General features: G+C 46.1%; 1 long non-coding RNA gene and 1 other non-coding gene across 3 annotated transcripts; one reads left to right on the top strand and one right to left on the bottom strand.

Annotated features, from left to right (window-relative positions):
* Nucleotides 1-12,032: 12,032 nt before the first annotated feature.
* Nucleotides 12,033-52,683, top strand: LOC123585009. 2 transcript variants are annotated; one of them, XR_006705838.1, is made up of 4 exons: nucleotides 12,033-12,319; nucleotides 18,441-18,557; nucleotides 35,920-36,034; nucleotides 52,421-52,683. It is a non-coding gene; the product is annotated as an uncharacterized LOC123585009 (long non-coding RNA). The 2 variants fall into 2 exon arrangements; XR_006705837.1 differs by lacking the exons at nucleotides 12,033-12,319; nucleotides 18,441-18,557 and adding an exon at nucleotides 19,852-20,717.
* On the bottom strand, nucleotides 49,282-49,388 carry LOC123587050. The gene has a single exon (XR_006707120.1). It is a non-coding gene; the product is annotated as a U6 spliceosomal RNA (small nuclear RNA).
* Nucleotides 52,684-72,089: the final 19,406 nt, after the last annotated feature.

The raw sequence follows: 72,089 nt of genomic DNA, 5'->3' as shown, positions 1-72,089 counted from the left end.
ACAAAAGCTACTTTCAATTAAATTATTAATGCCTGGGAGCCCACCCTGGCGCTCATTTTTTTGTCACTAGGAGCCACGTTCAGACTTGATATTCACTGAAAAGGAGGCCTGAAATTAAACCAGAAATCTCACTCCTAGCCTTGCCCAAGCAGTTAAAAACACGTGTATGTAAACCCACCTGCAAAAGCCAACGCTTGAAAACGTACCAGCAGAGGGCGCTAGAGCCCCATCAGTCCCTGCCCGCTGACTTTCCCCGAAGGAAAGTCTGCAAAGTCGCAGAAAAAGAAATCACACCGGATGGGTGGGGAGAGAGGGTATCTAGACCCTGGGTCCCACCCTGGCTTCATCTTTGTAATTTTGTGGGATCGCAAGACGACGGATACTTGTGATTTGTGCCCACAGGAAAGCCAGTGGTAACCCACGTAAAGGAATCAGTTTCAAAAGGCCTCCTCCCCCAAATCCAGTGTTTGGAACACACAAGAAGTGACTTTCACTCATTCCTTCACCTGCTTACCCAGCATTTGTTGAGCACCTACTATGATCCAGGCACAGGGCTAGACCGCTGCATTTTCCCATAAAGTGGTGCTGTAACAATAGATTCCGAGGCTAGCCCTCAAAACCTTTGAAGTCTTTAGTGTAGAGAGAATAGAATTAGACTATTTTCCGTTCTGGGGTAGAGAAAAGGAATAGAGGAAGGACAATGTGGAAGAGAAGAGAAAGTGTGGGAATAGAAGAAGGAGAGAAGAGTAGGAAGGAACAAGAGGACACTGGGGAAGAGGAAGGGAAGTTGGGTTTCACTCCCTGCCTGGTGTATATCAAATATCAAACCTTAAAAAGTTTGTCTTCAGCACCCTCTCGTTTTCCTTTCTAGACCCTGACTCAGGTGTAGACCCTCATCTCCCCAGAGCCTCACGGCTGCGTGGGGCACGCCCAGAACTCCTTCCTACAGCCCAGCCCAGCCTGCCCACTGTGGCTGCCGGGCTGCAGAGTTTCTATTCTCCACTCCCGTCCACCCTTCCTCGCCTACACCTGCCCTTCTCAGCTGGGTGTCGGGAGGACAGCAATCCATTACGTTAACACACCCCGTGTGACACACTCGTCCCAGGGACGGGCGCATCTTGTAAAGAGCACCCCAATTCATCTTTCACTGATAAATTCCCAGACAGTGGTCTGGAGGGTCATGACAATTCCAGGCTCTTTGTGTCGGGGCTTTTATTTTGGGAGCCAGGCCTGGAGGGGGGGGGGGGTATCCCACACAACATCTGAGAGGATCTGGCAGGAGGGGCCTCTGGGGGGGAGGGGCTGGTAGGGAAAGGTCATTGGCAAGTCAAGGATTCGCAGATCAGGGATAAATATCTCTGAGCACTTTGAGTGTGTGTGACAGTGACTTCACATGTGTGATTCTGTGTGTTGGGACGAGGCCAGAGGGAGAAGGTCAGCTCAGGGGGAAAGATGAGCCACAGGGCTGGACGCGGGAGAACCACGGAGGCGAGAAAGGACCTCGGGGCCTTGCCACGGCAGCTGCAGGCTCGGCTATCCCCAGGGCCATCAGCGGGAGGCGCCCCTCGCCCGGGCTCTCCAGCATCCTGCGCCGCGGAACACGGGGCTGCCCATTGCCCACCGCTCACGCACAGCTTCCTGCTGGCGGGAGAGCAAGTCCTGTTTCAGCTGCGCGGGGAGCTCAGGCCCAGGGCTGCCGCTTGCCGAGAGAGCCTGCAGGTGGGAGGTAAGCAGGACTAAAGGGGCCCGGGACGAAGGCTGCGACAAGGCCATTGCACAGCTGGACCGTGGCACTTCACGCTGAAGTTGTCCTTTATGGTGAACCTTGGGCACATTGCTTCCCCACCCCAGCTGCCTCCGAGGCCTGCCAGAGGGTTCCGATTGAGAAGCCCACCTGCTTGTTGTTTTTCTGAAAGGGCCTCCTCTGCTTGTGCACGAAGTGGGGTGAGGAGGGAGAAAGCCAGTTTGCTCACCAGGCCTTGGTAGGATAACAGGACCGTCTGGGCACCTGCCCCCGCGGAATGTAAAGCCGGGATTGCCCCGCCTCGTTCATTGTGCCTTTGCTGATGCCGCTCCCACCAGAGCGAAGGTACCCCAGTTCTACCCCTCAGAGTCCCAGCCATCAGTGGGGACAGAAGTCAAAGTAGCAGTTTACCTTCAGGATGGGGGGATGACAGGGAAGAGGCGCAGGGGAGGGTCCTCCAGTGCTGGTAGTATTATGCTTACTGATCTGGGTGCTGTGCTATGCGTGTGCTATGCGTAAAAAAAAAAAGTACTCATCAAGCTGCAAATGAAAGATGGTGCAGTTGCTTTGGAAAATAGTTTGTCAGTTCTTCAAAACTTAACATGGATTTACTGTATGCCATTAATTCTACTCCCAAGTGTATACCCCCAAAGAACTGAAAACATGCCCAGACAAAAACGTGTGCGCGAAGAGCAGCATTATTCATAATGGCTAAAAGATGGAAACAACGCAAATGTCCATCAGCTGGTAACGAATGGATAAACAAAAACGTGGTCTCTCTATACAACGCAACATTATGCAGCCGTAAAAAGGGATAAAATACTGACACACGCTACAACATTGATGAGCCTTGAAGACATTGTGCCAAGTGAAAGAAGACAGCCACAAAAGACTACACTTTGTATGATTTCATTTACGTGAAAAGTCCAGAGTAGTTAAATCTACAGAACTAGAAAATAGATTGGTGATTGCCAGGGGCTGAGGGAGGGGAAGTGGACATGGGACTTCTTTGGAGAAGTGATGAAAATGTCCTGGAATTAGATAGTGGCAGTGGTTGTCCAACTCTGTGAATATGCTATAAACTAACCAATTGTACACTTGAAAAGGGTGAGTTTTACAGTGTGAATTACATCACAAAAAAAAACTGATCAAGCTGTATGTACACTTGGGATTTGTATCCTTTGCCCTATGTATGTTATGCCTTAATACTAACTTTACCTTGAAAGTGAAGGTGCCACACTAGTCTATTGTTCTGACTCCTGATTCAGAAGAAAATCCCAGGGGCACCTGGGTGGCTCAGTCAGTTAAGCATCATATTCTTGATCTCGGCTCAGGTCTTGATCTCAGGGTTGTGAGTTCAAGCCCTGTACTGGGCTTCACTCTGGACGTGAAGCCTACTTATATATAAAAACAAATCCCAGCCACTAGCCAAAATGCTGCCTCCTCTGTGGTGGCCTCCTTGCCTCCCTCCTCTGAGTTCCTTCGGCATTTAATGCCAACACCCCGCTTACTACTTGTTATTTTTGGAGCCTGGCCAGAGTGTGGCGCATGGACCAGCATCACTCGGGAACTAGTTAGATCTGCAGCATCTAGGCCCCCCAGGCCTACTCTGCATTTTAATGAGGTACCCAGGTAATCTGTATGCACATTCAAATTTGAGAAGCACGGCTTCCCCCACCACACTCCTGATGCCAACAAAAGAGATTTTAAGCGCCTCAAGACTGTCTTTGTCTCCACCGACTCTGTGATGATAAATACTTGTTGATTCAGAGGTCACACATGTTGTCCCCTAAGAATGCTCAGTGGCATCAGAATACAGCCAGTGCCTACTCTGACTTTGAGACCAGAACAGACTAAAATTTGGGGTTACTTTGGTCAGAGAGGAGAATAGGTAAACTCCTGACATTCAGGGTGAAATCTCCAAATACCATTTCCCACTGAAAGCAATGAGGGCTCCTTGGACAAATGGCCGATTCTGGATCTGGGCAGACAATGTACAAGAGGAGGTTTGTACAAAATTTAAGAGACTTCTCAGCTCCTGTCTAAAGGATTCAGGAGCCAAATAGAAGGGACTCCCACTGGCCAACAAAGGGCCACGTGAGCATCAGTATCAATACTGACTACAAGGAATTGAAACACATCAAATGTATTAAAACCTTATGAATTAACAGTAATACTCAAAAAAGCAAAACAGAACTTTGTTCACTGTTGCAGGATGCTAGGAAAGCAACTCATTGTTTTGAAAATGGTAAATAAAGGGGGGAAATCAAGCAATTATCCTGGGTGTCAAATAATAAGTAATTGTATCTGTCATCCCTCCTTCACTGATAAGCTGGAATACTTCTATGAAGGAGAAATGCTGGAATTAGATAATTGCTATTTTAAAATGTTTAATGAACCAAAAGATTCAAGCACTGCTCCTCTGTAGCATCCAATATCACGGAAAGAGACGACCAGACATCATGTGCCTCCTGTTGGAAGAATAGAGCATCACTAACACCAAACCTGAATCTCATTAAGTGCTAGAGCGTGCCAATTTACAGGGAAAATAGGGGCACAGAGCATGTTAAATTACACCATAAGGAGAGCATCAGCAAAGTCTAGATTGTGGGCAAATCTCCTGGATAAACAACACTGTGTCTTCAGCAAACTTCAAGGAAAAAAAAAAAAAAAGACAGTAGATTAAAATAGCCTTAAAAGTTTTATCAACCAATTTCAACATGTGAACCTCATTTGGACCTTGATTCAAACTATTTTTAATTTTTTTATTATTGAAGTATAGTTAATACCCAGTGTTATTTTAGCCTCAGGTGTACAACATAGTGACTCGAGAATTCTATTTATCACTCTGTGCTCACCACGGTAAGTGTGGTCACCATCTGTCACCACACATCGTTATTACAATATTATTAACTATATTCCCCTTCTGTACTTCTCATTTCTGTGACTTATTTATTTTATAACTGGAAGTTTATAACCTCTTAATCCTCTTTCCCTATTTTGCCCACCCTTCTCCCCCCTGGCAACTACCAGTTTGTTCTGTATGTTTCAAGACTCCGTTTCTGGTGTTTTGTTTGTTTTGATTTTTAGATCCTGCATGTAAGTGTAATCATATGGTATTTGTCTTCCTGTCTGACTTATTCCACTTAGCATACTACCCTCTAGGTCCGTCCAGGTTGTTACAAATGGCAAGATGTCACTCTTTTTTATGGCTGAGTGATACTCAAACTATTTTTTTAAATCTGTTTATGGTCATTTTGAGACATCGGGAAATCTAAACAGTAGGAATTACTGTTGATTTGTTTTGATGTCTGATAGAATTGTGGTTATGTTACAAAAAGAATTCTTTTTGAATGATTTACTAAAACTTTTACAGATGAAATGGTCTGGCATCTGAGATTTGCTTCAAAGTAATAGAAGATGGACTACTTTGATGCGTGTAGGGTATGGGACCAGTTTGGCCATTGTTGTCTTGGGGGGGGGGGTGGCGATCAGGTGTGTGACAGTTCATGATGCTATTCTGTCTACTTTTGTGTATGTTCAAAAGTCTCTAAAATTTAAAAAGCTAAAACAGGGGCGCCTGGATGGCTCAGCTGGCTAAGTGTCCAGTTTCAGCTCAGGTCATGATCTCACAGTCTGTGAATTCAAGCCCTGCGTCGGGCTCTGTGCTGACAGCTCAGAGCCTGGAGCCTGCTTCCGCTTCGGTGTCTCCCTCTCTCTGCCCTTCCCCTGATCATGCTGGCTCTCTTTCTCTCAAAAAAATAATAAACATTAAAAAAAAATTTTTTTTTGATAAAACACAAACAAAAGATATATAACAAAGTGTTGAAAACTTAGTATAAGCAAAACAAGACAGACTTTAGGTCAAGGATCCAAAACTGTGTAAGAATAAGACGATCTTTCTTGTCTCATTCTCAGCCTACTTTCCCGTAGTGAGAGTTTTTATAACGTCATCACTTCCTTCAGAGGATGCCGCAGAAACCTAAAATGTATCAAAGTCGGGGAGAAAGAATTGGATACAGAAATAATTGCAGAAGATTTGGGGTCAGGAATGAGCAGAGCTGAGTTCACACCAGAAGCCCACTGACCGAAGGCTCGAGCCAGGCTGCAGACATGTTCAGCACGAGCTGGCGATGAAAACAGGATGTCTGGTTAGCATCCTTCTCCCTAACAGGATCGAGTGTTAGAAGCCTGGGTCTCCCCAGTGGCTGCACATTCCAGTCACCTGCAGAGCTCTGGAAACCTGCCCCCCACCCCCCACCCCTGTTAAAGGGGCTCTCAGCAGGAGGCTGTGCTCCCCAGGTGACCCCCAGGTGCAGCCGGAGTTGAGGCTCTCGGTGTCCCAGGCACGCTTGGGACTTTAGCTCTTCCGCACACGCTTAGCCACAGCTGGGAAATGGTGGCAGCCACTGCCGGCTAAATGACGAAGCAAGGTGATGAGTGAAATGCTGGGCGTCAACTTCATTCTGTTTGCTGTGAGTCACTTGAGGTCATTAGGAGCCACTGTCTGACCTGAGTCACTTCTCCCCCGGGGTCTCTGGGCTGTGGCTGAGATCTGAGTGGGCCAGAGCTTGGCTCCTCGGGTGGCGCAGGTTCCAGCAGCTTGTCACGTCCCAGGGGCAAACAGCTGCTGGAGGAGCCCCGAGGAGGAGGCTCGCGGGTCGGCCTCCTGCCGGGTGCCGGGCCATGAGTCAAGCCCAGGTGACAGCCAGTGGGCAGTGAGCAGCGCCAAAGGGGGGCTTCTCTGTGACCCATCAGCCACATCCCTCCCGCAGGATCTGTGCCTGGCCCTGAGTGACTCCCGTCAGTGACTCGGTAGAGAACTCGTCTGGCCCGACCGACAGGGAACAGAGAGACTTGAAGTAAATGTGTCAGGAGCCTCAGATCCCTGGCGGGGGGGTGGGGGGGGGGGTGGGGGAGGGCAGTTTCTAAGCAATCGGGACACACTGTGTGATTCCAGTTTCCTAGGTGCCCTTCCCGGGCATTAGCTGGGGCTCTGAGCAAGGCCCCCACTGCAAGCTCCTTGCCCGGTGGCAGTGGGATGGACAGAGCCTTCCCCAGCTCAGTGCCACTTGCCCTCGACTGCCACTTTCAGGCCCATGTAGCCCAGAGGCAAGGCTCCTACCCCACCCAGGATCTGTGACTAAGTTGACCTTCTACCCTACTCTCCTGCTCCAGGCGTGACCCCTTTGCCTCAGCCCCACCCGAGGTTACCAGCCCAGCATTGCTCATGCCCCACCCCCCAGTCTGGGGTCCCTCTCTCTTGACCTCTCAAGAAGTTTCCTTCTGCGGCAGACCTACTGGGTGCCACCTAGTCTCCTCGGGACCTTCCCCCCTCTGACCGTGGCCCCGGAGGTCCCCGTGTCACCTGCTACCAGGAGACAATAAGGCAGGGATTTGTAAGCAATCGAATGAGCGATGAGAAGTTTAAGACCCTCTAAGAACTTCAAGCAAGCCATCTTTGGTGAGGCAGGGTCCATAGGAGGCCAGGGGAGGGCAAAGTGATGTGTGAGGACTATGCAATTAGAACGGCTTCCTGGAGGAGGCTGGACTTGAACCAGGTAAGGGAGACAGGCTGGATATTAGAACTGTGCTGAGAACTGGTGGGACAGTGTACCGGTGCAGCCGGTACACGGTGATGGGAGAAAAGTCAGCAGCAAAGGGGCTCTGAGAACACTTGTGGGCAGGCAAGAATGATACCCACAACGTATACCCAGCAGAGCATGGAAGTGATGGCTGAGCCAGCCATGACCCTCTAGTGGCTGGATTGGTGGTGGGGGGCGGGGGGTGCAGTCTGGGGTCTCCTGGGACAAGACCGAGGTAATGAGGGGCAGGTGGCATTTGTGTTGGGGGTGGGGGCTCAGGGCAGCAGCCACTCACCAACCAGGATGGAAGGGGCTGGGTGTGAGTAATGTTCACTGACTGAACTGAAGCTCTCCCCAGCCTGTGTGTGGGGCAGTAGCCACGAGATGTGAGCTGAGCGCTCAGACACTGTGATGGGGCGCCTTAGCCACAGAGGACACGGTTGTGAGTCAGGAGCACCAGCTGTCCCTCCTTCTTGGAAAGGATTATGTCCCAGGGTAGCACAGAGGGCCCAGAGGGCAGCCACTGCTTTCGGGAAGCTGAGACGTCTCTTGCCTGGCCCAGCCATCACCCGAGCACAGCCCAGGCCCCACCCCAGAGAAGCCGGGAGCCTCACAGCCCATCTCTGACTCAGAGGCTTGCAGTCCCCTTGGAGTCAGACTCCAGCCTTGGTTGGTCTTGTGAAGTTGTGAAAACTTCAAGGACAATGAGGAGGTCTGATGGCTTGTCACACCTCACTGCAGAGCAGAAAAATCCACAGATTGTCCCTGGAACGCGATGGTGGCTGTTACAACCCCTGCGATTGGGTGTGGCCCTCCTCTTTACAGAGGCACGAACATTCAGAGGCATCGGTGGGGATCTGGCAGGGGTCGCAGAGCAAGACTTGGACAGGCCGGGAATGCTAAGGTCGGGGACGGGGAAGAGAAGAATCTCCACCCTGTGACTCTGCAAGGGGCGAGACGACAGCTGAAAGCCCAGCAACAGCCACGCAGCGCGAGTGCCCGGAGGCTGGTGTGATGTCAGCAGGGAGGGAACGCACCGAGTGGACGTGGAGACCCACGCAGACACGTGTCAGTGGGGAGGCTGGGGGGCCACGCTGGGGACACGGGCAGGCCCCGTGGCAGGCCAAGGCCACGCCACTGCTGAGACAGCCGCCACCAGATATGGATCGCTGCCTTCATGGTGGTCCCTGGGCCTAGTGCCATAACTGTAAATACGTTCTCTCCTGTCTGTGTACCTTTCCCCTGGCAGGTCGGAGCCCCCAGGTGGCCGGACCAGGAGAGCAAGGTTGGTGGGGGAGAAAGTGCCTGGTGCCTTCAGCTTCCGGGGGGCCTGATGGGTCCTGCCTCCCCCGTCCCGGGGTCCACACAGGGTGATTAGCCCCAGAGAGGATGGGTCCTGGGAGTTGGGGGCAGCAGAAACAGACAAGCACAGCATCAGTTGTGCACTATCCACAAGAAGCAATCTTGTTGATGGAAACAGTGGCCTGAGCAAGTCTTGTCTTTAAACTTAGAAAATACCCAGATTATAACCTCACCTGTGTGAGTATATTCTTCTATTCCACATGGGGCCACATTCAAAGCAAACATTTACAAGTGCAGCACTTGGGGGGTGGCGGGGGGCTGGTGGGTGGCTGGGGAGGTCTGCTCTACACAGACATTTAAAAATGACTCAAATCTCACCCTCCAGGGAGTTTGCTTTTCCAATGGTGAGGTTTTTACTTCATGCAGACGGAGAGGGTGGTGATGTATGGAGACTTGTCAGAGGTCCGTCAGGCCCTACCAGATGTGGTGACATCTGGTTGTTGCTGGGGGAGGGAGGCCTGATGGTAATGCCGGAATGGTCTGTGGGTGGCTCCTGAGGGCCCAGGAACGCCCTGAAATTGTGTAGAAAACGTCATGTGTGTGTACGTGTAATTTTTCTGGAGCAAGGTCAGATCTTTCATGGGATCCTCAGATGAAAACAAGGACTGCTCTAGAACCATACTTCCGCAACACTTTCCTGATGCCCCTGAGGCCTGATAGGATGCTCTGAAAGATCACTTTCTATCCCACCCTTTCAAGTCGGGCATTTAATCCCACCTGCTAGCCTCCTGCTGTCCTCACTCTTGGCTGGAGTTAACACTCCAGACCCAGGTGCTCCCTCCCTGCCACCCGGAGCCAGAATCACACCCTAACTTGAATGTTGAAAAGTCATCTCATCTGAACACATCTAAGCTGAAACTCTCGATTCATGTTGCACCCTCCCCCCACTTAAAAGCTCCATTCTTCCCCAGTCTTCCCTATCACAGTTAGTGATATTCTTTTTTATAAAGAGGGAGAACTGTTGGGGTGTCTGGGTGGATCAGTCAGTTGAGCGACTCTTGATTTCAGCTCAGGTCATGATCTTGGCAGTTCCTGGGATCAAGCACCATGTTGGGCTCCTGCACTGACATCATGGAGCGTGGAGCCTGCTTGGGATATTCTCTCTCTCTCTCTCTCTCTCTCTCTCTCTCTCCCCCCGCCCCTCCCCTGCTGGAGCTATCTGTTTCTCTCAAAATAAATAAACATTTAAAATAAAAGAGGAGGGGCACCTGGGTGGCTCAGTCGGTTAAGCATCCAACTTTGGCTCAGGTCTTGATCTCACAGTCTGTGAGTTCCAGCCCAGCGTCAGGCTCTGTGCTGACAGCTGGGAGCCTGGAGCCTGCTTCAGATTCTGTGTCTCCCCCTCGCTGACCCTCCCCCATTCATGCTCTGTCTCTCTCTGTCTCAAAACTAAACATTAAAAAAATCTTTTTAAATAAAAGAGGGAGAACTGTTAAACTCTGGGTTCAAATCCCAGCTTTTCTACTTGCTGTGTGACTTCATGCATATTGATTAAACTCTCTGTGCCTCAATTTCCTCTTCTATAAAATGGGGATAATAATACATAGTTCCTAGGAGTGTTGTGAGATTTAAATGGCTTTCAAAGATGTCAAGGGTTTAGAGGAGTGTCTGCTTAACAACGAATATTAGCAATTGTCATTCTTCTAGTTGCTCCAAACAAAGTCCTAAGAATGAGCCTTTCTTCCTTTCCCTTCCACATCGCGTCCCAATCCATCAGAGATTCCCATCCATTCCGCCTTCAAATCCATATCGGAAATCTGGTCCGTCTCCATCGCTGCTGGCCTTGTCCAAGCCACAGCGCCCTCCCACCGCCCTCCCACAGGGCCGCCCTGCTTCTGTTATTCCCATTCAACCCACCTGTGCCCCCCACATGGCAGCCAGAAGGATCTTTTACAAATGTAAATCAGATCGTAGCCTACCTTTGCGGACTCAGAACATACATCACACCCCTTATTACAGCGGACAGGACCCTACCCGCTCTGGCTCTCGCCCACCTCTCACGCCTCACCTCCTACCACTTCCCTTCCTCCCTTGGCTCCCCTCTGCCTAGAACAATTCCAGAGTAGAGGAGGGGCAATCAGGGGCTGTTCGCTTAGGGTGAGGGGAATTCCTCTGGGGACGTGGCATGTGGGCACACTTGAATAAGTGTTGGAGAGAGCCATACAAACGCCTGGTGTGGGGGAGCACGCATGCATGCATGCATACATTTCTTTGCAGTGACCTGATTGTCTCCAAATGGTGCTGGGTGCAGCCCCTATACCCCCGCGGGGAGACAAGCACAGTCCTACGGTAGCCTCAGGCCTGGGGATGGACCGGTGCGCTGGAGGGGCTCTGCCCTGGCTGCCCACGACCACCTTCCTCCTCCCACATCAGCCAGACGCAGCGTGAGGAGCCTGTGGGCCCGAGGACAAGCCCGGTGGATTCAGGTGTTTTTTAGCGCCTGGCTTGAAGCAGCACCCTCAGGGCAACGAGGCACAACACCCTCCACCCCAAGCCCCCCTTCCCCTCTCTGCGCCCTTCTCTGCTCCCACAGCTAAGCGGAAAATACCCCTTCGCTTTTCGGAGGCCAAGAGAAACGCGCACCGAGACCCGTAGCAAGCCGCCCTGCCCCGGGGGGAGGGTGCGGTGCCCTGGGCGGCTTCCGTCCAGGCGACAGGGACTGAAGTGTAAAGGGAAGGGGCAGTTCAGTGAGTAAATGCATGTTCGTCAGTCATGTTCAGCCCGGGACTCCAAGACACCGACTGGTGATAGTCTGGATTCTGCCACCGGCTGTAAAAGTCCAGTGGCCCAGAATATGCACACTTGGGGAAATTTAAAGCGCCATTGAAATAGTAGAAGTTACCGTCCTCGTCTGCACTGTTGGCATTACTATCATTCCGGTTTCTTCTTTTGCTAAAAGTGGATTCGTTCCTGGCACAGAATGATAGCAACATTATACCGAGCGTTGCTCGGCGCCAGGCATTGTTCTTAATTGTCTGGGTGTTCAGCCCGCCGTGGGAGGGAGCCGCGATCGCGGGGGCGTGCAGTTCCCGCCGCGCCCACTGGGTGGCGCAGGCACCGCACTTTGTCTGGAGCCGGGTGCCCGCCGCGCCCGACAGACCACGGGATCCGCATCTGCGACCCTGGACCCCGGTGCCCAGTCCGGACCCGGGCAGGCCTCTGAGGCCTCACCAGGGCTCGGGCTCTGACAAAGGCCTTCCCTTTGGAAGAAACTCCTGGGGGATTCCCATCTCACAGAGCAGGTTTCAAGGCCACGGGCTTGGCCACACACACCTGGAATGGGGGCGGGGGGGGGGGGGGTGCAGTGAGAATGTAGGGGGTGGAGGGAGGGAGATGGGGGTGGGGAGCAGTGGCGCCACACACCTTGTCAGGTAAGGCCCGGGTCTGCCGGCCCCTTCCCCGCCCCCTCTTCTTTCCCCCAGGTGTCCTTGCTTGGCATTTTCTCCAGAGTTCCCAGAGTCCTGTGGGAAATAGCCCTCTTCTGTCCTGACCCTTCCTCTACATCTGGGCAATGAACCATTTGCCCGGTTTGAATTTGATTTTCAGCTTGTGACAAGAGAAACCGGTGAAGCTGAGGCACTGGAGCTTCCTGTGAACACCAGCCAGCAAGCAAGTGGACCTGGAACAAGTAAGTACCAGGGGATTTACAGACTCCTCCAGCGTAAACCCCTTGGGGCACTAACCACCTTCTGCTTCTTTGGTACATCCTCCCAACACCTAGGATGCTTCGGTACCCACAGGGGGCTGGTGAACGCTCTTTGTCTGACAGTGTAATCGGGAGCTGGAGAGCACATCAGGACAACTGAGCCGGGGCTAGTTGTGTCAAATGCAGATACATTCTTAAAGGTTCTAATTCAGGAAGACGAGGATGGGACCCAGGAGTCTGCATGTTTAACAAGCCACCTTTCCCGCAAAGGGATTCTGAGGCAGTAGAATGTGACGAGAATATGACCGCACTTGGACAAATATCACCAAAGCTTTTAGGAACCACTGTACCACGAGAAGCTTGGAGTCCGCAGTCCCACCTTCCTTTCTGAGCCTGGCCTCCGGCTTGATGTGGCTTCCCCTCCTCCTCCGCCCCTCTGTTTTCCCAGGCCTCCTTTTGTTTGTTTGTGTTTCTGACCTCCCTGGAATGTTGAACCTGATTTCTTCAGAAGGTAAGCTCTTCATTTGCATCAACCTGAACTCTTAGGAAGCTTCAAAACCCTTGTGCAGCGTGAGATGAACTCCATGATAAATGAAGTTTTCCTTTTGTAGCCAGTCTTCTAGAACCTGCATTCTGCAACCACTTCATTTTCTTTTCTTCTTTTTTAATTTTCTTAGCGTTTATTTATTTTTGAGAGAGAGAGAGAGAGAGAGCGCGCATATGCACAAGCGAGAGAGGGGCAGAGAGAGAGAGGGGCAGAGAGAGAGAGGGAGACACAGAATCCAAAGCAGGCTCCAGGGTCTGAGCTGTCAGCACCGAGCCCATCGTGGGACTCGAACCCACAAACTATGAGATCATGACCTGAGCCAAAGTTGGACGCTTGGGGCGCCTGGGTGGCTCAGTCGGTTAAGCGTCCGACTTCGACTCAGGTCACGATCTCACAGTCCGTGAGTTCGAGCCCCGCGTCCGGCTCTGTGCTGACAGCTAGGATCTTGGAGCCTGTTTCGGATTCTGTGTGTCCCTCTCTCTCTGACCCTACCCCATTCATGCTCTGTCTCTCTCTGTCTCAAAAATAAATAAACGTTAAAAAAAAAATTATCATTCAAAGTCGGACGCTTACTTGACTGAGCCACCCAGGCACCCCCATTTTCTTTTCTTAAGTGGAAGAGTTTTGATCTGAGCCTAAACCACGCCCACTCCTCCCCCCCCCCCCCCCCCCCGCAATTCTCTGAGCTTCCTGACCTGCAGATATCAGGGCTGTCAATCACAATGACTAATTTCTAGACTCTTCGTGGAATTAGGGGGGCAGATTTATGTATGTATGTTTGTATGTATTTGAAATAAATTAGGAAATGCCCACATCTCTTTATCTACTGGAAGAATGTGACGTAAGTGCACTTCTTTGGGGTTTATTTTTCCTCAGCTCAACCTTCCATCATAAAAATAGAAGGTTGGGCGACAAATAAATCATACTGAAAGTCTTCAGGTGGGCATTTGATATTGTATCGTTAAGAGGCATATTTTATAATTGCTCTGATAATACCAGGGATGATGTTTGTGACAGTGAGTCAACAGCACCTTCCCTGCTGGTGTCTGTCCTCTAATAACCCTGTGGGATGGATACACGGCACCACGAGGGGATCATCACAGAACATTAATAAGGTGGGAGGCTGGTGCTGGCGCCGGGAGCCTTCAGAGACAGAAAGCAGGAGCTAGGCCAGACAGGCCCATTGTGTCTGTGCTTTGAGAGAGAAGTGAGAAGTGGAAAATGGTCTCTTACCTTCCCAGCAAATATAGGGCCTGCCTTGCTCAGAATTTCCTCTGATTTGGGGAGACCCTGGCTGCCTGATTACACGGAGTCAGGGCAAGGCCAAAACTGTCCATGAGAGTTCAGGAAAATGAATGTCCTCTCAACACTCAGAGTGCTGATGGGGTCTGCGTGGGGTGAGAGAATTTGGGGGAGGGTCGTAACAGAGCTCCCCAAGCATCTGGAACCCTCTAGAAGACTGGGCGGGTCCATTGCAGTCACTTTCCAGGAGTTATACCTTGAAGTTAAATTTGGTAATGTTTTTGCCAATGTCTAATGAGGCTTCGGGAGAGAGTGCATTTCCTTCTTCGTTGGCAGGATGCTGAACTTGCTGGAACCATCTCTGCTACGGCCACAGAGACAGTGGTTCAGTTTTATTTGCTACTCACAGAGAGCTTGCTCTGGGACAGCCCAGAGAGGTCTGGGGACCCCCTCTCCCCCCCACCCCCCTCACCCCGCAGCAGACCACACAAAGGGAAGTGCACACCCAGATTTTCCAGGCAGCCGCTGGGTTCCAGGACAGGGACTCTTAAGGATTTATTTTGACCACCCGAGTGCCAGGTGTCCCATTTCCACTTCTTTAAATTTCCCAGAATCCTTGAGAGGTGTCCATGTGATTGCCCGCTCACAGATGAGGAACTGGAGGCTGTGGGAGGCCAATGACTTGGCCCCAAGTCACAATCCCCTGCTGAATATGGTGCCACCCACCTGGGCAGCCTGGGTGCCTATGACATTGAGAGCTTCAGTAAGTGCACGTGCAGCGAGGGACAAAAGGCAGGTTGGGGGACCAAGCCCGTTGTGATTCATGGTCCAAATTCTTTCCACCGTAGTTGAAAAGCCACAATGGAGATTTCAGCTTTTTTACTAGAGACCCAAGAAATCTGTGTCCCTACCTCCTCTGCTTTCATTCTGGAGCTGCGTAAGTCAATGATCATGTCATGCCCTAAACTAAAGAATAAACTCCATAGTTATAAACACACATTCCAGAAGACAAGCCCGGCAAGTGGGGGAGCAAGTATCCACAGGACAGCTGCACGGAGCCTTGGGATTTATGTCTCAAGTCACCATCGGGGCTTCCCAGAATGGCATTTTAGAGAAAGAGAGAACCAAAGCATTCCCACTCTGCTTTGTTACTTGTCATAACACCAAGCAAATGACCAAGGGGACAATTCTGGGCCACACTTGAAAGGCTGGGAGGAAAGCACCTGAGTAGTGTTGGCACAATTCAAAGCAGCCTGTCTCGGGCAAGACGTTTTGCTTCTGAAACATCTGAAACCATCTTGGCCCTCAAGTGTGGCACAGTTGATCTAAACGTGTTAGAAACCATTGTAGTGCGAGACGGGGAGTGGTGGTCTTTAAGGAGGATGTCTTCATTTTGGACATTTTGGAAATAAGGTGGGCGGAAAGCAGAGGTCTTGCCCAAATGGTTTTCCAGACAAAAGCTTTTAAAAAGGTCCCAGAAAAATACATGATGAGACTGACAATTACATAGAAGAAGGCCATCCTAAATTCTAATTAAAACTATAACAGATATTCCTCTACTTTGTTTGAGATCCGGTTTAGATCCCACCTCCTCCAGGCAGGCTCTTGTAGCAACGCTAGCATCGAAGCTCTCTCCTGTCTTCGAACTCATCTAATGTTTTTATAATGTGTAGAATATTCCACAGTGTTCAAAACAATCCATTCTTATATTTGCTTAAACTTCGTTCTCCAGCACCCAGTGTGGGGTCAGGGACTACATCTTCTGTGAAAATGATAATTCTAGTAAGGACTGCCTTTAGATCCAGGCAAGAGATCCCTTTCAAGAGATAAGCTCATACCCTCCCTTCTAGAACATTTTCCAGTACCCAGGACCTCTTCCTGGCATCCCAGGTGTATCTTCCCTGGGTGGACCATGTTGCCAGTCCATGGAATGGCCAGGGGCGGCCACTCGCAGAGTCTGCTGGGATGCAGAACTGGGTGTCCACATACCTGTACGAGAGAGGTTTCATGGCCCCAGAGCCTTTCTTCTCCCCTGGGAAGAAAAGAGGGCTGGGCTGCAGACCGGGCACCAGGGACCGCCTCCGGGTGCCACCACATTCTAGTATGGAGTTTCAAAGAGGCCAAGAATTCTACATTTGAACTGGACTTTCCAGCCTCTGTTGCTCTGAGAGAGGCAATGAGATCAATGGGCAGCAGTTGCCTGGGGCTTGGCTTGGAGTGGGAGGGGCGGGAGAGGTCTCCCAGCAGGAGGAATGCGGGCTGCCATTAGTTCTTCCTCCAGGTCCCACACATGTTGAAGGCAGCTTGGGTATGTCCCGCCTGGCTCAGTCCCTGAATGCTGTGTTTAACCCTCATCTTGCTATGGCTAAAACCCATCTGGAGCCAAGAAACGAGTCTCCAAAGAAATGAAATGCCTAGCTTAAAAGGAAAACCACGGGGAAGTTCTGAATAAGTAACTTATGAAAAACAAAGTGGAAATTACAGGTCCCTGTGATGAATTCAAAGATTGTTCCAAGGTGGAGAGTAATGTTAAATGAGGGAGTTTAAGGCAAAGAAGGGGGGGGGGGTGGCAGGTAGGAGAGAAAGGCAACTGACACTGAACTGAGAATGTACCAAGGCCCCATCTCAAACAAATGTGCGTTATGTGTTGTAAGTGTTCTGTATGCTGCTATAGTGATTTAAAATGCACACAACTTCATCCTTTTAGGCACCACCCATTAAAATGCGGGCAGGTACACACAGTTAGCCTGGACTGTCACTCTCTTCTACACACTTAAAAGATTTACTAAGAAAACTCAGAGAACAAACAAGAGTACAAGGGGAATGTTAGGTTTAATTAAGCAATCAGCTCTTTAAAGGACTTCAGCACAATAATTGTTGGTATGTGAATGTGCCATGAATTATAAATGAGTCATCTGTTCTTTGAAGAAGACAGAACAGGAACTCTTCTTGGAAGGACTTGGGGAGCACTCTGAGTTGTTGAAAGGTAGCAAATTGCATTTCGTGCTCATCAGGCAATAATTACAGTGTCCTTTTAAGCCTAACAACAACAGGGAACATCTGTTAGGTGTTTATTACATGTGGGCCCTTGGTTGAGTGCCTTCCAGACATTTGGCCCTCACCATAGGCCTATGGAGTACCGGATACTAGTATTGCAGCCATTTCACAGATGAAGAAACTGAGGCCCTTGGCACCTTGCCCAAATTACCCAGCTACAGGCGCAATGTGCTCTGTGCCCTTAAAAGTTCACTGTCTAGTATTTAAGGTTGTACATTTTCTAATTTTATTACGTTCAGGCCAGCTTCATCTCCCAGCTGATCCAAATTCGGCGAGCTTCACTAAAATAATATCAAGTATTTTTCTAGCCAATGAACTATTGTCATGTATTATAATAGGAATGAGGGGGAAACTCACTGTCTTACGGAACACCCAATCCACACTTGGGAATCGACTGCCCAAAGAGAATGCTCGTTTCCAGATTGTATTTATTATGCCTGAACAATGACCGGAACAGTGATGATTTTGTAACAAAACCTCAGGGAAGCTATTAACAAGTTGGCATTTCTAATTTGTGTGGAAATGCTCATTTTATTTATCAGAAAATTATAGCAATGGTGTTCCCTTAATTAAGAATTGATACTGTGGAGGGGAATTTTGTGTGTGTGTGAAATTCATAATATTGCAGACGAACACGAACGGGAACGCAAAAGAAAATTGGTTAAATATCTAAATGTCAGCTTATTTTCCTTTGAACTTCTCATTTTACGTGGTTTGAGAGCTGCTTAACAAAGGAATTGTATAAATGCATTGTATCACTTTACAAGATGTTTTTTAGGACAAATTCATGTAAGTAGGAACTGCACTAGGTTTGTAAATAGCCCCAAAGAAAAAGACTTCCAACTTTTGACAACAACTAAGGAAACTACCCGTGTATTACAAGGCAGGTTAAGATCTAATAGCTTTTTCTACTGCCAATAAAGCGTGGGCACGGCTTTACCTGTGTGATAGGTATTATAAAACCAAAAGAAAGAGTGGTTTGAATGAGAAGGGATCTGAGAAAGGCAGAGAATTTGAGGAAAGCTGGAAACTTGAAGGAGACAAAGAAAATGGGAAGCGGGGCAGAGAAGAACACCCGCCTTTGGTGGCTGACTCCCACACTGTCGCCAGGAAACGATGCTCATGTGCTGGGAGCTCTGGTTATCTGCTGGCTCCAAGTGCCCACAGGCGGGTGTGCCACTGCATGGCCCAGCCGCCCCAAGCCACCTCACTTCAAGGTCTGGATTCATTTGTTCACAGTAAGCATTTGTTTTACAGGAATTTTGTACCAGGTGCTGGGCTGGGTCAGGGGACACACCCATGAACAAGGATTGCAGGTCCTTGGCCTCTTGGAGCTGACATTCTGGTCAGAGGGACCAGTCTGCAAACAAGGAGGTATGTAATTGCGAGAGTGGCAGATGGTGATCTGTGCTATGAAGAAAATAAAGCAAGGTAAGGGGAATGGGTGTGATGAAGAGGCAGGGAAACTATTTAAATAGGTGATTAGGAAGGCGTCTCTGAAGTCATGACCTCTCAGTAGGGAAGGAGCCAGCCATGGGAAGCTCCATGGGGAGAGCACTCCAGGTAGATCAAGCGCTAAGGCCCCAGGGCAGGAAGGGGCTGGATGAATTTGAGGACAAGCAAGAAGGTGCCAGTATAGCTGAACTGTAGAAGGGGAGTGAGTAGAAGTCACAGAGGCCAGGTCATGTGGCCTTCCAAGCCATGGCTGGATTTATTGGATTCCCTTCCCAGAGGAGCAGGAAGTCATCGGAAGGTCTTAAGCAGGGAAGCGGGAAGACCAATTTACATTTTTCCAATATGACCCTGTCTAGACGGGGTTATAGGAAGAGGAGAGTAAGGAGATGAATGAAGCGGTGACTAGTCACGGCCTCCACCTTCTTGGCCAAGAGATGAGTCCGACAGTGGGCTCTGTGACCTGCTGGGGGGGCTGAAGCCCATCTGTGGACTGCTTTTCTCTGTGAGAGTTGGAGAAGGGCACACTCGCCCCCCTCTCTGTGGAGGTGAGCTACATGCTGCCACAGGGGGAGCCAGAGAAGGGGGTGGGCAGCATCAGGGCCACACCCCAACTCCCCGAGGCCTGGGAGGTGGGGCGGGGGAGGGGGGCTGCCAGGTCCCAGCAGCTCTCCCTCCCCTTCTGGGCTTGGACGAGGAAGCTCTAACAGCCACAGAGAGGACGGTAGACTCCGGCCTTGGATCTGAACGTGGGTGGGACCCAAGAGGAGGCGAGCAGAGATGGCATGAGCTTTGGTGCAAGGCTCTCAGGCAGGGAGGACTCCGTGACCCTGGCAGGAGGGCAATTGCATGTTTTCTGTCCCAACATCCAAGTTACTCATTTTCCCAGGCGATGCTGTGGGACCTGTGAGCAGTACAGCAGCTAACCATTCTTTGTAAAAAAATAAAAAAGTCAGAGTGATGTTTAAACAAAGAAAGAAACGAGAAGACAAACAAGGACAGTGCCTTAGGGTGTATAACATATGGAGCAAAGCAAAATTAATTTGCAAGGATTTCCTTTAAAATGTAGGGAATGGGGTCACCTGGGTAGCTCATCTGTTAAACCTCAAGCTCTTGATTTTGGCTCGGGTCATGATCTCACGGTTTGGTTGGGTTCTTGGGTCTGGGCCCCACTTGGGGCTCTGCGCTGACAGCATGGAGCCTGCTTGGAATTTTCTATCCCTCTCTCTCTGCCCCTCCCCCACTCACACATGTGCTTGCTCGCTCTCAAAATAAACATTGAAAAATAAAATAAAACGTAGGGAAAGATCCTGAACACGTCCTACGCATTCTAGTGGAAATTAATAAAGATGAACAAATTTCACAAATATTGTCTGTATTGTGTGCGTGGTGTCCTCGTTAGTTTATCGTAGTGGATGCGGCATGTTGGGAGGTTTTCACAGCTGCTCTCCTCCCTCTAGCGCCGGCTCTGGTTTTCCCACAAGGGTTCAAGTTCTTCCACCACGAACTGTCTTGTCTGCCACAGAAGTCGCAGCCTCAGCCCCTGCGGGGGGGGGGGGGGGTAGGTTCAGTCTGGAATGACTGAGGTCAGGGTGGCTCCTGGGCACACAGGGTGAGGACCCTGAAGCAGTCGCGGTGGTGAGACGTGGAAGGAGGTGGGGCACGCTTCACGTGAAGGCAGGGAGGCTCCTCGTCCCTTCCCAGGCGCAGCTGCCCTTCCATGTGGTCTTCGCCTCCGCCAGCCTGGTCTCGTCACAGAGGCCCGGAGTCCTCGCGGGACTAGGATCACCCTTCCGCCAAGCGCGAGAGACGCCCTCCACAAGTGGCCTCTAGAAAGTGCTGCGCGCCCGCGTGTGCGCATGCGCCGCGTTAGCGTTGGTGCGCTCGCACTTCCCGCTCTTACTCAAGCTCCCTCACGTGAGACGCAGGTCCAGGTGTCGCGCCGCGCCAGGCCTCAGTTTGGTGTCAGCTACCAGCCTTTGCTCAGCCAGTCGCTGAGGCTTGTCCTCCTCACACAGTCCAGTCTGTCATGGTCACTGCCAAGAGTTCTTTCCCAGGCCCGGCAGCGTCTGGGTCCCTCAGGTAAGACCTCAGGTGGGCCATTCTCACCGGCTCACCTGGTACGTCTAGACACACCCACCCCCAGCCTGTCTCCCAGCCGAGCACTTAAAGCCGGGGTGAGATGGGCAGCCAAGGACAGGATGGCTTAGCCTGCAGCAGACTCTCCTGGAGAGCTTGTTAAAAAATACTTGTTCCTGGCCCCACCCCGCGGCAACTCATTCACTAGGGCGGGGCCTGAGAATCTGCATTTCAAACTCCGGCACCAGCCCCGCCCCCGTGATTCTGACACGGCGACTGTCTGTCCCTAGACTGGATTAGGGCGAAGCAAAGCTGGAAGCCACGAGATTGGTGTGAGCTGCTCTGTGCGCGACGGATGGCAGAGGCCTGTAGGCACGAGGCCGCACCAGAGAGAGGAAGGGGAGGAGATGGACCCCAGGAACAGGAGGGAGCGGGGTTTGAGAAGATGGCCTCCTGCTGGATGGGGGAGGAAAGGAGGCCGGGGGCAGCCGCGCTGCAGGCCCGGTGCTTTCCCAGGAGAGTGTGGGCTCTCACACCTGCAGTGGAGGCCCGCTCCCGCTCCCTCTCCTGCTGCGGGCTCTGGCCGGTTCTGCCCCCTGCCAGCAGCTCCCCGCTGGGGGACCAGCCAGGGCCCCTCCCTGGGAACACTCGAGTTACAGCCGCCTTGGCCGCAAACGCGGCCTCTCCATGGCCCCTGCCTGATAAAGTTACCACATTCGAAGTGTGACAGATTTTTGGAAGAAGCCAGAGTAGAAACCGTGGCTGACCCCAGGCCCTGAACTCACTCAGTGGTAGCAACAGCACCTGATGTTTCCACAACCCTCTTGTTTGGGGGGATTTAAAAATGCCTCAACCCCACATGGGCTTCATGACCCCAGATTTTTTTTCAAATGACATAGCCAACAGATGGGCACACAAAAGTGTAAAAGTTACTTTTCTTTTTCGTCTGTTCGTTATGAAGTCGGAGGAACATTAGTTCCTTCTACAGATAGGGATCATTTCTGGATCTAAATGCCTTCCTAATTTTGGAGATTCTACCTTGACGCCGCTCTTTGCTTACAGAGTTGTCCTTTTAGACGATCCCCGTGGATGATACCAGGGGCCTTAGAGAACCATTTTGCCCCAGAAGCTCACCTGAGAAATTTACCTTCTGCTGGCTTTGTGTTCATGCAGAGCACCTGGTTTAGGGCTCCGCCCACCATGGTAACCTCGGAAGGGCTGCTGACCCTCACTGTGGGTCTAGGCTCCAAGGGAAGGGGTGCTGAGCCTTCGACCCAAAGACTTCATGGAGATTATGAGATCCTTCCACAGATGAGGTAGGAAATGGGGATTTGGGTCAGAGTGGTTATCTGAACTCCCTAGAAAAAAGTATCTGGGGCACAGTTTGTGTGCTAAGGCTTAATTGGCATATGCAGTAGTTATGAAAGCAGCCAGGGTGAGAAGAAAAGGCAGGCAGGCAGGAAAGCACATGTAAGGGGGTGTATTACCAACCTAGCCGCAGCGTCACCGAGAAAGGCAGCCTTTTGCTTGATTACACAGCATGTCTTCCAGATGGGCCAAGTGGATCCTTCACACTTCAGAGTGTGAGAGAAGGAAAGGGAATTTATGTGCTGGCTCTTCCCTGTCCTCTTGTCGATGTTCTCTCCAGGGTGCGTTCGTTCATTCCCCAGTTTGGAGCTGTGTTACCTAGCCTTTCCAGTAGTCCCTGGCGAAGCCAGATCTCATGTCCCACATTTCACTTATTCAGACTTGGCCTCGTGTTAGGCACGATAAAACACTTACAGAAGCCCAGTGTTCACTCGGGAGTATGAGGAACAGCAGCTGAGGCCAGGGGACTGGGGGCGGGGGGGGGGGCAGTCCTTGGAGATACATGCCCATAGCTGGGCTCGGTGACAAACAAGGAGTCAGGGATTTTTGAAAGGATGTTATTCTTTTGTCTTGCCTCTGAAATTGTGGCCCCATTAGACCTCCAAATGCCATTTGCAGCTTATTCCTTCCTCTAGACTCACATCTGTCTTTAGTAACATATGGCAGTGAGAAGGAAAGTCCTGGAGAAGTAGCGGGGGAAAAAATTCACATACCCTCACTTCGCAAACCACCGCATCCCATTTCTGCGCCATGCTCTAATACTTACTGTGTGACCTCGTGGAAGTCACTTAACCTCTGAGACGATATGACAATTTTATGGGAGTCAACGTAATGCATAGGGTCCTTTTGGGAAATCAACGTAAAACATAGGGTCCTTTTGGGAAATCAATGAAACAAACGAATGTATAAGGTCTTTCAAAACTGGTGTGATCTGGTGACAGGCTGTTATTCTTACTTCCCTTCTTCCTGCAGCACCACACCATCCCTCTTGAGACACTTGTGGCTTCTTTCTGGGACTCCTGACCTTGGGCCCGCCTATGTGTCTAGCAGGTCTCCCTCCGTTCTGACCGCCAACTGTTCTGCCCCTTCAAGCTCATCTGTCCCTTGACACCACCTCTCCTGGACATTCTTTTAGGGAGAGTCTTGACATTCATATCAGGGATCTGTTAGCTATAATGCTTTGCTAGGGCGAGGATTTCGCAATTTCACAATAAAAGGAGCTTTCTTTTGAAACAACGAGTAAGCTTTCCACGAGTACCAACATGTCGGGAACCATAAGAGCTTGCATGAGAAACCTGGTGTTCCTGTGTCCTAGAGCCTTTGCATCAGGCTGAAAAGAAGCAAGGTCAGCGTGTTCATTTCATGGCTAAGCCTTTTGTCTCCCTTAATGTCCTTTCCTGTGTATCGTCTCCTTTTAGCTCCCAGTAACCCCTACAAAGAAGAAAGGGCATCTCCATCTTCCAGTGGAGGAAGCAGAAGTTCAGAAAAACTGACTGATTTGCCCAAGGCCCAGAACAGCCAGTCTGAGGCCAGGCAAAACAAGAAACTGTGTCTTCTGGTTCCAAGCATTTTCTATTAAACACTGCTGTTATTTGTTTTGGCTTGTTCTTACTCCCTTTATTCTTGGTTTTCACAGCTACTTCCTTCTGCAGGGAAAGTGTCCTGGCTCCTACCAGGTGCTTGTATTCTGGGTAACACAATTTCTTTAATTCACCAAGAAAGTCAGTCATAGAACCATCAGCTGTGAGGGGTCAACCCGAGACCACAAGGCCAGCCTCCTGCCCTTAGCTCGGTGGAGGCCTAAACCACGTTTCCTGGCTGGTTGAGGGACCCTTGGGATGTCATGACCTGCCCCACAGTTGAGAGCAGAAGAAAGGTCTCAGTATCTGTCAACTCAGCCTCATGTTTTGGGGCTCCCCTTGGGATGGGGGTACCTATGCCCCACTCTCATCCCTGAGACATCATGGCCAGGCTGGGTAACTACAGGTCTTTTATTGTGCTGACTGTTGTTCTGCTGGTTTCTGGTTGAGGGGACTGTGCAAAGCAGTGGTATTTTGAGAGGAGATCTGGGGGGTGGAGTGGAGTGAGTAGGGGGCGATGGCAGGGGAGGTGGGAAAGGAGATTGAGAGAGGACGTTGGGAGAAAGCAGAGATGCCAATGGCGATGAAATGTGGCTCCATGTTTTCCGTGTACTCCTTTTGTTTCCTTGTGAAAGGTTCTGTCGGACTTATGTTATTAACTGGTGCTTCAGGAGTTGTGTGTGTGTGTGTGTGTGTGTGTGTGTGTGTGTGTGTGAGAAGTGGGATGGCACTAGCTGGGCATAAGATTAAAGCAGGGGCAGCCTAAATGCTCCTAGTCACATGCAGGTCACAAAATGCTGGCCTACGTCATCAGGGCATCAGTCTCTGAATCTAAAGATAGATGTTTATCAAGAATTTCTCCTTTATATCAATTCCAAATCGCTCCTCTTTTAACTCAAATTTAAGTCCATTTCTTTTGGTTTGGCTCAAGTCAAATCCTTGCCAGCAGACCAAACTTTGACTCACAAAATCCAGAACTGCAGAGTAGCTGAGGAAGGAAGATGTGGCCAGAGTCCAGCTGTGGAAAATGCAGGAGACTGTAACAGAGGCTGGGGCTGTTGCCCAGCTGTTACTGCTCTGTAGGAAAACTAGTGAATGATTCCCACTCGGTGAATATAGGGGAAGCCAGAAACACCTGGCTTTTCCCGTGGTAGAAGTTCGGATGTTGAGTGACACCAATCTGAAGGAGTCAACAACACTGACCACGATATGGAACAATGGCATTCATCATTATCTCAAATGTATCCAGAATTTGTCAGTCACCATTTTATCTCCTCTGCCCCATTCTGCCTCACGTGCCAATCCCTCTTCTGTCTCTATGGGTGATGGCCAGACCTAAGCCCATACCTACTTTCTCAGCATGAAAGCCTTCCTCGCTTGTAAACACAGTCCCTTCTTGTTAAGCTAAGGGTGTTGTGTGCGGAAACACACCAAGTGCTTGCCTTGGTCCTTTCAGCTGTTACAACAAAATGCCACGGACTGGGTGGCTTGTAAACAACAGAAGATAATTTCTTATAGTTCTAGAGGCTGAAAGTCTGAGGTCAGGGTGCCCGTGTGCTCGGATGAAGACCTCTTCCAGGTCACAAACTTCTCATTGTATCCTCACATGGTGGAAGGGGCTAGGGAGCTCTGTGGGCTCCTTTTATTATGAGGGACACTAACCTGTGTCGTGAGGGCCCAGCCCTCATGACCTAATCCCTTCCCAGAGACCCCGCCTCCTAAAACCATCGAGGTAGTCCTTAAGATTTAGCATATGAATCTGGGGAGGGGCACAGACCAAAGCAGTGCTATAGTTTGCAAACTTAGTGTCTACCTCCATACAGGGCCCCCACCTCTAAAGGTGACTAGGTTTTTGCTGTATGTGTTTTTTAAAATGAAGATGCAAATATTTATCCATATACACAAATGTGTATGTTGTACATTTACAGATCAAAGGCAGGGAAGGTAACTAGGTCTTAAATGACAATAACCTATCTGTTTTTGAGGACCATTGTTTTTGTGTGTGTGTGTGTGTGTGTGTGTGTGTGTGTGTGTGTGTGTTTATCAGCTACCATTTAGATTTCAAGGCACATTTTCTCATTTCACTTGACACATGAGAAAATTGTTGCCAGCTAGTTGAGCGGTAAGGTGAACTTGACTGTGATAATGGGAAACAGCTCAGCAAAGACAGCAAGGTCAGCTGACCAGTGTTCTGTTCTCCTGTGCATGCTATATCTACTGACCTGGTTCAGGATCACCTCTTTGTTCTCCAAAGGACTATCAGATTAGCACCAGCATGGTCCAAGAATGTCTTTTGTACAATTAACTGGTAAGATTCAAAGAGGTTGATTAATATTTAAAATTAAGCCCAGAAAGCTAACTTTGCATTGAGCTGTCAGCCTAAATTCCTTTTCTCAGATGGGTCTAGAGATTCTTGGGCAGCTAGGGAAAATATCTTGCACAGAACATAATCTGTTGAAATCTCTATTCCTGCTATGCCTACTGTATCAGTCAGATCAGCTAGAGATGCTAGAGTAAAAAACAGACCCCCAATCTTAGGATTTATGCAACTGAAGTTTATAGCTCACTATAGGTTTGGGCACTTATCCAGGGCAACTGTCCTCACATGTTGACTCAACATTCCATCCAGATTTCTTGCTCTTGCTTGTCAATACACACTCCCCTGATTGCCACGACAGGGAAAGAGCAAGGATGAGCAAGTCAATGCTTCCAGCTGGAAGTGACATGTGTCACATTTCATCTGCATAAACAAGTCCCGTGGCCACACCGAACTCTAGGCAGACAGGTGTATCTCTTACTGGTTTCCGTAAAACATACCACCCAAACTTATGTTTTTAACAACACAGCTTATTATTTCTCGTGTTTCTGTAAGTAGGCTGGGCAACTCTTTTGCTGGTTTTACCCGGGTTTGCTCATACAGCTGTTTTTGGCTGGAGGATCAGATGGGCTGAATTAATGTCCTAGATTCACGTGTCTGGCAGTTGGTGCTGGCTGTTGGCTGGGGTGCCTCGGTTCTTCGCCACATGGTTTCCCATCCTCCAGGAGGCTTAACTGACTTCCTTACACGATAGTCTCAGGACGGTGTTCCAAGATGACAAAGGCAAGAGCTACAAGGTCTCTTAAACCTGAGCTCCAGAACCCACACAATACTTCTGCCACATCCTGTTGGTCAAGGTCAGTTACAAGGTCAGCCCAGATTCAAAGAATGGGGAAATAGTCTCTTGATGGAAAGAGTTGTAGTTATCGTAGCCATGTGTTTTGATCTATTTCAGCAGGGAACGTGTACAGTCTCTTCTTGTTATTTGTGGTAGTTAGGTACTATAAAGTCATTGAGAACACTGAATTAGAGACTACTGAGCCTTTGCTTCTAGGAGGGAATACAGGGTTAGGTTCCTGTGAGCCTCTGGATACAGCATTTTCATCAAGTGATCAATACATGACCTTGTTTTATGTGAGCATCTATTTAATAACACCTTATTTAGTATATATTGCTGAGTCATGGCTAACAGCTCTGTCACTCATGCCTAAATGAAGCTTATTTAATACGTATTTTCTCCATAAGACACATCACAGCCTTCTTGTGCTTAGGAACACTAGAAAACATTTCAATATTACACTTGGGGGCCGTTTAAATATGAAATCACCAACAAAAAGTACAAAAATGTGAAAAAAAATGCCATGAACTAGCCCCCCAAAAGGACATGTCTGTAGTATAAGAGCTGAAACAAGAAGGCAAAACAACACCTTTGTTTTACCTCAGCAGGGAGTGTGTGTGTGTGGGGAGGGTGGGTACAAATCAGATTTGTCCCCACTCCGCACATGTCCTCGAATGACCATGAAGGCAGGGTGAGCATTGATTTGGAGGTTACAAATAAATTGTAGCAAGTAGACACATTTTCAAGTGTAGAACCCACAAATAATGAGCATTGACTGTGTATAGAAGAGGGAAACCAGATTGCTGAACAGTAGTAAATTCTGTCACACTCATCATGGGAAAACAGGAAAGAGATGAACATTTATGGAGTACTTACTATGTGCTGGCATTATGCATTTATTATAGTATATAATATACTTTAATATCATCTCTTTATATGTTGCTGGATTCAGTTTGCTGGTGTTTTATTGAGAGCTTTTTCTTGTGATGTCTTGGTCTAGTTTTGGTATCAAAATCCTCTCAGATTAAGTTAGGAAGTATTCCCTCTTGTGTTTTTGGAAGAGTTGATAAAAGAATTAACACAATCCTTCATAAACTTTTAGTAGAATTCACCAATGAAGCCATCCAGTACAGGGCTTGTGGGGAAAATTTTTATTACTAATTCAGTTTCTTGGCTCAGGTCTAGTCAGATTTTCTTTTCTTTTTTTGAGAGAGACAGCATGCACACACAGCCGGGGCAGAGGGAGAGAGAATCTTAAGCAGGTTCCATGCTAGGTGAGGAGCCTCATGCAGGGCTCTATCTCACAACTGTGAGATCATGACATGAGCTGAAATCAAGAGTTGGATGCTTAACAGCCTGAATCATCCAGGTGCCCCAGATTTTCTATTTCATCTTGAGTCAGTATTGGTGGTTGTGTCTTTCTAGGAATTTGTCCGTTTCATCTGGGTGATCGAATTTGTGGATATAACCATTGTTCATAATATTCTGTTACAATCCTTTTTATTCCTGTGAGGTCAGTGTGATCCCTTCGTCTTCCCTGATTTTAATCATTTGAGTGTTCTCTCTTTTCTCTTGGTCAATGTAACTGAAAGTTTGTCAATTCTTTTTCTTTTTTCAAAGACCCAACTTTTAGTTTTCTTCATTTCTATTTTTCCTCTTTATTCCATTTATTTTCACACTAACATTTATTGCTTGCTTTCTTCTGCTTGCTTTGGATTTTGTTTGATCTTCCTTTCTAATTTCTTTTTTTTTTTTTAATGTTTGTTTAAGTTTGAGAGAAAGAGACAACGTGCAGGCAGCGGAGAGGGGGGTGCAGAGAGAGAGGGAGACACAGAATCCAAAGCAGGCTAAAGGCTCTGAGCTGTCAGTACAGAGCCTGACGCGGGGCTCGAAACCATAAACCGTGAGATCATGACCTGAGCCGAAGTCAAATGACACTCAACCGACTGAGCCACCCAGGCACCTCTTTCTTTGCTAATTTCTTAAGGTGCAAATTGATTTGAGACCTTTCTTCTTTTTTAATATAGGCATTCACAGCTTCTAAGCAGTTTCTGCTGCATCCCACAAGATTTGATATATTGTGTTTTATTTTCATTTATATCAAACTTTTTATTCTAATGTCCCTTGTTATTTCTTTTTTTGACCCATTGGTTATTTAGGAATGTATTTAATTTCTGTATATTTGTAAATTTCCCAAATTACCTTCTGTTCTTGGTTTCTAATTTCATTCTCTTGTGGTTGAAGAATGTACTTCCTATGATTTTAATCATTTAAAAATTGAGACTTGTTTTACAGTGAAACATGTGGTCTTTCCTGGAGAAAGATCCACGTGCACTTGAAGAATATGTATTCAGTTGTTATTGGGTGAAGTATTCGATAGATATATTCTGTCTCGTTGGGTTATGGTGTTATTCAAGTCTTTGGTTTCCTTGTTGACTTTCTGCCTGGTTTTTATATTCATTATTGAAAGCGAGATATTGAAGTCTTCACCTGTGTTTGAATGATCTATTTCAATTCTGTCAATTTGCTTAGATTTTGAGACAGTTTATAAGTGCATAGATGTTTGTAATTGTTTTATCTTTTTTGAGATTGACCCTTTTATCATAGAATTTCTTTTTCTCAAGCAACAATTTTGCCATTTACTGGTATGATACAGTAAAATTAATTAGTATAGTATTTTGTCTGATATTAATGTAGTTACCCCAGCTCCCTTCTGTTTACATGGTATGTTGCTTTCCATTGTTTTACTTCCAACCCAGCTATGCCTTTGGATCTACAGTGTATCCCTTACAGAAAGCATACATTTGTATCAGGTTCATTATTTTCATCCATGCTGCCAATATCTGCCTGTTAACTGGAGTGTTGAAGTGCTGGTCTTATTGAGGATCCTTTCTTTGTGATGAGTTGATTCTTTCCTGTTATTTTCAAGATTTTCGCTTTGCCTTTAGCTTTTCATAATTTGATTAGTTTAGTTTAGCTTTTATGTCTCTGAAAATCATAGGTGAAACTCAAGCTGTTCCCCAAAATTGGCATAAAGTAACCACTTTTAACCAATTCCGTCACTAGGAAAACTCTAGTGCTATAGCCAATCATTATAAAAACTTAACAGCCTCTGTATTTTCACTATATAAGCTGTTCTAAACTAATAATCCTCTGAGCCTCATTCTGCCATTGGTTTGAAAGCTCCCAGTTTGCAAACTGTTTTTATGTGCACAAACTAATTAAACTAATTAAACTCTCACTAATTTAACTCTATTTTAATTATCTGGTGATATGATTTAATTTTATTACTTCTGGTTTTTTGACAGTATCTAATACATAAATAGTAGATTTATTGTGAGGATTATATAGGCAAATATACATAAACCCCAATAACTGGGTCTCATTTAATGCTACAGTAATTTTTTCTCCTTTTGGAAACTCATGCTCAAAGGGTGGTAATGCTACTCCCATTTGTGTCAAATTATTATTTTTTTATTGAGGTATAATTGACACATAACATTATATTAGTTTCGGGTATAAACATAATGGTTTGATATTTGTATACATTGTGAAATGATCCCCACAATAAGTCTAATTAATATCTGTCACCATACATAGTTACAAAAAATTTTTTTCTTGTAATGAGGATGTTAAAAATGTACACTTAGTAACTTTCAAATATGCAATACAGTTTTATTAACTATTGTCACCCTGGTTCACGTGATATCACCATGACTTATTTAGTTTATAACTGGAAGTTTGTACCTTGTGGCCGCCTTCAGTCATTCATTGTACCAGCCCTATACCCTGCCCACGCCCCCCCCCCCCCAACCTCTAGTCTGTCCTCTGTACCTATGAGCTAGTTTTCCTTTTGTTTGGTGGGTTTTTTAGATTCCACATAAAAGTGAGATCATCCGGGGGCGCCTGGGTGGCGCAGTCGGTTAAGCGTCCGACTTCAGCCAGGTCACGATCTCGCGGTCCGTGAGTTCAAGCCCCGCGTCAGGCTCTGGGCTGATGGCTCAGAGCCTGGAGCCTGTTTCCGATTCTGTGCCTCCCTCTCTCTCTGCCCCTCCCCCGTTCATGCTCTGTCTCTCTCTGCCCCAAAAACAAATAAATGTTGAAAAAAAAAAATTAAAAAAAAAAAAAAGTGAGATCATCCAGCATTTGTTTTTCTCTGACTTACTTCACTTAGCATAATGCCCTTGAGGTCCATCCATGTTGTTGCAAATGGCACAGTTTCTTTTATGGCTGATTAGTATTGTGTGTGTGTGTGTGTGTGTGTGTGTGTGTGTGTGTGTGTGTGACATCTTCTTTATCCATTGATCCACTGATGGAGCTTCAATTGTTTCCATGGCTTAGCTATTGTATATAATGTTACAGGGCGCCTGGGTGGCTCAGTTGGTTAAGCATCTGACTTTGGCTCAGGTCATGATATCTTGTGGTTTGTGGAATGAGCCCTGCGTCAGGCTCTGTGCTGACAGCTTGGAGCCTGGAGCCTGCTTCAGATTCTGTGTCTCCCTCTCTCTCTGCTCCTCACCCACTCATGCTCTGTCTCGCTCTGTCTCCCAAAAATAAACATAAAAAAAATTAATGCTGCAATGAACACAGTGGTGCACATATCTTTTCAAATTAGTGTTTCTGTTTTCTTCACAGAAATACCTAGAACTGGAATTGCTGGATCATATGACAGTTCTATTTTTAACTTTTTGAGGAACCTCCACACCGTTTTCCATAGCGGCTGCACCACTTTGCATTCCTATTGGCAGTGCACGAGGGTTCCTTTTCTCCACATCTTTGCCAACGCTGGTTATTCCTTTGACAGTTTGATTTTGATATGGTTGAGGTACTTGAGGTTCGTTGAGCTTCTTGATGTGTAGGTTAATGTTTTTCATCCTGTCTGGGAAGTTTTCAGCCATTATTTCTTCAGATAGTCTTTTGCCCTTTCTTTTTCTTCTGGAACCCCAATTACACGTATGTTGGTACACACATGTTCACACAATGCTACATATGCGTGTGACCCTGTGGATTCCAAGGAATGTGTTGGAGTTTTTCAAAGCCCTATAAACGTTTCATTCTACAGATTTGCCTTTGAAACTTTTTGGTTAGCCTACTGTTTACCCCAGCCGTTATCCATCACCTCAGGCGTAAAGTGATGTAGTTGCCTCTAGTTGTTGTTGACAAACCTACCAGGGTAAAAGGTTTTTCACACTGAGTAAGCTCCAAGATAGGCCAAATCAAGAGAGTTTTGTCAGTGGGGCCTGTCAGGAAATCAGCAGACAGATGAAATAATGACAGTTCTCTGGGGGTGAGGTTTTGAAGGTGTTCTAATCCTGTTTTGTCCCCTCCCGTGGTTGGCAGGTTTGTAGTTTTCACTACAATTGGAGACTCTTGGTTTTCAAGGCCACCACAGAACTGGAGGGAGTGTACATTAAAATGACACACAGTTGGGGCCCCTGGATGGCTTGCTTTCTGAAGTGGGATTAGGGAACCAGTAAGGCACAGGCTGTGAATTGTTATTAAGAAATCAAGGGGCACCTGGGTGGCTCAGTCGGTTAAGCATCCAACTCTTGCTTTTGGCTCAGGTCATGATCTCACGGTTTGTGGGATCAAGCCCCCCATCAGGCTCAGCATTGACAGCACAGAGCCTGCTTGGGATTCTCTCTCTCTCTGCCCCTCCCCCACTCATTCTCTCTCTCTCTCTCTCAAAATAAATAAACTTAAAAAAAAAAAAAAGGAAATCAGTATTGGGGCACCTGGGTAGCTCAGTTAGTTGAAACGCTGATCTTGATTTTGGCTCCGGTCATGATCCCAGAGTTGTGGGATCCAGCCCCACACTGGACTCCATGCTGAGCATGGAGCCTGCTTAAGGTTCTTTCTCGCAGGAGCTCCTGGATTCAGTAGGTTGGGTGGCCGATTTCAGCTCAGGTCATTATCTCACGGTTCATGAGCTTGAGCCCCGCGTCGGGCTCTGTGCTGACGTTCAGAGCCTGGAGCCTGCTTCACATTCTGTGTCTCTCTTTCTGTTTCTCTCTCTCTCTCTCTCTCTCAAAAATAAATAAACATTAAAATATTCTCTTTCTCTGCCCCTCCCCACCCCTCTCTCCCCCGGTGCTCTCTCTCTCTCTAAAATAAAAAAAAAGAAATCAGTATTGAGAGTTACAATTTTGAACAGTACATTTTGTTTGCCACCAATCTCCTGGACTCCCAGCTCCCCTCCAACTAGTCGGGAGTTTGTATTTGTCCTTTCCATTCACATCCACTCTGGATGGGCCAAGGCCCAAAGTAAGCCCAGGTCATAAGCTTCCATTGCACCCACTCAAGGTCTAAGAGAACAGATCCCAGTGCCTGCCTTGACCCACCCATTTCTTTTCTTTCTTTGTCAACTCTTTTTTTTCTTTTCCTTGGATTACCTAAAGCTGAGTTCATTGAGATCTCAATAAGGTCATATTGTAATTACAAATTCACAACAGGTTTTCAGTTCAACCGGATGAATTTTCATGGTGCTCACAGAGGATGCACTCACTGAGGGCATCTCAATGGAATTACAGTTTGATAACCAAACAGAAGCACAATGGAAGATTGTGGTGATTAATACAGCCCCATTCACAGCCACCCAAAGATAATCCACTGTTCCCTGTGATTTGAATCCATCAGAAGGAAAGGCGGGGAAAGAAAGGATTTGGTTCCAGCAATTGGAATAATTCTAGGTTTATCTCATGGTGTGTGTTTGGGTTACTGAGGTTAAAAAACTCCTGGTTGGACCTTGAACCCTATGGGAAGCTGCTGCCTGTCCTCTCCTTTGCCTTTGGAGGCTTCCCCACTAGAACACAGCAGATCGCTATTGCTAAGCATGCTCTCCCCACCCTTCCCTGACACTCCAAAAATAACCTCTGCTGAGACCTTCCCTTCACACACATGCATGTGCAGAGTCAGGCGCACACGCACACACACACACACACTCACAGGAATAGCTCTAGCCTCTGCCTTTGTCCTCTACTTTGAACTTTTTCTCAGGCTTCCCCACTGGTCTTCCTTTAGCTGTATACCTGAATTCTTTCTCTCTATAACATGGTTAACAGATGTCTATCACTAGACCATCAGGTTTCATTAAATTTTCAAAACTTAATTAAACACTTTTTGGAGATAGTTATAGATTCACATGCAGTGGTAAGAAATAATACAGGGAGATACCATGTGTTCTTCACCAGGTTTCTCCCAGTGATATAACATCTTGCAAAACTATGGCACAAATGGCAGCCAGGATATTGACTGGCATAATCCCCGGATCGTACCCAGAGGTCCCCTGTCTCACATGTGTGCATTTGTGTGTGCACATTTAGTTCTATTTTATCATAAGTGGCAGTTTGCCTATCAATTACCATCTCTCATGTTAGTTTTGTATAACCCCACCCATCTCCCTCTCCCCACTCCCTGCTCAGCTCCCCAACCTAACCACTGATTTGTTCTCCATCACTATAATTTTGTCGTTTTCAGGAGTGTTTTATAAATGAACTCATAAGGGGAGACTGGGTGACCCAGTGGGTTAAGCATCCAACTTAGGCTCAGGTCTTGGTCTCCCAGCTTGTGGGTTCAAGCCCATGTCGGGCTCTAGGCTGACCGCTCAGACTGGAGCCTGCTTTGGATTCTGTGTCTCCCTCTCTCTTTGACCCCCCCCCCCCCAACAACGCTTGCTCGCAAGCGCTCTCTCTCTCTCTCACTCTCTCAAAAATAAACATTAAAAAAATGATCTCATAACATATGTAACCTTTTGGGATTAGCTTTTTTCACTCAGCCTAATTCCCCTCTGATCCACCCAAGGTTTTCTGTATATCAGTGGTTTCTACCTGAGTAGCAGTCCCAGGTATAGATGGACATTTGATTTAACTGTTTACCCAGCGAATATCTGGGATATTCAGGATATCTGGGTTTCCAGTTTGGGACTAATTGGAATAAAGCTGCTATGAACATTCATATACAGGCTTTTGTGTGAACATAAAACCTATGTTTTCATTTCTCTGGGATAAGTGCCCAAGAGTACAGTTGCTGGGTCATGTGGTAATTGCATGTTTAGATTTATAAGAAACTACCAAATGTTCTCCAGAGTGATTATATCTACCAGCAATGTGTGAGTGATCTAGTTTCTCTGCATCCTTGCCAGCAATTGGTATTATCACATTTTTTAAAAACTTTAGCCATTCAATAGGTATACAGTGAAATCTCATTCACTCATGAAAAATCTAATTTTAAAAATCTATTTAATATTTTAACTTTTATTGATTACTTGCACAGCTTTCATAGATTTTTATTTTTTAGGAGCTTATTTACAACTGAACAATTGTGTGAAGCACTGAAAAATTTCAAATAGTATTTCACATAATTTCATTTCACTCATTTGGTCACACATTTTTCAATATGCTAAAAATTCTATCAGTGCCGGCTTTTGAGACATGACTTGATGTACAATATTGAAACCCTTTGGGGGCGCCTGGGTGGCGCAGTCGGTTAAGCATCCGACTCAGCCAGGTCACGATCTCGCGGTCCGTGAGTTCGAGCCCCGCGTCAGGCTCTGGGCTGATGGCTCAGAGCCTGGAGCCTGTTTCCGATTCTGTGTCTCCCTCTCTCTCTGCCCCTCCTCCGTTCATGCTTTGTCTCTCTCTGTCCCAAAAATAAATAAACGTTGAAAATGAAGAAACCCTTTCAACAATTGTCAACTCAAAAGTTAACATGACATATACTGACTGTATGAATAACGTAGTCAAATGACTATTCCGGCCTTTGTGGGCCTATTATAAAGGGAATTGCTTTGTCCACATACCAATTATGTTTCTGTACATATAAAATAGTTTTCTTTTTTTAAAGGTATATATTTACTTATTTATGAGACAGAGCAAGGGTGAGCGGGGGAGGGGCAGAGGGTGAGCGAGAATCCCAAGCAGGCTCCAAGCTGTTAGCACAGAGTCCAACGCGGGGCTCAGTCTCACAAACCTTGAGATCATGACCTGAGCCGAAGGCAAGAGTCAGCCGCTTAACCGACTGAGCCATCCAGGCGCCCCATAAAATATTTTTCTAATTAAAAACTTCAACTATGAAAAAATAGACACCTGGCTATTTCTCTTCCAGCCCTTCCGAAATGAGGATTCACTTAAGCTGCCTCCCTGATTCCTCTACTCCATGCAGGCCATGTCCTACCCCAGCTTTCAAGCCGTCATACCTGTACCTCAGAGAGAAAAAAGAGGTAAGGGGGGGGGGGGAAGGCCCAGTGTTTCAGGCTCCTATTTGTCTGGGAGGGGAATCTGACATTTTTAGCAGAAGACTAAAACGTTTACTTTGAAAAAAGTAGAGACCCAGTTGCCTAGATACTGTCAGGAATACAGATCATTGAATCTGTGGGTGGCCTTAGTTGCTTTGTCCCTATCTGAGTGTCCAACGTGTTTAGGGGAAAATGAGACCGCTCTAACAAACAACCCATACCTGCTTGGGCTTTCTCTGTGGCCCTCTGGGTGTGTAGGTGTGTGCATCACATACCCCCACATATGCAGGTAATGAATAGCTTAGTATAAAAACTCTGCAACAAATATCAATTCTGTAAATTACCACGGAGTCCTAATTGGGTTTGCTAGCAAAGCAACTTCTCTAAAGACTATAAATAGTAGGCACGTGCCTCCGTAAGCAGTGCAGCTATTTCTTTTTTAATAAGGGATTCTCATGTTACAAGGACATCACAGATTACTGAATAATTTATTTAATGGTACATGGTATGAGCTTCAGTCTTTGCCAGTGAGCTCATGGCCAAATGTCTAAAGAAGATAAGGTGAGCAAAAGCTAGAGCTCAGGCTTGGGTGAGCTGCTTTTTTTTTTTTATTAGATATGTATGGCTATTACAGCCCTGTACACATATTTTACTTGATATGATCTCAGCTTCAAAGGTTGTAAATAGAATAGAGGCACCACTTTATTACTGACATTTAGCTAACTCATAACAATGCACTCAACACACAGCACTGAGAAATAAAGAAGAGAATGATGACCTCGTCTACACTTGGTGATTTTAACAAAGGGCTGTGACGTGTAGGGGAGTGTTTGTTCTCTATGAAAATGTAGGGAACCAAGAGAGGGCAAAATTCAATAAGAGGATGTTAGATTTGGAAAATGGAAACAAGAAAAAAAGATGTTGATGGCTATTTTTCTGTGAACCTCTATTGTTATCGTTTCAATGATTTGCAGTTGAAAAACAATTACTTCTAAGCTTACAGATCTTCGACCATTTGCCTCGAAGTATAAACAACTCTCAGGTGAGCACAGGTAGCTTGGAAGACAGGTACCCTTGCCTGTCAAATGTAATTTTGATGAAAATTAAATTTGTTTAAAAAGAAAATTTAAATTTGACGGTAGAAAGATGGCAAAAGGCTGGAACAGGTACATAACATAAGAGGAAATTTATATGGACAAAAAGTGTGGCAAAGGGTGCTTTGTTTCGCTGACCAGTTAAAATTTTCAAGTCCGACTTCAGCTCAGGTCATGCTCTCACGGTTTATGAGTTTGAGCCCCGCGTCAGGCTTTGTGCTGACAGCTCAGAGCCTGGAGCCTGTGTCAGATTCTGTGTCTCCCTCTCTCTCTCTCTCTGTCCCTCCCCTGCTTGCACTCTGTCTCTGTCTCTCTCAAAAATAAACATATAAAAAAAATTTTAAAGAAAATAATAAGTGCTAATTAGAATGAAGAATAATGAGAGCAACTGCCAGGGGGAGTTGGCATTGAAGCAATGATTTTAGAAAGTAGTTGCCGATATCAACTGAGGTTGAAGATTCGCACACTTCGTTCCCCGTTGAAGAAATGCCATTATGGGAAAAATGCCCTAGAGGTGGCTGTATATTCTATGCACCGGGACATACGCAAAAATGTTTTTAGAGACATTGCTGAGAATAGTGCCAAGCTGGAACCCAAATGTCCACCCAGCATAGAAAGACTAAATAAGAGCTACAGCCACTGTATCAGTGAATTTTACAGATCTCAAGACACAAATACACAGAGTGAGGGTTCATTGGCAGAAGGCTCCTAAACAGGCAGAACTAAACTCTGTCGTTTAGGGGTGCATATAGAGACAGTAAAAGTATAAAGACGAGCATGGAAATAATTATAACAAAAGTCAAGATAGTGGATACTTTGACGAGAAGGGAAGTATTGTGACCAAGAATATTGAGACTTCTGCACACTAGAAGTGTTCTTTCTTCACCTGGCTGTGGTTCTGCTGATTTTCACTTTATAATTATGTATTGAACTGGGTGCTGATGTTTAATGCACTTTTATGTATGTAGGTTATAGTTCACACCCACCTGGCCACGCAAAATGCTTTCTAACCGTACCATTAAATGCTAAAAGATCAGGATTTTAAAAAAGAAACTCCTGAGTTCAATGTAATGCCATTAAAAAGTAAGCTTTAAGTATTAAAAAATAAGTTTAAGTGCAAGTTCAGCTGAATGAACATTTGAAACAATAAGCCAACTCTTCCTACATAGTTCCACAAGAGCATTCTGTAATGCCTGCGGGGAAGTCAGGCCGGAAGAGAGGAGATCTCCAGAGCATTGGCCGCCAGAGCAGAGGCCCCTCCCAGCCAGCCCTGATGCTCAGCAGCTGTTTCCCTGGGCAATTCTCTGGGCCTCGTTCCTCATCTGTAAAGAGGATCAGACCGGATTAGAACTCCTCTGAGAGTCTCCTACTATATTCTTGGGAGTTCTCTGTGGAAACTTAAAAAAAAAATTTTTTTTATAGAAATTCTTTTCGTTTTGACAAGTATCTGAAGAATATGAGCATCATCTGGGGCATCTGTAGGTCCGCCTTAGAACTGACAGTGCTACCTTCACTCTGGGTTTATGACTATATTGGGGCCAGATGTGCCATTTTGTCCTGAGCCAGTAAGAAGAAAACATAGGTGACCTTAATGAGTAAAGTCTGCATTTGCCAAATGACCTTATGAAAGGCTCACAACCAAAGTTTTCACAGTTTGAAGGGACAATGTTGTGTGAGATTTGAGTCATGGGACAATGCCTGACCCAAAGAAGGGACTAGGCACTCGAGTAACAAAGCAAGGGGTAGTTTCCTCCACAAAAATCACCCCATCTGCCTCCTTAAGTTAACGTTGTTACCTCTTACTGGTTTCCTATTTGGTTTGTCAAAATTGTGAATTTGTTTTGATTTAGTAACTATTGAAGTTACAAGCCCATGGGACGTATGCCCAGTTTCATGTTTATACACACTTAGCTATCAGTCTTATAAAAGTAATTTACATCAACACTGGAAATCCTCAGAAAGTTTTTTCTTGAAGGCACCACATGTTATTTGAATTTAAGCCACACTGAACCCTATGAACTCCACTAGCCCTCCTGTGACTTTTGTTTCCATTTTGGAAGTCAAGCCCTTTCTAGAGCCAGTGTGAGGCTGCCTGGGATCCAACCCTTTTCCTAAGTAGCAGTAACTCTCATTGGCAGGCGATTTTGCTTCCTGGGGACATTTGAAAGTGTTTGGAGACACTTTCCATTGTCACAGCTGGAGTTGGGGGCTAGTCAATGGAGGCCAGGGATGCTACCAAACGTTGTATAGAGCACAGGACAGCTGCCATTGGAAAGAATTAGCCAGGCCGTAAATGCTAATAGTTCCCAGGTTGAGAAACCCTGATTTCGTTCTCTACAGCTTTAACTTCTATACGAAGAAAATTTTCTGGGTCTTTTCCCAGTTAATCAGAGTAAGGCAGTAGTAGTCTCCTGTGACTTATCTTTCACAGCACCTGTTTCCTTCCACACAGGCAAGCAAGCAAAAACAATCCCTCAGGCATGAAGTCTGTTGCGTGACTGGCTTGATTTAAGGGTAGAGGTTTGGAGGGGTCAGGCATTTTGCTATTTTTTTGAGGCAACCTTATTCCTGGTCCTCCTCTCTCAGGTCCCGGTCTGCCATCTACATAGAGTCATTTTGCCTGATGTTTATAGCTGGTCTCTGGAGGGAATGTGGTCTCAAGTGATTCTCAGAGGAAACCGCTGGAAACAATATTTGAACAGAAATGGTAACGAGAGCTTCAAACAGATCAGAGTGGTTTCAGACATCTGAGAAATGTGGGTCAGTCTCCAAAGTGGACCTAAGGGCCCACGTAGTTGTGTGGTGATGGGCCTGTACTGGCCGCTGAGGAATGTCTATCCCCTTGCTGTCTGTCCCCGTGTAATTATTATATTAGTTCATGTGGATCCTGCTCTATGTTCCTAGGTCCTATCTCATCTTCCCTATCAGATGTTTAACTCTTTGTGGACAGATCCTTCCATGTCTCCTGTTGTCACTGGAACACCACCCGACATGCTCAGCACGGTGGCCGGCTCTGTGGGCGGTCAACAGTGTCAGTGAGCTATGAAAAAAACAGGCCAAGTGGCATTTGGGGAAGTGGTTTCCCAAACATTGCCTGCCTCCTCTCCAGCCCCTCGTCCTGTTCACCTGTTATTCCAGTGACCAGACTCCAGTCAGAACCAGCCTCTCAGCTTTGGAAGCATTAGAATCTATAGTGTTCTCCTGACAAGAACATAGCCCTTAATCTCTAGGAACAAAAAAGGGATTGTGTTCTCCCTCCCCAGGTCTGGGCAGGCTGCGTAGGGTACAGTTGGGGTTCTGAGCACTGCTCAGTCTCCACCTCATCTAGTCCCCTCCCTACCGCAGTGCTACCACAGGGTCACCGAGACTGCTGTGGGCAAGTCTCCATCCATCCCTGACAACCAGTGATACAGGCACCTGACTGGATGCCTCACATCCTGCCTAAAACCACTACCCTTCCCCTCCCCCACATCTTTCTAAAAAAAATTTCCTCTGTCTAATGTGTAGTCTTTCAAAGACACAGTGGAGGCACCATGCCTTTAGTACAACACATGTGCCCCCTGGGATGTGGCAAATATGGCCCTTATCTCCTTCCCCGGACTTTGCAGTCAAGTGCTCTACCCCTGAGCTATACCCCCTGGACTTTGGAGGTCTGCTCAGAGCCCACAGCTGAGAGGAGGCTGGAGCTGTTGTGGGCAAAGACAAGTCTGAGGGCGCAGGCATCTCTGTTTGGCACACACAGCCTGCAAAACTCCTTTCCCTGTGGGCTCTTGGGTGCCTCCAGCTGCCTGGGTCCTGCATACCTGTGGGCCTACGGGGCTCAAGGAGGCTTACTCGAACAGGCATGCAAACTCTGGCTAAAGTAGCAAACCAAAGGCAAGAGCAGCTGGGCATGGGCTGTAAGGGGGGATGAGGCCAGACCACAGAAAGGAAGGCCCATCGCGGGGTCAGAGGTCAGAGGGCTGCTGAGCACAGCAAGTACCATCGTAGGAGACAGGTTAGCGGAAATGGTTCAGAAGACCCCGAGAGAACCGGGCTGGGGGCTCTCTTGTGGGATCTAGTGGTGTGTTCGGTCTAGGGGAGGGGAACGGAGAGGGAGACCCACTTGGTAGCATCAAGAGGATTAGACAAGACTTGACCAGTCCATTTTCGCCTGATTTACAGTTTACTTTTAAAGTTTATTTGTTTATTTTGAGAGTGTGTGTGAGCAGGGGAGGAGCAGAGAGAGAAATAGACAGAATCCTAAGCAGGCTCTGCACTGACAGTGCAGAGCCCGAAGTGGGACTCAAACCCACAAACCGTGAGATCATGATCTGAGCAAAAATTTAGCCTGACTTAAATCTAAGATGTTCAGACTTGGTTGTGGGGAAGGCAAAGAGCAGTTGGAGTTTTTCCTGAGTTTACCCCAGCACAGTGGTGGCCTGGAGCCCAGCCTGCGATTCCAAAGGGTGAACTGGACCCCGTGCTGGCCAAAGCATGGGCGGGCCCCCAGCTTAATAGTGGGGACTGGCTAAACGGGGCCCTCCACCCAGTGTGAGGCAGATCCTGACTTGAGCCTGCTATGGTCATGTGCAAAGCGCAACCTGCTGCCTGGTCAGCCTCGCCAGGCACTTATGAGGTACGTCCTACAGCTCCCACCTCTCCTCCAACCCTGGGGGCGGGTGGCACTCCCTGCACCCCTGCCCTGTGAGTGGGCCTGGGAGGGGCAGGGCCGCTCAGAGGTCTGAGATCTGTGTTGTAGGCAAGGAGGATGGTGAGAACCCACCTGTGAGATGGGGTCTGACCAGTGCAGTGGTCCACAGTCTAGGTTGTAGCTGATCTGGGCCCCTGTTCCCCCTTCCCCTGGCAGCCAGGTTTTTGTTCTTGTCATGGTGGATTAGCTCCCTAAATAGAGGTTGCACAGAGAAAACAAAAGGAGGAAAATGGGGAAATTAATAGCTCTGGTAAAAGATCTGGTGGGGAAGAAAGTTAAAACCAATTGACCAAATGAGAGTTTGATGATCCCATACACTCTCTGGTCCTTTTCTGATACATAGACAGGGATCACAGTTAAATGCTGGGTGTAGGCACAAAACACACTTCACACCCATTCGCCTACGAATTCTCAAGTCTTCGTCTTGAAAGCTGGTGGGCCCAGGGCTCAAGATCCCCCCCGCCCCCACTCCCGCCCTGGGACTGATGCCACCAGGTGGTATCGTGCATATGACCCGCCTGCAGGCTGAGTGACAGGACGCTTTTCCTGTGAAGACAACTGGGTAGTAGCGACACGGAGCGTGTGTGCTGTCTCACTGGCACGGAGGAAAGACACAGAGATGAGCTGCAGGAGGGGAGAGAGTGGAGGAGGCAGAGAAACGTCTCTCTTTACGTCACGCTCTGGGAGAACGCTAGAGTCCTGAAGTCTGGCCCCGAGGGATCACCACATTTTAGAGGAACATCAAGGAGCAGATCTGAGTGGCGGGGACAGGCCACACCGTGAGAGCCCCAAGTGCCCCTCTGGCAAGAAGAGAAGATCTTGCTGCCAGGAATCTCAGGGCTAGAATTCTCTGCTAGTGGCCTATCCCCTTTCACCTTTTTTATTCTTCATCTTCGCTGGACTTATCGCTCAAAAGGAAAAGCAAAGCTAGACTGAAGTTCCAGAAAGAGTCTCTATGGCTTCTTTAAATCAGGTGGGCTGTGAACCTGTAGGAAACGTCAAAACAGAAACCAAGGGAAGAAAGAAATCTCTTCTGCACCAGCAACTGTGCCATTAAGCTCTATTAGTGTATGGGATGTGGGGCGGAATTATTGCTTCCATCCGAAATCCAATTTCTACTCCACCCATAATGGCTCTCAAGAGGCGACCATGCTGCCCTACTAGTTCAGGTGACCTGAGCCTGCTCTACTAGTACAAATAACAACACTGGCTGACTTTCTGCCCAGAAAACTAAGTGCATCCAATTTAATATAATGCCCACACCATATACCTTTGGCATACAGCTGGTGACTATCGGGAAGCATGGAGTTGCAACTCAAGTCACCTCAGTCAGTTGCAAAACCCCCCTTGAGTGTCAGGCAATAGAAGGAGAGCCAAGGGAAGGAACGTTTCACACTTGCGTGGCCTTTTTACAGCTGCCTTTACCCACACGGTTGCATTTGCTGCTCACATCAACCTCCAAAGAAGACAAAACTTATGGCCTTCATTTCACAAATGAAAACAGTGGTCTAAGAGCAGTTAAATGACTTCTCAAAAGCTATATTCTAAGAGGTAGAACCTGGATTAGAACCAGGGTGCTCTCACTTTAAATTCAGGACTCTTCCAGCGATGGCCATGGCTTTTAAACTGTGTACCCCACAGAACATCCTTGGGAAGGAAGGGAAGCCTTGCATCCTTGGCTCCTGCTCAGGTGGGAACAGCTCCAATTTCATTTGCTTTATGTGTTGGCGTTCCATTCAAGGTTTAAAATAGATTGAAAAGTCACTGCGCTCTGCCATGATGCCTCCAGTGGGGGGCTAGGCCACAGGACAAGGAGCCCACTTGGAATGCACACAAAGAAAGGAGGGGGTAGAGATACCGGCACCCTGGGTAAACTCCCTGCACGCCCAGGCCCTGCACTTCAGATCTTCTCGTAGGGAAAGAAACAGCTGAGGCTTGTCAATTTGGGGAGGTACTTCCTGGCTTGACATCACAGGGTCAGCTTTGTGGATCTCATCCAGACAAATCTAAGGCCCTCAGCAGACTCTAAGTCACAAGCCGCCTAAGTTTAATGAGCTGTTACAGCCCCGTGCCTGGTAAGCAATACTTCCAGCCTTCTCCATGCGCTGGCTCCAGTGACATCTATGCTGATCCCAAAGGCTGGCTTATTCCGGGTGTCACTTCTTCATGGTATGAGGCCACTGAGGGGGTCACCCTCACCAGCCTGAGTCCTGAGACCTCCTAACAGTTTGTCCCTTTCTTCCGAGCTCTTCTTTCACATGGCTCTGTGAAAGTGCTCTCTGACCACTGTTCTGATCTTCCCAGGAGCCCTGCATTACACCTGCTAGTTTTAGCTTCTCCAAATGGAACTGCTTAGAAACAGCCTCCTTCTCTTCCCCAGCTTCCCAGCTGGCAAATATTCTGGCTTACCAAGGGCCCCCTGGAGCTGTGTAGAGTCAGGAAAATCCTTTAAGGTTTGGTTTTGACCCTTTAAGCTGGACCCTTAAAAAGCTGCTTGCTACAGATAAAAGACAGGTCTAAGGTCTGCCTTGGCAGATCATTGAGGTTGGTGGACCAAATGTAGGCTTTTGTTCAGATTTTACAAAGCACTTACAGCTTGGTTTTGTCATTTGTTTTCACATCTCTCTCTCTAAACTGTGTGTAATAGGGGCGCCTGGGTGGCTCAGTCGGTTAAGCGTCCGACTTCGACTCAGGTCATGATCTCGCGGTCCGTGAGTTCGAGCCCCGCGTCACGCTCTGGGCTGATGGCTCGGAGCCTGGAGCCTGCTTCCAATTCTGTGTCTCCCTCTCTCTCTCTGCCCCTCCCCCATCCATGCTCTTTCTCTCTCTGTCTCAAAAATAAATAAATGTTAAAAAGATTTTAAAAGTAAACTGTGCGTAATAGAAAGAAGTCAGACCTGGATTCGAATCCCAGCTTTGCATTGACAAACTGTGACCTTAGACAAACTACTCAATCTCTCTGAACTTCCTTTCTTCATTTATATAAAAATGATAATACACTGCACAGGGTTGGTGTTTGTTTTTTTAATGAAAAATTAATGAAATAAATCTATAGAATACTTAGCACAGAGTCAGATTTCAATAGATGCTAGTTTCTTCTTTCTCCTTAAGGATAAAACCCTAAACTTATCCATGTCTGTTTTCCCAAAATCTAGTACAATGGCTAGTACATAACATATTCTCAGTGAATGTTGACAGTATGAATGAATAAATAAGGAGTGAATCAAGAGGGCCTACATGAAATTGATAGGCCATGGGAAAAGTTGCCAAAACAAAAGTATTAGTAATTAAGAGTGAGAAATCTATCAAATGCTCCAAAATGTACCTATAAATGTGTTCACTGTTGTGTTCTTTATAATAATGGAACTTTTGAAATAACCTAAATGTTCAACAAAGGGGACTGGGTACATTAATTAAAGTAGTTTAATTTTTAAATTTTTAATTTTTAATTTTACAGAGAGAGAACATGAGCAGGGGAGAGGGGTGAGGTGGGGGGGGGGGGGAGGAGAGAATCTTAAACAGGCTCCACGCTCAGCATGGAGCCTGACACAGGGCTTGATCTTATAACCCTGGGATCATGACCTGAGCTGAAACCAAGAGTAAGACATTTAGGGAGCTTGGGTGGCTCAGCATACATGCTTTCTCTCTTTCTCTCAAGAATAAATAAATATTAAAAAAAAAAAGTGTTGGATGCTCAACCAACTATATAAACTACTATATTAAAGTAGTTTAATATAGGGTCACCTGGGTGGCTCAGTCAATTGAGTGCCCGGCTCTTGATTTAGGCTCAGGTCATGATCTCATGTTTCATGAGATGGAGCCCCACTTCAGGCTCTGCACTGACAGCAAGGAGTCTGCTTGAGATTCTTTCTCTCCCTTTCTCTCTGCCCTTCTGCTCATGTGCACGCATGTGCACCTCCCCCCCCCAACAAATAAATAAACTTAAAAAAATAGTTTAATATAAAATTCTATGCAACCATTTTCAAAATGTAAATTTTAGAAGTATGTTCCACTAAAATATCCAAAACATGTCTTTAGGTAAAATGGTATGTTAAAAAATTGTACTCCTGTAAAATTATATTTCAAAAGAAAGAAATGCCTGGAAGAATATTAATAGACAATGGTTATGTCTAGATGGTGGAATTATAGCAAGTTTTATTTTGTATACTGTATTATCCAACATTTGAATTTTTATAATCAGGAAAACAAATCAGGAAAACAAATTTCTTTTGGAAAACTAAAACACACAAACATAACAACCAGTGACAGATTTTTTTTGGTTGTAAATGTCAAAACCCACTTTAAACCCACATAGATGCAAAGGAAAATGTATCTGGAAGACTATTTTGGCTGCAGGAAGGTTGTGGTATGGCTGGACCTCAGGAATAGGTAGAAACAGATCCAGCACACTGCACCTCTGGGTGTGGGTATCATCCCTTCTACTGCAGGCCAGCTTCCTCCACATGGCAGGAGATGCCATCTTGATGAGTTCAGAGCTGCTAGTCTCTGCCACAGAGAGAAAATGAGCACCGTGCTCTGTGGTCTCTAGGTCGTGAATTCCAAAAATACACTGCAATTGGTCCCACTGGATCGAATGTCGATCCCTCGCACAGTTGCTGTGCCCAGGGCATGGCGGTGTTCTGTAATTGGTCCACCTTGTGGCTCATTTCCATCTTTTGGTCCATCAGTGTGCCCAGCAGGCAAGGTCCTGTCAGAAGAGCTTAAATAATAGGTTGAGAAATGATGGTCTCCTTCTCCCTACACCCTTCTGCTGTGAACTGATATTTCCTTGGAGGTGAGGGAGACAGGATAGGACATTCTGAGTGTGTTGGCTTAATTTTGGTTTTCAGAGGAGGGCAGGGGGAGGCTGGAAGTAGAACGGTGGCCAGGATTAGACTATCCAATTGCGTTATCAACATCAGATGCAATGGGTGAACTTTCCTGACATGTCCTTGTGCTGGTGTGAAGATTCATCTGAGTCCTTGAAGAGCATATGGCTCAACCCAGGGGCTACGTGCTGGCTGGACAGAGACAGCAGCTTTTGTTATTGTAATTCCCTCTCTTCCTGGGCACCGCCCATCACTTCCATATAAGTAAGGAGAAACAGATCTTCTAAAGAATGATGCATGTTCTTAAAGTATCTTGCATAGAACAGCCAGAGCTCAATAAAACATTCAGTGCATTCCCTGCTTTATTTACTTACTCAGGAGGTGGTGATTTCATTTATTTCCAAAATAGAGTGAGTGTGTCTAGAAAATAAACATTTTAAAATACTGTAGGACCTCATGATATCATGGCTTACTGTTATAATTCAATTTGTGATAAGTTACTATGTTGGAATGGGATCATGGCACCTCTGGTGGTCAGGAGCTATGCTTTAGCCATCACTGAGCCCCAAGGTAGTGCTGGTCCACAGTAGGTACTCAGAGGTTAAGGATGTTCAAAAATCTAGTGGTTCATTCTTTTTTTTTTTTTTTTTTTTTTTTTTTTCAACGTTTATTTATTTTTGGGACAGAGAGAGACAGAGCACGAACGGGGGAGGGGCAGAGAGAGAGGGAGACACAGAATCGGAAACAGGCTCCAGGCTCTGAGCCATCAGCCCAGAGCCTGACGCGGGGCTCGAACTCCCGGACTGAGAGATCGTGACCTGGCTGAAGTCGGACGCCCAACCGACTGCGCCACCCAGGCGCCCCACTAGTGGTTCATTCTTAACAGACTTGTTTCCTTGGGTCTTTCTTGCTTTCTTTCTTTCTTTCTTTCTTTCTTTCTTTCTTTCTTTCTTTTAGTGTTTATTGATTTTTGAGAGAGACAGACAGACAGAGCATGAGCAGGGGAGGGGCAGAGAGAGGGAGACACAGAATCTGAAGCAGACTCCAGGCTCTGAGCCATCAGCACAGAGCCCAACACAGGGCTCAAACTCACAAGCTGCAAGATCGTGACCTGAGCCGAAGTTGGACCCTCAACCGACTAAACCACCCAGGTGCCCCTCTTTGGGTTTCTATTGTGGTTTTTTTTTCTTCCTTTCTGACTTTTTTCTCCTTTTTTTTCCCTGTATAGTAAGGATACCATCCATTTCCCCACATCTTCTTGTTCTTGCAATAAATCATTTTCAGAGGCTCATTCTTACTCTGAGCCTTTGGGATGATGTTCCCTTTACCTTGTTCTACAGCATTTCCCCACATAATTCATTTTTTGCCCTTTTACCCATCCTTTTGATCAAGGTAGGATCTATCCTCCTACCAACAGAGAAGCTATTTGGACTGCCTTGGGTTGGGCTCACTATCCACTTGAGCATTGGCTGAGCACTATAGATGGCAGTGGGTTCATGGCTACACCTCCCAGCCCACTGTCAGCAATTGTCTTGTTCTTGTGGGGGGTTTAGTCTAGCCTCCTAGCAAAAACATTGCCCTGGAGGCTCTTCTGGCCATCAGTCTATTTCCTTTTGCCCTAAAACAATATGGCACAGATGACATTATATTTCTAAGATGCACAAAAGGATTTTAATGTGGCATCATATAGAATCACATGTCTCATCCCTCCATAGCCACTGCAGTGAGAGCACATTATAGCACATTTTGTTTATACTGAAACTTAATTATCATTGAGCACTGAGGGGGGACAAAAAGAGTATTCTTGCTTTCCTGTTTAGTATATAAAGAGCTATGGAATGAAAAAAAAAATCTACCAAAAACCATGACAAGTCTGGCGATTTTTATCCCATGTCCATGGCCATGTGTCATCACTATGCATTATTCACCTTGCTTTTCAGTATGAAATTGATTTTTAGTTGCAAGTAAAGGGATATGCATCAACAGCTGCCTAAGTGGTAAGGACATTTGTTTTTATTAAACAAGAAGTCCAGAGGTATGGTCTCAGGGATGGTCTAACCACATCATCAAAGGCTCAGGCTCTCTCTCTCCTTCACACTCTGACTTAATAGGCATGTTGCTTTTCTTCATAATGTGTATTGCTTCACAGACTTCGTGTGGCTACCTTAGTTCCAGGCATTACATCCATATTCCAGATGGGAAGGAGGAGAAAGGGATCACAGCAAGCTTTTCTGCAAGTCTGTCCCTTTTATTAGAAAAGCAAACAGTTTCTGGAAAATTCCCAGCCAACTTTCACTTTATGCCTCATTGGTCCCAGCTTGTAACACTTTACTCCTAGCAGCAAAGGAGGATGGAACAATGAGCATTTTGTAAAGAGAAATCGTGTAACCATGAGTAGATTGGATTTATCAATCTTAATTCATTCCCCAAGTCAAGGGATATTGCTGCTACACACCACCCACCTCCACCACCACCCGAACAGAATTAGTGTTGTGTTAGCAATGACTGCTGCTGACAGTCCAGGGCAACCTTGGCAGCATTATTTTTAGCTGCAGTGATGGTGGCTGTAGAACTGACCGGTGCTTTTCTAAGATAAAGGTACTTTGAAAAGAGTGAAATGACGTATGTTTTTTCACAAATTTGTGTGTTATCACTGCGCAGAGGCCAGGCTAATCTTCTCTGGATCGTTCCAATTTTAGTATATGTGCTGCTGAAGCGAACACAAAATGAGGTCTGGTTCTGATCACTGATAATAAATATGGAGTCAATGGAATGGAATATTATCCAATACAACATACTTTAAAAATGACAGCATGACTTACTGAATTGAAGAAGACTACAGAGAAAGCAAATCAAATAATACTTATACAATCTTCCTTTGTGAAAGCAAGTAATTTCTGAATCCAATATAAAAGGAATCACAAACACCATTTGCATTGGTGGTTCAAATTTCTCCAAGCAAGTAAATTCTGAGAATCACAGACTTCAAACATCCCTTTCTAGTCTCTATTTCTACTGAATTCAGAGTGAAAGGTATTTCTTGGGTTGTGGCTTCTTCTACCCAAGCAAAGACTACAGAGGCCCATTGCCTACTTCTGTTTCTTACCCCTGCCATTATTGTCTCTCAAGCTCACCTCTTCGTAAGGTTAATTTTGGTGTTAGAGGTCTCCTATTAGTGCTCACAAAGTGAATGGTACAGAGTTAAGGTGTCCAACCATCCCAGATTCCTAGGACTGAGGCTTCCCTAGGAAGCAAGATTTCAGGGCTAAAACCAAAACCATCCTAGGCAAACTAAAATGGCTGTCACCCTAGGGATGATCACCAACATGAAAGGGGGTGAAGGAGAGGGAGTTTGAGAGGAAGGAAGGAGAAGGAGGACCTGGGAAGTCATGGCCATTCAACCCAACTTTAAATTTCATGGTTTTTCTTTCCATCTTAATAACTAGGGTTCCTGCACATCAACTCACGAGTGATGCTTGAACTCATCATTTCTTCAGGTTCTTTACTCTTCCAACCTGTACCTAATTGCCTCAACCTAATTGCCTCCCAATTCTGCCCCTCTATCAATGTTTCCCAATTCCTATTCCCGGTCACCAGACTCAATGGCATTGTAAGTGAATGCTATGAAGCCCCCTCTGATCCGACACATAGCAACGATAATGAACATGAGAAAGAGAATTTTACAAGTCATAGCCACACTCAAAAATGAGATACATATATGTCCTCAGTCCTGGAACAGAATCAAAATGCAAAGCAAAGAGGGGCTGATCTGAGGCTCTGGATCTGGAAGTAGGTAGTAGGAACTGTGAGTTTGGCTTCTGCGGATAAAAGCCCGCCAGAGGGGAAAGGAGCTCTGTGGGAGGCACGGGAACCAGAGTCATGCTCAGAGCTCACAACCGGAAACTGGGGCAGGGCTTCCCTGGCTTGTGAAAGGAAGCCTGAGGTGTAGCTTAGCCTTTTAAGAGAACCAGGCTCAAACAAGAACCCCATGTTCAGAAACACATAGAGAAATACATAGAGAAAAAGAAAGGCAGGGGAGAAAACACTCCTACATATGATGATCCTGTAAACTCAGTTTTAAAATTCATAAAGCTAATACTAAGAAACAGCCAATAAAATCAATAACTGTAATATGAGTTTTTCCAGAAAAAAATAATAAAAAATTTTGAAAAAGACTTGAAAATATGTGTGCATTTAGAATCCTTGAAGAGATCAACGAAGGCATTACATCCTTACAAAAAATACATGCCAGTGATCTGTTATGCCATTAAAACAAATAAGTACAGGTGGATATAAAATTAGAAATTAGGAAGAAAAATATAACCATTGAAAAATTTTAAAGACTGTAGGGTAGTTTCCAAACTAAATGTAGTTGCACAGAGAGGATTAACAAATTGGAATTGGGAGGAATTCATGCAGAAGGTTACAACATCAAAGGGGCCATACAAATGAGAGAGAGAATGGCAGGTGTTGTGGTTATGGACTGGGGGCTCAGGAAGGGCTTGTCAAAGCAGACATTTGGTTTTGTTGTTGTTGCTGCTGCTGCTGCTGCTGCTGTTAGAGAAAGAGAGCATGCACATGAGAGGAGGGGGGAGGCGCAGAGGGAGAGAGAGAATCTTAAGCAGGCTCCACACTCAGCACGGAGCCCAAAGCAGGGCTTGATCCCATGACCCTGGGAACATCACCCAAAGCAGACATTTGAACAGCTACCTGACCAAGTAAGGATGTGAAGGTAAATAAATATAAATCAACTTCATAGACACCCAGCAGTCATAATACCTATTTTCCAAGTGGCTCTAAGAATTAAATAGTATGCGTAAAAACACCAAGCCTAGTGCCTGACACTTAATGTATAACAAATATTAGGAAGCTCTACTTCCCTTCCTAAAAACCCAAGTTAAAAGAATAGAATTTAGCTTTTGGCCTCCATATTGAGGGGGCTTCGGCCACTTCTGCTCCAGCCCAGCATCATTCCCAAGGGACTCGAATTGGGTGATGAGTTTTGGTTCTAATAATGGTGGATTCAGCTCTTTGTGACAAAGCGGCTGGAACACTGTCAGCTGTTCATGTGCCTGTTTTCTCCGTCTGCTTCTCTCCCTTGAGAACAAACTCTGTTTTCCCCTCTAGCATTAACTAAACAAGCTAGTCATGGCCAAACTGTAGAGATGACATTTTAATACATCCAGGCAGCCTGGCTAGTAGTTTCTTTGCAAATCTCAAAATTTCATCAGCACGGCTCTGGGCACTTCTCTGTTATGTCTTGTCTGGGGCCTCAAAGGAACTCCTGACAGAGGTCACGAAGTGGGGAGAGACAAAGCCACCCTCATTCTGAGCAGCGAGCCTTTTCGACTCACAGGCCCCTGATGGAAACATTCCCTCATGAAAAGAACAAAATAAGACTGGTTCACAGCGAACAGCAACAGAATGTTCTGTCGGACAGAGAGCAGCTTCTTGGAACGTGGGAATCTGAGAGACTGGATTGCATTCAAAGAAAATGCCCCTAGAGTGATAAAGAGCAAGTCCTGGGGGCTCCGCAATGTTCAAGATTCCATGCTCTAAACAGGGGTGGGGTTCCCTGCCAAGCCTGGGGTGGGGCTGGTATCCTGGAAACTGGACTAGGCTGGGAAGTGAGACCCCGATGGTCAAGGACACTGGGGGTAGCCGCTTCTTCCTCCCCTGAGAGAGACAGAAAAGGGAGGCTGTGACGAAGCACAAAGGAGTAGCTGGGGGGTGCACCGTGTGTTTGTTTTTCTAGCCAGAGGAGAGAAAATGTGCCCCACCCTCTCTGAGTCCTCGGTCAGGAAAAGGTTGTTTTCAGAAGGAAAGAATGAAGAGGAAGAGGAAACATCCCTTTTTGCTGCAGCTACGAATGGCTTTTGCTCCCAGGGGCGAGGCAGGCTGACGGCCACTGGGTGCTGTCCAGGGAGCCCCCTGGGTTCTCGGTCCTCCCCCCTCACCAGCGCAAGTGCCCCCGCTAACAAGTCAACAAACAAATAAGTCTTCCAAAAAAATAATAAGTCTTCCCCTTGTTTACTTTGAGTTTTTTTTTTCTTTTTTAAAAACTGCACCTCTCATCAAGTCTGAATTATTTAAAAGAAAACAATAAAGAACTGAGCATTGCAACTTTGGCTCTGTTGGAGGTAAACGTTCATGCTTGGAATGGAAAAATAACAGGAATTGCAGGGATGAGCGCTAGGATTCTAACGTCTCCCACGTCCCACAGCGCATGTATCCAGTGATATCTTCTGAACAGGAAGAAGGAAAAAAAACCCTTAAATTCGCATCACATGAGAAACAGAAACAAATCAGATGCTTGGGGTGAGATTAGAGAGGCAGTTCCTGCACACGGATGGGATGAGTGTGGTGGAGGCGTGAGAGGAGGCACACGTGCTGTCTCCTGGGTGGTCTTCGCACACGTGCAGCTGCTGAGTTTTCACTGTGCTCATCCATCTCGCGCACACAGTGTGGAATGTACCCTTACTGAGGTCTCCGTCCCTATGGCAGGCAGGCAGCGGAGCCATCAAATAGAACTTCAGACTGAGAGTTATCAATATTTATTAGGCCGGGTCCCTGCATCGCAGCAGACTCCTTACTTGTCTTTCGATGAAATTCACACAGGGCACCATCACAGCAAGTGCACGTGGATTAGATTCCTGGGGGGCAATCATTTTGCTGGTACCCCCAAATCACGCCATATAACCACAGAGACTGTGGTATATATATAACCTGCCTACCCACAGAGACTGCCACAGGGTATATGCTCGAGTAACAAAATAAGTGGTAAGTTCCTGGTTAAATCCTTTTTAAAACTAGTTCCTCATTCAAGGGGCGCCTGGGTGGCTCAGTCAGTTAAGTGTATGACTTCGGCTCAGGTTGTGATCTGCCGGTCCGTGGGTTCCAGCCCCACCGCGGGCTCTGTGCTGACAGCTAAGAGCCTGGAGCCTGCTTCGGATTCTGGGTCTCCCTCTCTCGCTGCCCCTCCCCTATTCACACTCTGTCTCTCTCTCTCAAATATAAATAAACATTAAAAAAAATTAAAAATAAAAATTTTAAAAAAGGAAAAAAGAAAATCAGTCCCTCATTCGAATTAGAAATACTGCATTGATCTATTTTCTTATGCTTTGATACTTACGGTTTTTTTTTTTTTTTAATTCACCTACTTTTTTTAAAGTTAACTACCTTTCCTCATGCGATTCTCCACAAACCACAAACGCTTGTGGCAGCCAAAGGAGTACCTTGAGGACGGACGTGACTGTAACGCTAAACACTTTCAAAGGGGTTTGCAGGCAACATGCTCTCATCCTCTTTCTCCCTGTGCCTCAGCCTTATTTTTAAAAAGGCCTTTGTTGCAGACGTAGAGTAGAGCTCAGGCACTTATGTCCATGATTCCCAGAGAGGATTTCCAGAAAGGAAACTACCTGCTCAGTATTATTACAGAGCAAAATAGCAATTAAGCCAAACTAGAAACCGGAATTCACTCATTCCAAGTGACCTTTTCGAGAAGCACATTTTTAAATTAAATTAGACTACATTGAACATCTGTGTGTGGGGATTTGTTTTGTGCAGTTCTAGTTAAGTGCAATCATACAAGTTTCACGTTAAAAACACAATGGGGAGCAGAAGCAAATAATCCAATTTATCAAGTTTAGGAATATTCATTTAAATAGCAAATAATTTGACACTGGATGGAAAATTTACTGTGCCTCTTCTTGGACAAGACTCAGGAATGATCATTACTCCCTTGTCTCCTGAAGAAATCAATAGTGACTTAGCAGCTGCTCTGTTATTATAATTCAGCTACTTTATTTCTATTTTAATCAGAGAAGATTACTTTTGACCAAACTGCATATAATCGACACTGTATGAACTCTTCCAGTTAATGAGAAATGATTCCCTCTGTTCATTTGATGTTTGTGCAAAGCTAATTTATCTTGACCAATATTATGCTAATTATACAAGTGCAGTTGGCTCTTGAAATTTCTGTTATGAGAGCTCTTGAAAGTACAACACAGAAGAAAGAATAAAATGGAGCAGACATGTAATTAGGGAGATTATGAAAATCCTTTCCCAGGTATCAAAAATGCATTTGAAGTGTAGGAATTTTGTTCTTTGTGTTATGATGCCTGATCCTTCAGTTTTATGGAGTAAAATATCCGATGCCCACAGGGGCCGGGAAAATAAGGTAGATGAGTGAAACAGGCAGGGTTCTAGTACACATGCTTGTGTCGTGTCTGAGGGAGCACCTTGGAAGCTGGGACCTGGAGGGGGCGCTCTCTCCATCTAAAGGAGGCCCCCGCCTCAGTGTCATATGTCATAAGGGATGAGGCTTAATGTGGCCAGAGAAGCCAAAAATCTGGATGTGAGTAAAGTATCCTGATTTTTAAGTGGCTCCAATTTTTTTTTTTATTGTTGTTTTTTTGAAATACTGGGCTAGATCAAATAAAGTTTATCAGAGGGTAGGATCCAGTATGGGCTGCCATTTTGTGACCCCTGCTCCATTCCATATAAAGGTCATTTTAGGAACCAGAGGCTTAGAGATGGTCTACAAATTAGCTAGAGGACCCACCAGGTGGCAGGAAGACATAGCCCATCTCTCTTGCCTGCTAATATTTCCAGAGTCAAAAATTGCTGTGGATCTGTCTGGAATCTTAAAGAACAGCTGTCCTCTTGGCCCCACCAACTGCTGCTCCCCAAGTCCTAATGCAGCCAAACCCTGAGGAGACCTCCCTCTTTTTCTGTCATTGTCAGACACAGATATGCCAGGAAACTTGAAAAATAGACAATTTACCATGCCATAACCCACCAGCACCCCTGCCCAGCACCCGCCCTCACGCCCAGGGCCACTGGGGAGCCAATCCGTGGAGCATGAAAGGCAAACAACCTTGACCCTGCTTCCTCCTTCCTCTGGTGTGAGGGCACTTGGTTTGAGGTGGAAAGCTGCTGAAAATGAAGACTGCCCATGCCCCGGCATTGGTTCCTGCTGTAACTGGAAGCAAACAGGCCACCTGGGCAGATAACTGTTTTAGAATCAAGGCCCCGTATCAAGTATCATCAAGGTCTACTTGATGCCGATAACCTGTGTCTGAGGCCTTAGCTCCCGATCCCCTGCTTGGCCTTGCCCTTTTCAGGCCAGTAGCTGTCCTGCTCCCCAGTCTGGTTTTGACCCTTACACCATTGCTCCTATCCACACTGCACAATTCCACCTGCCTCCTACCCAACAGAGACTCCCTATTGGTCCCCTCATCTGCTCGGCCCAGACTTCCCTGGCCCAGCCCTAGCCTCTGCTCCCAGCTTCACCCAGGCTTATCCCACCCCATCCTATCCATGCTTCTGGGACTGTCATGCCCCCCCCCTACCCCCCAGAGCTACATTTCCTCACCTCCGAAGGCCTAGAGCTAAAGGCAGCACGCAACATGAATCTGTGACTTGAGGAGAATGGGGATGGGGAGAGACTGCTGCTCATTCCCACTGAGAATTAGCAGGACAAGATAATTCTAAATTGTAGCAGGAGGAAAGGGTGTAAAATACTAGAATTTATTATCTGGGAAGATTGGCAATTTTTCTGAGTAGACGAGAAAGTCCAGTGCTTGAAATGGGGATTGACTGGGAGTAGGGACACCTGCCTAGGGCCATGGAAGAAACAGATCGGCTTCAAGACCAGCCCTCCAGACTGTCCTGTCCTCTTCCTAGCCAGCTGGAAATGGAGGTATCCTTTTAGGAAAAAGTGGGGGCTCATTTAAGGGGGGTTTAAACAAGGCCATGTTAAGCCAGTTTCCATAATGCCAAATTGCAGGAGGACATCATAAATTGGTGAGAGCCCCTTCTGGGAATTCATGAGTCTGACTTGTGGTCTAAGCCTGTGGGAGTTCAGACAAAGTACCTGATTTCTCCAGGTCTCGAACAACACGAAGAATACAGAAGTTGGATTAGACGAACTATGAGTTACCTAAGGTGCCGTAACAACCCCTTAGCAGCTTAAAACAACAAATATCTATTATTTCACAGATTCTGTGAGTCAGCAACCCAGTAGCCGAGGCCTCGGACTCAGGGTCTCTCTCTCTCTGAGGCTGCTGGTAAGGTGTCAGCTGGGGCTGAAGTCCTCTCAGGGTTCAGCATGGAGAGATCTGCTTTCTAGCTCACTCAAGAGGTTGTCAGCAGGATGCAGTCTTCTGAATCCCAGAGTAAGAGTCTTGGTTGGAGTTAAGAGCCCCAGTTCCTTGCTGGCTATTGGCCAAAGGCCTCACTCAGATTCTTGCTACATGGGTCTCTCCATAGGGCAGCTCACAGCATGGTGGCAGGCTTTCTTTAGCATGAGTAAGAGCTGGCCAGCAAGATGGAAGTCAGAGTCTTTGTGACAGCCCGCACTTTTGAGGTATTCTGTTCCTCAGAACTGAGTCACTAAATCTAGCCCACACTCAAGGGAGGGTAGTAACACAGGCAGGACTACCAGAAGGCAGGAGTCACTGGGAGGTATGTTAGAGGCTGCCTACCATAGATTATCTTCAAGGTCTCTCAGATTCTGTGACTCCACCTCTTTCTCCCCCAGAAGGAAACAACAACCACCAAGCCTCTCAGCCAAAAGTCCGAAGGGCTCTGACATATTCTACACCTGGAGTTAATCAACATGAAAAACGTAGTCAGATGGGAAAATCATTCTTATCCCCAAGAGCTAGCATGTGACAAGAAGGCATTTTCTCTATTTCTATGCCATTGATCATCAGAGGAGTCTACTGGTAGACTGAGTATCTTTCCAGAGTAGACAGGGAAAATTTGTTTTTGTTTAGATCTCTTCAGAACCAAAGGCATTGAGGTCCACCTATCCAAATCTAGGTTGATTTGAGGTAAATTCCTGCATTGCTAGAACTATTACAGTTCAAAGGTCTCACTTTCTTTACAGAACAATCAAAGTCATGGATAATCCCCAGAGCCTCTGGGAAGTCCTTTTATTTCCTCTGGAATAATGTGACTTTCTTAAAACTTCTGAAGCCTGTACAGGTTATACCGTGGCGGGGCTCACTTCTGGAGAATAATCTAGGCCTCCCAATCCTGAGGACTGTTGGGTTGATTTGAATTAAAGGAGATAAAGCTCCCTTTGCAGAAAATGGAAACTAACGTCGCCGTGTTTTTCCCTCACACAAGACGCTTGTAGAGTAGTCATGGATTCTTTTTTGAAATCTGTTTTAATCAATCAGAAGTCCATATTTCCTTTACTAATAGCCCTCTTTGAAATTGTGGTCATCATGACCCTTCATTTTTAATGACTCTAAAGGCTCTTTGCAAGGCTCCATCAATGTGCTTATACATATTAACTAATTCGGAGCCTGCAGCAAAACAGCCTCAGTAGTCGCTTAGGCTCTGTATGAAAAGGCTGAGGTCCATGTTCCTATTTACGATTTCTAATTCTGAGGATTCCTGAGCAATGCGTTTTGAGTTTGCCAGGTTTTTTTTTTTTTAATTGTTTTTAATGTTTATTTATTTTTTAATTTTTTTTTTCAACGTTTATTTATTTTTGGGACAGAGAGAGACAGAGCATGAATGGGGGAGGGGGAGAGAGAGAGGGAGACACAGAATCGGAAACAGGCTCCAGGTTCTGAGCCATCAGCCCAGAGCCCGACGCGGGGCTCGAACTCCCGGACCGCGAGATCGTGACCTGGCTGAAGTCGGACGCTTAACCGACTGCGCCACCCAGGCGCCCCTAATGTTTATTTATTTTTGAAGGAGAGAGACACAGAGTGTGAGCAGGGGAGGGTCAGAGAGAGAGAGAGGGAGACCCAGAATATGAAGCAGGCTCCAGGCTCTGAGCTGTCAGCACAGAACACGATGCGGGGCTCGAACCCACAAACCGTGAGATCATGACCTGAGCTGAAGTCAGGTGCTTAACCAACTGAGCCACCCAGGTGCCCCGAGTTTGCCAGGTTTTAACTAATGCCCTTTGATCTTCTTTCCATCATACTTAAGAATCTAAGACTTCCAGGTATTTTGATACACAACTATCAAAGCTTTTTTATGTGTAGTTCCTCATTCATTCTCTCAAACTTTATAAAAATAGGGATTGGAGTGCCTGAGTGGCTCAGTCAATTGGGCACCTGACTCTTGATCTCGGCTCAGGCCATGATCTTAAAATTTGCGTGTTCGAGCCCTGCATCGGGCTCTGTGCTGATGGCAGGGAACCTGCTTGGGATTCTGTCTTTCCTTTTCTCTGCCCCTCCCCAGCTTGCACGCTCTCTCTCTCAAAATAAATAAATAAACTTTTTTTTTTTTTAAAGTAGGGATTTAGCTCTTCACCAGAAGGTAGCATGGCACAAAGAAAACACAGTTGACCCTTGAACAAACTCAGAGGTTAGGGCTGCCAACCTCCACCCCCCATGACAGTCAAAACTCCACATTTTTAAAAATAATTTAATTTTTTAGTTAATTTTGAGAGAGAACACGAGAGAGAGAAAAAGAGAAGGAGACGGAGAATCTCAAGCGGGCTCTGTGATACCAGCGCAGAGACCAACTCGGGGCCTGAATCCATGAAACCATGAGATCTTGACCTGAGCTGAAACCAACAGTCAGACACTTAACCGACTGAGCCACCCGGGCACCCCGAAAATCCACATTTAGTAAGTTTTGACTCCCCCAAAACATCCCTAATAGCCTACTGTTTACCAGAAGCCTTACCAATAACAGTCAATTAATACATATTTTTTGTTATATGTATTATATGCTATATTCTCACAAGTAAGCTAGAGAAAAGAAAATGTTAAGAAAATTATAAGAGAAAACACACAGTACAGTATTGTTAAAAAAAAAAAAAAAAAACCTGCATATAAGCGGACCTGCACAGTTCAAGCTCATGTTCAAGTGTCAACCACACAGGGCTTGACATGAGAGGAGCCGGGTTGCAATCCCAGGTCTACTGCTCATCAGCACTCAGACTTCTGGCATGGTTATTTCGCCTCGCAGTGACTGGTAAAGAGTTCTCCTCAGTAAGATGAAATCACAGACACCCTCCTCACAGAACTGTTCCACGATTAAACTACATAGATACATTTGTAAAAAGTGTTGCATGCAAGTACTCAATAAACGTTGGTTTCCTTTACCACTTGTGCAGAAACAAAGGAAGATCCCAAGAGTGTCTCCCAATGTTTAACCAAATAGGAACAGGAAGGGGGTGGACTCCCTGGTCTGTCTCTTCTGCTTCCATTGCAGTCACTTCCATTGCCCCCCTTTAGCAAGTTGTCACTAAAATATCCTTGTCCACCACTTCAAGGGGCTTTGTGAACTGAGCCTGAAATGCCCCAGAAAAGACATTCAGATTTGCCCTTAATTTGTCAAGGTATAAGGAGCTTTGTGGGTAATATATGCAGAACACTGATACATTCCCTTTCAGAACTTACACTGGGTTTTGTGTTTTAGCCTCTGCATCTGAATAGATTAAAAACAAGCACAGATAAAGGTGGGCAATGGGGTTCTCTGTAGGGATCCCCAATAATGAATCCTGTAAGGAGCACCTGGGTGGCTTGGTCAACCGACTTTGGCTCAAGTCATGATCTCACAGTTCGTGAGTTAGAGCCCAGCATGGTGCTCTCTGCTGTCAGCACAGATCCACTTTGGATCCTCTGTCCCCCTCTGTCTCTGTTCCTCCCCCACGTGTGTGTAGGCAAGCATTTTCTCCCTCCCTCCCTCCCTCCCTCCCTCCCTCCCTCCCTCCCTCCCTCTCTCTCTCTCTCAAAAATAAATAAACTTAAAAATAAAGAACTCCCCTAGATGATTCACAGGGTCTGCTGCATATTTGGAAATCTCTCTCCTTGTCCAGAGGTAGCTTTGAAAAGTAAGCAGCCATGGGCACACACTGTCCCCCGAAATCTGACTGTAAGAGAAAGGGCCTGAAGGAAGGCACAGAGAAGTAGCCAAGATCCCAAGACCAGAGCTGGAGGAGGAGAAGTTCAGAAGTAAGAGGAGATACCTGGCTTCAGAGCCTGAGCCCTGCTCTGGGGGTGCCCTGGCCCATTTCGTTAGATGGGAGGGAGACAGCTCAGTCAGTTAAGTGTCCACCTTTGATGGGAGTCATGATCTGGCAGTCTGTGGGTTCGAGCCCCACATCGGGCTCGGTGCTGACAGCTCAGAGCCTGGGTCCTGCTTTGGATTGTTCTGTGTCTCCCTCTCTCTCTGCCCCTCCCCTGCTTACACTCTGTCTCTATCTTTCAGAAAATAAATAAACATTAAAAAAAAAAAAAAGATGTAAAGGAGACACAGAATCCACTCTGTGCCACTGGAAGAGGCTCTGGGCCACTGGAGGAGGATTATAAAAGTCTTTGCCAACTATAAAAATAAAAGTAAAATGGGGCGCTTGGGTGGCTTAGTCGGTTAAGCGTTCAACTTCAGCTCAGGTCATGATCTAACAGATCGAGAGTTTGAGCCCCACATCGGGCTCTGTGCTGACAGCTCAGAGTCTGAAGTATGCTTCGGATTCTGTGTCTCCCTCTCTCTCTGCCTCTCCCCCACTCCCACTGTGTCTCTCTGTCTCTCTCTCTCAAAAATAAATAAAAACATTTTTAAAAAATTAAAAAAAAAGGAAAGTGAATGGGCTGAATGTTGGATATTGAATAAAATTAAAGAAAAGGAAAGATCAAAGGAATAAAGGAAAAGGAGGGGTTGGATGGCATCATCAATCCCAGCTGCCACCAACTTTTCTTCCCAACCCTCCCCTCGAGGGTTCACCTCCACCTGCAGCTTTCTTCCCGGCCAGGACTCTGGCTGCCCTCCCTCATGGGGGAGCTCGCCGTTCTTTGCTCTCCTAACTGTGGAAGCACCTCTAATTCAGCCAGAGACTCACTTAGGAAATACAACCAGGAATACAAAAGAGAATATTCCAAGCAAGGGAAGTGTTTCGGAGCACAGACACACCTTGCCCTAGAATAACCCACCTCTGGGCACACACTGACTCAGTTGACACAGCCCCTTGGGCAGCTTCTTTCCTTCAGCTCTGCAATAATCCAGGAGACCCGGCCCGAAAGTTTTCCTTGGGTGGCGTTCCCGTCACATCCCACCTGCCTCTCCTTTTGCACACCCCGCCTCCCTTTTAATGCCACTCCTGCGTCCCTACCAATACCCAGTAGTTATGGAGACAGCTCAGGGCACCTCTCCGGACAGAGCAAGGGGATTCCTTGTGCTAATGAAGGACATTAACCCAGAGGACAAATCGAGATTACTCCTTAAAATCTTGCTGCTAAAAATCTTCTGGGATTATTCTGGGAATATGGTGGTATTTGTAGAAAAAGCATCCCGAGTTAAACGCTACATAACCTGATACTGCTGGATTTAGAATCCCCCTACAACTGGTTGCTGGTTCATTTTTCCAGTAGCCTTTAGTTAGGCAGTGAGTCCTATACCGTGTCACTCATTTTTTTTCTCCCTTTCCTCTGCATGTGTAATATCAGCAGACAAAAGCTCAAGGAGGGGAGGGTCCAGCATGATGGCACCACAATGAAATATTTCGTTATTTACTCCCCTTCCTCTCCCAATCTCCTCCCTAGCCATTTAGCTGTTTTGAGGTTTGGTTTTTACATATATATATATATATGTAAATATATATTTTACATATATATATATATATACACACACACACACACATATACACACACCTATACATACATGGTTTTACATATATATACATATACATGTATATATGTACATACGTATACATATATGTATATGTATATATATTTTTAATGTGTGTATATACTTTTTTTTAATGTTTTATTTTATTTTTGAGAGACAGAGAAAGACAGCATGAGTAGGGGAGGAGCAGAGAGAGAGAGAGACACAGAATCTGAAGCAGGCTCCAGGCTCTGAGCTGTCAGCACAGAGCCTGACCCGGGGCTCGAACCCACAAACTGTGAGATGATGGCCTGAGCCGAAGTGGGACTCCTGACCGACTGAGCCACCCAGGCGCCCCTATACATCTTTTCAATAAAGAAATGCACTGAGAAGATTCCTTTACTTCCACCCACCTCCTGGCCCCCCTCCCCAAATGCCTCCTGTTGGTGGAGCTGGCATCAGAGCCCTAATCTGGAGAGGTTGAACCACCCTAGAGATTCAAAACCGCAACCAGAAAGTATTTCCATAGCACTCGTCTGTGCAAAACGCAGAGCCCCAAAGCAGGTTTTCAGTTTCAAACCTAATTCTGACTCCTCTAGTGTGAACTGTTTCCTCGCCTGTCTTTAAGAGTGTCGTTTCTACGGTGAATTTTCTCGAACAATCGCCCTCTCATGAGGCTCCTTTCTGGTGCCCCTCCTGTTCTTTCCCTTACACCTGGCAACAGAAGACATGTTCTGTCCTCTGGCAGCACCCTGGCATGACACGTGGCTCCTGGGGGAATTCTTCAAAGAAACAGATTCTTGCTTGATCCCTGACCTACTCACACAAACAGAGCCCACGGCAGGAAGGCCCAGTTCTCCCCGAGTGAGTGAGCCGTGGCCTCGCCACCCACCAGGCGCAGCTGCTCCGCTAATTTTAGAACTCTGAGAAGCCACCTGACTTCAAGGCACTTCAGAGACACACATCACACCCTATCTCAGGAGGTGATCTAGGTGGGGCCCACTCCTCGTTTTAGCACCCATCACACCTTTGTGAGCTAGAAAAGTGACTTTGGGGGAGGCTCCTCTCAATAAATGGTAAAAATAAAAAACAAGCCTCCATCAGCCGACAAAGTGCAGTTCCCACCTGGTCTAGACCCGCAGCAGGAGGCTAATCTGTCCATTTGCCTGGTCTCTACCTGCACGCCCCAACACCACCTCACGTTCCGAATGTCCACAGCAGAGTTCACCAGCCTCCCCCAGACCCTTTCCTCCTGTCTGCCTGTGGGAGGCATCTCCCGCTACCCAAGCTAGGACCCTCAGGTCAGCCCCAACGACCTTCCCTTCCTCTCCCTTCTTAAACTAAAAACTTTTATCTCCTGAAATCCTCCTCCTCTCCATTCTCACAGCCTTTGCCCGACGCCAGGCCCTCTCCGGCTCTCACCTGCATACTGCGACTCGGGGATGGTCTTCTGCCTTCCTCCTCATGTTCAGTCCAACTACCAAGACAAGTTTTCTAAAACCAGGTCTATCTCTAGCTTAAACTCCTTCAACGCTCTCCTGTCAGGGTCCCCGTGCTGTATGCCCACTAGAATCATCTGGGGAGCTTTTTAAAGTGCTCAGTGCCCAGCTTCCACCCCCAGAGATTCTTATTTAATTGGAACAGTTGGGAGAAGGCATCCATATTTCTTTTTTTAATTCCCTAGGAAATTCTAACGTGCAACTAAGGTTGAGAACCACTGACCTGTAGGATGAAGTCCCAACTTCCCATGGAGCCCAAGACTCTGCCTGACCAGGCTCCTGCCGATCCCTCCAGCCGGCCTCACCGCTGGCCTCGCCATGCCTTTATGCTCCAGCAACACTGAACTGCTTGGAGTTACCACCACCACTCCATGGCTCATGGCATTTCCCCCAGCCCAACATGACTTCCCTACTGGTCCAACTTCACTTTCTACAGGAAGCCATTCCCGACTACCTACTTCAGCACTTTCTCTCACCTCCTGGTGCTCCATAAAACTGTGGTTATGTCTCTTTACTGAACATCCACATTATGTTATGGTGATCTAGTTATGCATTCATTATCCTTAAGTCAAAGGATGTACATTTATTTACATATGGATACTTCATGGAGCCCAAAGCTGCTAAAAGTGTATCCAGGCCTCTGGAGCTCTGCAACCCTGAATTAGAAAGCTGCCCAGGACCAAGATACTTCCTCTATGTCCCTCTCTCTTGTTGGGATTTCATGGCCTCTGGCCTCTCCTCATTACTTTTGGTTCTTCTTGGCAGACAACATTCTCCACCTCTGTTTGCCCAGATGAACGAAAGTTGGCCGTTCCACAAAGGCAGGCTTAAATCCTGAAGGTACATGTTCTCACTTGCAACAACACTGACTAGCATCCTAAATGTCAATTCCAAAGTCCCAGAAAAGAGAATCTTATTCCAGGAATTTGCCCTGTTCCAGTCAGCTGTGACCAAATCTGCTGCATTAAGAAGGCAGGTCTTGGGAAAAGGGAGATAAACCAAGGGATGGATGGGCAGATACCCCAAAAAGTGACAATTGTGCTCCAAGAATCAAAGGATTCTTGAACCGTGTGATAAACAAGTGTAGATCAGCAATACCAAGTGCCACAGCAGCCCAGGAGGAAACCATTATTTCGGTCTTGGCTGTCAGGAAAGCCTACGCAGAAAAGTTGACATTAGACCTGGACTTTAAAGGATGAGTAGGATTTTTCCAGGCATAGGGAAAATAAAGGATATTCTAGTGAAGACGAGATCAACAAGGTCTTTGGAGAGTATGTTTCTCTGTGAAAGTGCATGGATGGGACTGGAGTGGTGCCAGGATGACAGGACCAGCACATGGGGCTAGAAATGTGGGTTTGGTCTAGACTGTGAGAGTCTTCATACACCACACGGAGTCTGGTCTTCATTGTTCATGAGGTGGGCTCCTTCTAGAGGACCTCAGTCACTCAGGTAATGAGAAAGGAAAGTGAGCAGACTCAGGGAGGGGCCTTGAGGGTCTGTGCTGGGCAATGGGTAGATTCTTACCAGACTTTACAGCTCAAAAAGCACTTGACTTGTGATACCTCATCTCATCCTCACAATATCACAACCTAGGTAGGGCTAGCTCTTATTTTACCCGTGTTACTAAAGATGAAAATGTGGTTCAATTCACTTAAGTAACTTGCCCAAGATCACGCAACCAACCAGCAAAAGCATGACTTGAATTTAGGTCTTTTGATTCTAGAGTCTATGCTCAGTCTACGGCACCAAGCTACACAGCAATGGAAAGGCCATATCTCTATGATCTAGAGAAAGGGAATGAATACTTCAGGAAAAATATTTTCATTATTGACTAATGATAAGGAAAAATACTCATGATAGGATACCAACTGGTAGAGAGAAGGTTGATTGTAAAACCACTTTAAGCATTGTGGTGTTAATCTTTTTTAAAGTGTGCGCATATATAAAATGTATGTATACACACACACACACACACACACACACACACACACATGCATTGAAAAAATGCCAAAAGGAAAATCATCACTTTGTTTTGGGTGATTTTTATTTTTATCTGGGCAATTCTTATTGTTATCATTATATCCTTCTGTATCTTCCAAAATTTCTCCAATGAAATTGCATTACTTTTAAGTGAGATCTATGCTTTTTCATGGTAATTGTATATTCTCGTGGTGAACTAGTTAAATAGTATTCTTACAGAATTTTCCTATATAGATAGTAGCTAATTCTACTTTTAAAAAACACAAATGAGGGCGTACTGTACCTACTGTTCTCCACCTTGTTTTCTCACTTAAAATGTTTTAGTCATATTTTCATATCCAGACCTGGGGATCTACCTCATTCTCTGGCAGTTGTGTGGCGTTCCACTGAATGGATGTATCATACCTTACTTATCCAATCCATTTTTTAGACATATTTAAGAGTTCCAGATTTTTTGATATTGTAAGTACACTATGTTTATATCCTTATACATTGCCCACACATTTTATTGTGTATGAAGAAGAACTACCTCATAGTTGGAATTACTGGGTAGGAGGATATATGCATTTATATATGCTGCCATATTGCCCTCACCTTCACTGACTATGGGTTAAAACTTTTGTCAATCTGTTCCAGCTTGATATGTGTGTGTGTGTGTGTGTGTGTGTGTGTGTGTTTTAAGAACTTTTTCACAAAATACTTACAAAGAAAAAGTTTCCACCATTGACCAATACAGAGCATATTGGTCACAGTCCAAAATACACCAGGTAATTACACAATTCTTTGAATCAAAATTGTGCAACTTGGGGTTATAATATTTCCCCCAGCATCCACTTACCCCAAAACTACTGTTTATTGTTCATTGTCAGTATATATGTAGTACTGAAAGCCAACCCTATTTATAGTAGGACATGAAAGTCATCTTATGACATAAATTGCTATAGTTAATAGTACAAGGCAGTAACTAAGATTTTTGTCCCTGTGATCGAATGATGGAAAAGAATCCATCATGGTTGCAAAGCTCCACTGAAAACAAGGAAGACTGTCCAAGAGGGGCATTCTCAGAGCCCGGCAGAAGCCTGGCCACAGTCTGGACAGTCAAGTACAAGATGAGGAGGAGGGGCCAAGAAGTGGTCTGGGTGATCAGCTGAGCATGTTTCCAAGGACTGCTGGTTGTTGGGTCTCCTGGGAATAAATACTCCCAGATAAACTGTATGTCTGTCTAGCCTTTCTGAGCTACGGAGTTGGTTGGTTGGTTGGTTTACGTGCTTGTTTCTTTGCTTTTTAGCTTTGAGTTATGAGCTGAATCCAGGTATAACTACATTGCACACATATCCATTCGGGGAATAGGTTTTAAAGTCATCATGCTAACAGGAAAAATTTGTAAAGTGACTTCATCATCTCAGTAAATACCAAGAAATAATGCAAATAAATATTTATTCCTTTTAAAAAATTTTAATGTTTATTTATTTTTGAAAGAGAGAGAATGAAAAGGGGAGGGGCAGAGAGGGAAGGAGACACAAAATCCGAAGCAGGCTCCAGGCTCCAGCTGTCAGCACAGAGCCTGATGAGGGGCTCAAACCCACGAACCGTGAGATCATGACCTGAGCTGAAGTTGGATGCTTAACCGACTAAGCCACCCAGGTGCCCCAACATTTATTCCTTTTGAAAACTCTTAAGTATTTTAACAAGAAGGGTTTCTGTATTAAACTTTCTTCTTTGAATAAATCACAACTACAAGCCAGTATTCTACAAAATGAGAATCTCTTCAAAGCAGAAACAAAGCCAGAGTGCTCTCTGCCATCATTACAATGTGGCATTGTAGTGCTGACAACATTCTGAGAAGGGTGACAAACAGAGACATCTGCACAGGAAAGGGATAATTAAAATATCTTTGGGAGATGATATTATAAACTTACAAAACTCAGCAGGTGAATGGAGAGCTAGGGAGTATAAGGCAAATTCTCAAAATTGGGTGTTATTCTTTATACTAGTGACACACATAGAAAAAGTGATTCCATTCTATAAGAGTAACAAAAAACATAAATTCTTGAATATTGACTCAACTTGGGATAAAAAAAATTATCTTATTGAAAGAAATGGGAAACACATAATAGGCCAAATAAAGGGAGAGAAAAGGAGGCAAAATCTACCTTGCTTCTGGCTAAAAAGAAAATGAAACAAAGATAATATATTTTATTTTTTAAGGTAATATATTTTAAATTAGTATGTGAATTTAATGCAATTTAAGTTCCCCTAAAATGATTTATACAATTTGGCAAATAATGTGAAGTTAATCCAAAAAGCGGTCAAGAAAAACAAAATCTTTGTTTTTAATTTATTGATGCATCCTGTTAGATTTTGAAACACACAACTAAACCTTTTTGAAAATTGTATGATATTGACATAAAAACAGGAGGAGGGGGAAGGCACTAATGGAATAAAATGACTATTTCAGAAATAGTTCAACAGCCTTAGGGACAAAATATATTAGGGGAGAGAAGAAGAAGACAAGCAGTATAATAATTTTTTTTAACATTTTTTTTAAAGTTTATTTATTTTGACAGTGAATGAGAGCAGGGGGAAGGCAATAAAGGGAGAGAGAGAGAGAGAGAGAGAATCCCAAACGGGCTCCGCACTGTCAGTGGAGAGCCCGACGCAGGGCTCAAACTCACGAACCGTGAGATTATGACCTGAGCCGAAGTTGAGAGAGGCGTAACCAACTGAGCCACCCAAGCGCCCCTAAGCAGCATAGTGATTTTAAAAAGGAAACATTATTTAAACAAAACTGGAGGAAAAATGGGAGAATAATTATACATACATGTATACTCATACTTGGAATGAATTATTGAGGAAGTATCTGGTGTCTTGCCTTTTTTGTGACTTATGGTTTTGTGGTGGATTTTTTTTTCCTTTCCTGCTGTGAATTCATCAGCAAAGACTGAAGGGAATTTTCCTTTTACCCCTATCAGAAAAGGCAGCCAGCCTTGGTGTTTCTGTGTTCCTGGTTCCCAAGGGACACATTTTGTGTGTTAGGACCAAACCTTTGTTTGGGAGCACTGGTTCCCAGGCAGGAGGAGGCTGGGGGTGGGGTGGGGGTGGGATTGGGAGCCATGAAGTGTCTAGAATTGGGAAGAGGCTTGATGACCGAAAGCAGTTGGATCTCCGGTTTGAGGGTTCTCTGAGGAGAGGGTCCCGCACAGCACCCAGGAGGTGGCAGGACCTTGAATGGGGAGTGGCTGCTGGGATGTTGTTGAGGCCAGATATCAAGCTCCTCAGCTGGGGAGCAACTGTCAAGCTGTCTGGCCTGCTGAGGAGGGAATGTAGCTGCAGGGCCTGATGGCCTTCGGGAGGTAGGTGTGTGTGGGCTTGCACAGGGGGCACCTGCAGTGACTAAATTGGGTACCGACAGAGGCCTCTCTCCCCGTCCTCCTAGACTGAGTGAATCCTGAGTGCCTGGCACAACCCAGGGAGAAGCTAGGGAGAGCAAGGGCCCCCTCCCTCAATAATCCATGCCCAGGCCCAGGGAGAAAGTATTGAGCTGGAAAAGTAAAGTGATGTTTCTTGTGCCTCAAGCCCAGTGGAACAATTCGTACCCATTACATGCATCATACATTTGACAAATACACATGGTTCAAAGAATTATTAAACAACCACAAACTGTTTTGAAAACTAGAAAACAAGCTAGTATATTTATCCCACTGGTGGACAGATATCCCACTGGTGGACAGATTTCTGGGCACCAAAAAAATTTTTTTTAAAAAAAAAAAAGAATATTTGATGGAATGGTCACCAAAACATATACAGCCCGATGGGTGCTTAGGGAATTACCATCACATATGCTACACAGATTGCCCCCAAAATGGCCTGGATTCATCCTAACTCAGGGTCGGCTCTAATTAATCCATAAGTGACTGTTAGTAAAATGTTTTAATTACAGCGATGTAAACCCAGCAGCCTAATCTGCATTTTTCACCAAATGGGACATAAAAATTCACGCAGGGCCCAAGTTAACAAAGGACTGATTCAGCTTCTGGCAGTGTCTTTCCAGAGTTGCTTTCTGAGGCAATGCTGGAAAGGGCCCTGGCCTTTCTGACCCCGATGAACCGGCCATTTGTGCTCCTCACAGCGCGAGTGGCTGCCCGTGACGTGGAGCTGAGCCTGAAGGCACGAAATAAAGCCAAGCTAGCAGTTCCATGTGGGGCCCAACCCATAACCCAGGTTGGCTTAGCGTTAGGTTGTAAATCCAATAGCTGGTGCGGGGAGCAAGGCTAAATGTGACTCATCTGACCCCACAATGCAGCCACGGAGATCTTGAGGTGAAAAGCCGGGAGCGCGGGGGTACATGGTATATTGGTTGGGATTCTCCAGAGAAATAGAGCTAATAGGAGATAGACATATATATATATATATATATATATATATATATATATGTTTCTCCAGAGAAATAGAGCTAATAGGAGATAGACATATATATATATATATATACATATATACATATATATATATATATATATATATACATATGTATATATATATATATACATACACACACACACACACACACCCCGCCTCGCTCTCTTTCTATATATGGCAGGGTGGGGAGGAATTGGCTCACATGAATAAGGAAGGTGAGAAATTCCACTGTCCTCTGCAAGCTGGAGACCCAGGAAAACCAGCGTAGTTTCAGTCCAAGCCCCAAGGCTCGACAACCAAGAGAGCAGATGATGTTAAGTCCCAGTCCCTGTGCAGGGGAAGACCAATGTCACAGGAGACAACGTCAGACAGAGAGCAAAGGGGCCCTTCTTCCACTTTTTTCATTCTATACTTCCTCCACAGACTGGATGACGACCACACTAGGGATCTGCTTTACTCAGTCTCATTCAAATGCTAATCTCTTCCAGAAACCCTCTCACAGACACACCCAGAAACGATGTTTTAAGGAGATACGTGGGCATCCTGGGTGACCCGGTCAAATTGACACATAAAGTTAACCATCACACAGGTGTGTAGGGGTTCAGCAGGGATTACTCATCTGCCTAACACTGTGGCTGTGGAATTAATCGCCAACGCGTGCGTCCCATTAGCGGCCTTGAATTGCCCAATGGTTGGAGCTCAACCAAATTGCAGTTCATGATATAATTTTTTCAGCTTCTCAGATTTAATTCCACTAAAATTTCAGAATGAAACTGGGACACCATGGATTGCTGACAAAGGAACATTAGGTATGAATAATTCCTCGTCTGTCCTTGACTCAGGTTTGAGTCACATGGATGTTCCTTCAGCATCATCATCATTAAAAGTAAATGAACGTAGTTAGCATTCACTTAATGGAATTTCTGATCACGTGGTTCACCATTGTGAAAATTCAACGGTCCTGACCAATTAATTGAGTCAACTAGGCCAAATCTCAATATGTAATAAAAATGAATCTTCTGATACTTGTAGTGAACAAATTTAACATTATGATTAGACCATTGATGACCGTAAGTGTGCTGGCTATTGACATTTTCCAAGTTCTTATAGTTTTATTTTCTCTTTCCACAAAGGATGCTTCTTCCCGTGCCCGCTCAGACTATGTTTTCTTTTAGACAGTGATTGACATTCAGTCAATCAAAATGTTGTTACCATTCAGGGTAATGGCAGGAGCACTGAACTCGGTACTATAAGATCTGAATTGCAGTCCACGCAACCCCACTTATGAGTGTGTGACCTCGTGCAAGTTACTTGAAGGCACAGAAGTGTGATCTCCCCTTCATAAGATGGAAATAATCATACCTGCTGTGACATTCTTCCCGAGGCTTGTGGTGAGGCTCAAATGAGATGTTATACAAAAGTCTTTGTTAAAGCATAGAGTCCCATCAAACTGTAAGGTTTTTTTTGTTTTTTTTTTAATTTACTACAGGAGGGGAGGGGCAGAGAGAGAGAGGGAGAGAGAGAATCCCAAGCAGGCTCCACTCCATCAGTGCAGAGCCCAACACGGGGCTCAGCCCATGAACCCTGAGACCATGACCTGAGATGAGATCAAGAGTCAGACACTAACCAGACTGAGCCACCCGGTTGCCCCAACCGTGAGGTATTATTGTTGGCACTCTCTAGGAATCAGTGTGCTTAAACCTTAGACTGCATTAAAATCACATGACTTGCTGTCTTAAAACCTTCATTTCTAGGCCCTGCTCACAGAAAGCCTAATTTAGAAGATTCTGGGTGGAGCTCTGAGATCCACATTTTTATCACTCACCACCACCCTTCCCTGGCCATGTGATTTGCATATGAATGGTCCAGGGAGGATGGAGAAGTGCTGATGTGAGAGTGAAATGAAGCCCTTCAGAGGAACTTCAGAAATGGCCCCAGGGAAGA

The sequence above is a fragment of the Leopardus geoffroyi genome, chromosome C3, assembly GCF_018350155.1.
Source record: "Leopardus geoffroyi isolate Oge1 chromosome C3, O.geoffroyi_Oge1_pat1.0, whole genome shotgun sequence".
Lineage (NCBI taxonomy): Eukaryota > Metazoa > Chordata > Mammalia > Carnivora > Felidae > Leopardus > Leopardus geoffroyi.
The sequence above is the reverse complement of the archived record's forward strand: the minus strand, read 5'-3'. Positions and strand labels throughout refer to the sequence as shown.